This window comes from Mandrillus leucophaeus, unplaced genomic scaffold, assembly GCF_000951045.1.
Source record: "Mandrillus leucophaeus isolate KB7577 unplaced genomic scaffold, Mleu.le_1.0 Scaffold115, whole genome shotgun sequence".
Classification (NCBI taxonomy): domain Eukaryota; kingdom Metazoa; phylum Chordata; class Mammalia; order Primates; family Cercopithecidae; genus Mandrillus; species Mandrillus leucophaeus.
In genome coordinates, this window is record NW_012099765.1 from 183,286 (window position 1) to 236,863 (window position 53,578).

A 53,578-nucleotide genomic window follows, 5' to 3' on the forward strand; every position below is an offset into this window, starting at 1 on the left:
AAAAAAAAAAAAAAAAAAAATGAAGCAAAAATTGGTAGCATTAAAAGGAGGACTGGACAAATTTTCATTTACTGTTGGAGACTTAAACATTCCTCTCTCAGTAGTCTATAGAATTAATACAGAATTAGCAAAGATGTAGAAAAATGGAATAATCCTAATAACCAGCTAGATTTAATTGACATAAAACCCTTCCACCTAAAACAACAGAATAAGCATTCTTTTCAAGTACACATGTAACACTCACCAAGATAAACCACATCATGGGTCTTAAACCTTAACAAATTTAAAAGAGATGAAATCATACAAAGTATGTTTTTTGACCATAATATAGAAATCAGTAACAGCAAGAAAATCTCCAAACACTTGGAAATTAAACAACACACTTCTAAATAATTCATGATTCTACAGAAAAGTCTCAAAAAATATTTTTAAATAAATGAAAATATCATTGTGCTTGGAATACAGCCATGCTGGTGCTGTAATTTATAACAATCGACTGCTTTTTACTAAACAAGAAAAAGGTCTTGAATTAATACTCTAAGCTCCCACTTTAAGAAACTAGGAAACTCTAACTGGGTGTGGTGGCACACCACTATAGTTCCAGCCATTCAGAAGGCTGAGGTAGGAGGATCATGACCCTGCGAGTTTGAGGCTGCAGTGAGCTATGATCATAACACTACTCCAGCCTGGGTGATGAAGTGAGACCAGTCTATTTAAAAAAAGAAAAAAAGTCCAAACTAAACCTAAAGCAAGCAGAAGGAAGAAAAAAAAAAAAAACGAAGCAGAAAATCAATGCAATTGTAAACAATAGAGAACAATCAAAACAAAAACTAATTTTTGAAAAAAGTAGTAAATTTGATAAACCTCTGGCAAGATTGACAAAAAAAGAGAAGCTGCCAATCTTAGGAATCAAAGAAAAGATAACAGTATAGATCCTCATTAGAACAACACAAAGAAAATACCATGAACAACTCTATGCACATAGGATTAGATGAACCAATTCCTTGAAAGGCACACAGTACCAAAACTTAACTAAAGTAAACTTCAATAAATTCTCTATTTTTAAAAATTGAACTATTGTTTAAAACCTTACTAGCAAATTCATAAAATATTTAAAGAAGACTTAACACAAATTCTACAAATCTCTTCCAAAAAGAATAATCACTTTGCAATTCATTTTACAAGACCAGAATTAACATGATACCATACCAAGATAAAGATAATACAAGGGAAAAAAAAAATTGCACAATATCCAAAATGAACACAGACATAAAAATCCTCAAAAAATAAAAATCTAGATACATAAACTGAATAATGTACCACGACCAAGTTTGGGGTTGGGAGGAAATATAAGCTGTTTCAAAATTCTGAAATCAATCAATAAAATCCATGATTTTACCAGTCTAAAGAAAAAAAAAAAATGACCACACTGATACAGAAAGAGCATAGAAAATTCAATATCCACTCATGAAACTCTGCTAACAACAAATTAATAGATGGGAACTTGCTCAACATGACAAAAGGGAATTTACGAAAGGCCTACAGCTTGCATACATAATGGTCAAAGACAATGCTTTCAAAATCCTAAGATCCAGAACAAGACTGGGATGGCCACTTTCTCCACTGTATTGTTCTGGCCACTGCAATCAGGCAAAAAATATCAAAGGCCCACAGAATAAAAAGGATAAAATAAAACTGTTCCTATTTGTAGTTTATGTAGAAAACTTAACAAGTTAACAACAAAATAACTCCCAAAACTAATAAAGTTTAGCAACGTCACAGGATACAAGGTCAACAAACAAAAATCAAACACATTTGTATATACTAGCAATGTGCAATTGGAAACCCACGTTTCAAAAATAATACAATTTAACAATCGTTCCCCCAAAATGAACACTGTGGAATATAGGCTGAAAAATGACATAAAATGCTGATAACTGAAATCAAAGAGGTCCTAAATAGATACCTCATGTTCATGGATTGGAAGACAAAATTGCATTCAAAACCCCAGTAGGATTTTTTGTAGATACAGAGTAGCTAATTCTAAACTTCATATGAAAGGCAAAGAAACTAAATTAGTCAAAACAATTTTGAAAAAGAATAAAGTTGAAGGAATTATGGTGCCCAGTTTTAAGACTTACTATAAAGCTATGATAATCAAGGCAATGTGGTATTTATGAAAGGATAAACACATAGATCAATGGAATAAAGTCCAAAACTAGACTCACATAAATAGCAATTGATTTTTGACAAAGGTGAAATGACAACTCAATGGGAAATAGACAATTTTTCAACAGATGATTTTAAAACAACTGAACATCCATATGCCAAAACATAAACCTAAATTTCACAGCTTATACAAAAATTAACCTAAAATGGATCACAGATCTAAATGTAGAACTTATAAGACTTTTAGAAGAAAAACTCCATAGGCTGGGCACGGTGGCTCATGCCTGTAATCCCAGCACTCTGGAGGCCGAGGTGGGCAGATCACTTGAGGTCAGGAGTTCAAGACCAACCTAGCCTATATGGTGAAATCCCATCTCTACTAAAAATACAAAAAAAAAAAAAAAAAAAGGGCTGGGAGTGGTGGGCACACCTGTAGTCCCAGATACTTGGGAGGCTGAGGCACAAGAATCACTTGAACCCAGCAGGCAGAGGTTGCAGTGAGTAGAGATTGTGCCACTGCACTCCAGCCTGGGTGACAGCGAGAGTCTGTCTCAAAAAAAGAAAAGAAAAAGAAAAATTCTTCATGACCTGGGGTTAAGGTTCCTAGACATGACACCAAAAACGTGATCCACCAACGGCATGATGGATACGACTTCATCAAAATTAAGTCTGTGCTTCAAAAGACACTATCAACAAAGTAAAAGGAGAATAGGAGAAATTACAAATCATATACCCAATAAAGGACTTGTACCCAGAATATATAAAGACCCTTACTACTCAATAAGACAACAACCAAAAAATGGGTAAAGAATTTGAATAAACACTGCTTTAAGGAAGATACCCAAATAGCCAATAAGCACAAGAAAGAACGCTCAACATAGTCATCAGAGAATAGCAAACCAAAACTACATAGATATACCATTTCATATCTACTAGAATGACTAAAATCAAAATGTCAAGTAAACAAGTGTTGGCAAGGATGCAGAGAAATTGGAACCTGTGTACACTGCTGGTGGGAAAGTAAAAAGATGTAGCTGCTTTGGGAAACAATGACAGCTCCTCAAATGATTAACATAGTTATCATATAACCTAAAAATTCTACTCCTAGGTAAGAAATGAAAACACATATGCACATAAAAACTTGTACACGTTTATAGCAGCTTTAGTCAGGACAGCCAAAAGCTGGAATTACCCAAAATGTCCAACTTACAAATGTATAAACAAAGTGATATAGCCATACAATGAAGTATTATTCAGACATACTAATGAATGTGCTGATACATGCTAGAATATAGATGAACCTCTTAAGACATGTTAAGTGAAAGAAGCCAGTAACCAAAGACCACATACTAAGATTCCATGTACATGAAATGTCCAGAATAGGGAAATCCATGAGATGAAAAGTGGTGGATGGCGGGGGATGACGGGAGGATAAAAGCTAAACTATACGAGGTTTCTATCTGAGATGATGAAAACATTCTGAAATTGATTATTGGAATGGTTGCATTTATCTGTGTATACACTAAAAGCTACTGAATTACACACTTTGAATGGGTGAAATGTATGTTGTTACAATAAAGCTGTTTTTCTTAATTACATATGATCCCATTTATGACATGCTTGAAGACAAAAATATGGAGACAGGGATTAGATCAGTGGTTTCCAAGGTTTAGGGGCTGGGAGTAGGGTGTGACTATAAAGAGAGCATAAGAGTTCTTATGGTGATTGAATGCTTCAATATCCTGATTGTGGAGGTGTTTACACATATCTGTACTTAAAATTCACCAAACTATACACCAAAAATGTTAATTTTACTTTGTTTACTCAAAATAAAAAATTTTGTTAAGTGTCAAAGAGAATAAACTTAAAAGAAAAATAGACTCTTCCCTGACAATTCATTCTTAAAATGAGCAAGACAGGAATCATAGGGTGAATGGACTGCCATGGCCTGGAGTGAGGTGTTAGGGTCCAGGCAGGGTGAGGAGGAGGATATCCCTGCTCAGCAAAGGATGCGAAGCCTAAGCAGGGTGAGGAAGACATTCATGTGGAGAGATGACCTACAATAGAGAATCAGGCCAGGCGCAGTGGCTCATACCTGTAATCCCAGCAATTTGGGAGGCCAAGGCAGGTGGATCACCTGATGTCAGCAGTTCGAGACCAGCCTGACCAACATGGAGAAACCCCATCTCTACAAAAAATTAAAAATTAGCCAGGTGTGGCGGTACATGCCTGTAATCCCAGCTACTTGGGAGACTGAGGCAGGAGAATTGCTTGAACCCAGGAGGCAGAGGTTGCAGTAAGCCGAGATCACGCCACTGCACTCCAGTCTGGGCGACAAGAGTAAAACTCCAACTCAAAAAAGAAAAAAATACACACAAATAGAGAATCAAATAGGAATCAGGTTTCTCACTGGTACTGAAAGGGGTTATAAATATGGAAAGGGAAAAAATGAAAATGAAGCCCACAGAATTAGAATTTACATGTGAACTCATGGTTTTCAATATACACAGATGCAGAAATACAGATGTAAAGACATGCATTATATATACACACCAACAGCAATTGCACACTAGCACAGATCTTGGCTTTTAAATATTACCCACTAAAGAGAACCCAGGCTCTACGGAAAAATGGCTGATTCTTGGGTTAGGTCAAGGAGAGCATGAGAAGCCTGGTATATCTTATGCCAGAGAGTAACAAATTGATTGAATAATGATGGGAACATGTCAGAAGGACACAGAGGCCACCCAAAATGGACTTCTACCAGCCAAATGTACAATAATTTTGAGCATCAATGTAATGAGAATAGGTTTTTAACCCACTGAATAAAATAGAAAATAATGAGATTATAAAGATATGATAAATTTAAAGTCTGATGAGAAATAAGGTAGTATTTTGCAACTATCTTCTCAAAAAATAATTATAAAAATAACTACAGTGGAGAAGTCTGGTAGACACTACCTTAATCAGTCATCTAAGAAACACCATCAGAAATGAGACAAATTGAAATTATTAAACTATGACAAGATGTACTTCTATCACATTCCTGCCAAAGATGAATAACCTCAACCTAATCATGAAGTATCGGACAGAACTCAAAATAAGGGATGTTCTACAAAACTAGCCCATAATTGTCAAAAGCACTAAGTTGTAAAAGGAACAAAATGAGAACTTGTTCCAGAATGAAGTAAACTAAGGACAGCTGACATTTAAATGGAAGGCATGATTCTGACTGGATCCTCTTGCTATACGGACATTATCAGGACAATTGGCTCAATGTGAATGAAGTGAAGGTCTGAGGATTAGTGGGTGGTAACATGTTAACGGAAATTTCCTGATTTTAATGGTTGCATTCTAGTCATGTAAGATAATTTGAAGCAAACAGTAATCAGTAATGAGGAATCATTGTCTTCAACTAATTCACAAATGGTTCAGAAAGAAAAGAATTATCTGTAACTTTTCTATGCATGACATTTAAATTTTTTTCAAGAGTTAAAAAGGGCAAAATATAAATAAAAAGGACATAAATAGGATATTGAATGTCTATAGACAATTCCTACCTATATGCCTAAATCACTTAAGATAAAAACAATGCCACTGATATACAATTAGTGACCTTCACTTTCTGCCACAAACAAAGGACTCACCTAATTACCATGTTCACACTTCTCTTTTGTGTTAATCCACGTCTACTGTTAGGCTTTTAACTATTTTTAAACTTCTTGACATAAAGTAATCCCTCAAGTAATAATATTCTTTAAGAAATTTTCATTACCTCTTATTTAAAATACATTTATGGACTTTTTCTTAACATTGTTTTCAGCACTATAATTTTGTTTGAATTGTTATACTTAGACAAAGGGGTACACAATTCCTATTTAGAAAACTTTATTGAATATCATACTTATCAAAAGAAAAAGTTAATTTTCCCCAAAGGCACCCTTCATTTCACATGATCTATACTCTAATGTTCTTTTGTATTAAAAATATGGTTAAATATGGAATTAGTAAAATGCAGCATATAAAACTTCATGCTGAGCAAAAACAAGTCCAAAACAACTTTACCATATATCCATAGAATAGTTCCCACAGTACATTTCCTACGTAAATCATGTTTGAATGCAATTTTTAGAACCATTTTAAAATATATTTTGCAATCTGTTAACTGTAGGCATCCACATTTTTCTTCCATTACATAATCTGTTTCTCTGATTAAGCTGGCAATATCTGCTAGGATCCACAGAATGCAGGAAAAAAAAGCAGTTATTTCTCAAGGTTTGAGAAATCTGGTCCACCTTTAGTGTAGTTTCCTGAGATTTCTGCTCCACTGAAGTCAAAACCAGGATTCTAAAAGATATAAAAATATATAATGAAATAAAACCTAAAAGGAAAAATACAAGTACAAACTGGCAATTGATAAAAAAGATATATAAATGACCAATAAATACATGAAAATATAACAGACTTCACTGTTATCACCAAAATAATATTTAAAACTATGAAGCATTTTTCAACTCTCCTAGTTATAAATATTTAGAAATCATACGTATACTACAATGTTGGCAAGTGTATGGGGAAACATATACTTCAATAAAAGTCCGTAGATAGATTTAATAGCTAGTATTTTAATTTTTTTAATTTATTTATTTTTTTGAGACGGAGTTTCGCACTTGTTGCCCAGGCGGGAGTGCAATGGTGCAATCCCAGCTCACCGTAACCTCCGCCTCCCGGGTTCAAGAGATTCTCCTGCCTCAGCCTCCCGAGTAGCTGGGATTACAGGCATGCACCACCACACCCAGCTAATTTTATATTTTTAGTAGAGACGGGGTTTCTCCATGTTGGTCAGGCTGGTCTTCAATTTCCAACCTCAGGTGATCCGCCTGCCTCTGCCTCCCAAAGTGCTGGGATTACAGGCGTGAGCCACGGCACCCGGCCTATAGCTAGCATTTTTTGAGAGCTTTCTATGTGCCACACAAATCTCTAAGAGCTATATATATGTAAGACATTTAACCCTCACAACAATCCTGTAAAGTAGTATGTTAGGCCTTAGTCTTTTTGGTGGGCTATTTCATTTATCCAACAAACATTTGTTGAGCTCCTACTGTTTGGAAGACCATTAGAGGTATGTAGAATTCAAGAGTGAAAAAAAAACAAAAATCCCTGCTCTAGCGGAACTTAACATTCTAGCAGGAGGAGACAAACCATAAATCAACCAGTACAGGGGCTGGCAGGCTTTTTAAAGAACTAGGTAGTAAACATTTCAGGTTTTGCAGGCCACATGGTCTCTAACACAAATACTCAACTATCTGAAAGACAATATACAAACAAATGAGCATATATGTGTTCTAGAAAAGCTATAAAACAGGTAGTGGGCCAAATTTGGCGCAAAGCCTGTAGTTTGCCAACCCCTGATCTAGTGTTAAAAGTTGGTAAGTGATAATAGAAAAAACAGGATAAGGGAAATAAAATGATAATATTTAAATGGGATGATCAAAGTATGCTTCATTGAGCAATGATATGAAAACATAAAAGCCAAACTGTGGAAGAAGAGCATTGCAGTCAGAACGATAGCAAAGGGATGGGCTGACATGTTCTTTAAGGAACAGCAAACAGGCCAGTATGGCAAAAGCAGAATCACTAAGAGGGACAGCAGTAGGGGAGGAGGTAGTCAAGGAGATAATGGAATAACTGAACAGATATGGCCTTGTAAGAGATAGAGAAATGACTTGCAGAGTTTGAGAAGTGGCATGATATGACTTGGATTTTAAAAGAACTGCTCCAACTGGCCGGGCGCGGTGGCTCATGCCTGTAAGCCCAGCACTTTGGGAGGCTGAGGTGGGCGGATCACGAGATCAGGAGATTGAGACCATCATGGCCAACACAGTGAAACCCCATCTTTACTAAAAATACAAAAAAATTAGCCATGCGTGGTGGCGGGAGCCTACAGTCCCAGCTATACATGAGGCTGAGGTAGGAGAATAGCGGGAACCCAGGAAGCAGAGCCTGCAGTGAGCAGAGATTGCACCACTGCACTCCAGCCTGGGTGACAGAGCGAGACTCCGTCTCAAAACAAAACAAAAACAAAAACAGAAACAAAAAAACTGCTATTTTGGGAAGACTATGGCAAGAGTAAAAGTGAGAAGACTAATTAGAACGTTATTAGAGTAATCCGGGCAAGACATTAGAGGTGGTCCAGATCTGAATGGTAGTAGAGCTGGTGGTGAGAAGTGGTTAAATTCTAAATATATTTGGAAGGTAGCATCAACAAGATTTCCTAATACACTGGATAGAGTATGAGAATGATGTAAGAATCAGAGATGAGTCCCAAATTTTTTTGACCTGAACTACTAGTTTTCATCAACTGAGATGAGAAGGCTACGGGTAAAAGCAAATATAGACGGATTGTTAGGGTGTTCAACTTGGACATGTTGAGCTTAATATACATTAGATAGCCAGGTGGAGATGTTGAATAGGCAACTGGGTATGCAGGTCCTAAATTCAGAAAAAAAGTCTAGGCTAGAGATATACATTTGGAAATCATTATCATAAAGATGCACATTATCAAGTGCTACAATCTAGTAATTCCTCTCCCAGATATTTATCTTAAAGATATCTTAGAACACTTGAGTAGTTTCACAGAGATGAAAGCACAGCTTTGTTTAAAATAGAGAAAAATGAAGAAATCTAAATCATATTAAAGGCAAACAGCTAAATCATGATAACACATCCAAACTACAGAATACTCTGAAGCAGTTAAAAAGAATGAGTTTTATACCTATGTACTAGTACAGAAAGAGACCCACGGCATATTATTAAATAAAAAAGCAACAAGAAGAACAATACACACAGTGTGATCCTCCATTTATGCTAAAAAACAAAACAAACAACAGCCAACATATGAGATGAAAATGAGACAGATGAAGAATGGTGGTGAAGGGGCCTTTTACTTTTACACTATGTAAGTCTATATTGATTCAACTATAGTAAGAGTTTATTCATGCATTACTGATGTACATAAAAGTAAGCTTAAACTCACAAATCACAGCAATACAAATAAATTCCTCTCAAGAAAATCTTTTGAAAAATCAAATCCATACAAGGCCATTATTCTAACCATTCACTTAAAAAATTCTTCTAGAAAATGTTTGTAACTCTTCATAATGACATTTGAGTTTCAATTTCAAATAGTATTTATTCGATGATTTTTATATATTTAATTACACATACTCATACACTTCATCTGACTTACTTCTTTTTGGAATCTCTCTAATGTAAGCTTTCTCTGCATTTGGTCTTGCACCCAAGGATCCGCTGCATATTCAGATTCTAGTAGAGAAGTCCAACAATTTGCTGCATCTCTCTTTGTCTTTGTGAGAACAATACGAACCATTTTTCTATCCTCTAAAAAAAACACACACACAAAGAAATTAGAGTTCTTCATCAAGTTGGTTTTTTTTTTTTTTTTTTTTTTTTGAGACAGTCTCACTCTGTCGCCCAGGCTGGAGTGCAGTGGCGCGATCTCAGCTCACTGCAACCTCCGCCCCCACCCCGGGGTTCAAGTGATTCTCCTGCCTCAGTCTCCCTAGTAGCTGGGATTACAGGCATGCGCCACCATGACCGGCTAACTTCTGTATTTTTAGTAGAAACGAGCTTTCCCCATGTTGGCCAGGCTGGTCTCAAGAAGTTCTTCATTAAATTTTATATTTTCAAAAACCACTAAGTAATCTTTTCTCCCCCCAGTAGGTAATTTTGACATACAACGGTTTTCAACACATTTCTATTGCTTTATCTTTCAAAACTGCAAAGACAAAAAAGACCTAATACAAAAGGGGAAAAGATACCAAGACAAAATTAATTTTAAAAAAAGATTTGATGAATTATAGTAATTACCCTTACCCAAAGTCCATGTTCCCTCATCAGCTATTGTAGAATCAAAGAGTTTGCCCTGAAAAATAAACATACAAGGTGCTAAAAATACAGAATTTAATTTGTATAAAGTTTTCATGATTAAGATTTATCTACTTTCCTACCTAATCCACATCTTATACCACCACTTCACCATGACATTTATAGGTGCCCAACCCTAAATTTTCTTCCAGTAGGTAAAATGGAAACTAGTTTACACTGCAAGGGATATTTACTATGGCAAAGAGCACAGAGCTCTCCAAAGAAAGATCAGGGCTCCTTAATTTTTAGAAGATACAATAATGCTGACCACTAGCCAAATGTGAAATTAGTAACTGAAATGCTTTAATTCTACCAATTAAAATTAACCACAAGAAGGGATCTCCTGCTAAAACTAAAAAATGTTGTCTTTTTTTTTGAGACAGAGTTTCGCTCTGTCACCCCGCCTGGAGTGCAGTGGCGCGATCTGGCTCACTGCAACCTCCACCTCCAGGGTTCAAGCGATTCTCCTGCGTCAGCCTCCCGAGTAGCTAGGACTGCAGGGGCCCGCCACCACGCCTGCCTAATTTTTGTATTTTTAGTAGAGATGGGGTTTCACCGTGTTAGCCAGGCTGGTCTCGAACTCCTGACCTCGTGGTCCACCCGCCTAGGCCTCCCAAAGTGCCAGGATTATAGGCATGAGCTACTGCACCCAGCAAAATGTTGTTTTTAATGTAAACTTTTAAAAACGTTTTAATCTTTTTGTTGGGCAATCGGCATTTAAAAAAACTTTACGTATTCCAGATTTGAAAGATTACTTGTGACTGTTCACAAACTCATGTTTTTTAAAAAAAAAAAAAATATATATATATATATATATATATAAAAATTTAAAAGAGACGGCACCAGGTCCGGTGGTTCAGGCCTGTAATCCCAGCACTTTGGAGGCCAATGTGGATTGCTTGACCCCAAGGGTTCGAGTCTGCTGTGAGCTACAATCTCAGCCCTGCACTCCAGCACGGGAGACAGGGACCCTGACTCTATAAATAAATAAGTATATTTTTAAAAAAAGAGAGAATGCATAAGCTCAAATCCATTTTAATTTGCTGCCAAATTTAAGTCATAGAAAGTGAAATTAAAGTGTCACTAGAAAAAGCCCACATTTTCACGTATGTCAAAATTAGTGGGAAAAAAAACTCCCACTGGTCTATATGTACATCAAAAATCCCAGAGTTACTGCTAAATTCCGAAAGTTACTGGATTTACTAAATGGTAATCTAAAACCATTGTTGAGGAAATTATGAATTGTACAATTCAGAAAAGTCACAGAGATCCAAGCTGACATAAATTAATGTCTTTCACAGGAATCTTGAGGCACTCAAAGCACCTCCATATACTGTAACATATATAATAGCTAACATATAGAATGAACTTATTACATACCACTGAATACTTCAAGCTCTTCATACACATGAATACCATGTTATGCTCAAAACAATCCTATGAGAAGGGTACTATAACTACCGTACCTTGTGGATAAGGAAGGTATACAGACACTGAACAATCTCTTGCCCAAGTTTACAAAACTAGGAAACAAGTAATCTCCCTTCACCACATTACACTGCCATCAAACATCTTGGGCATCTAATCTGAGAACAAAATCTAATTTCAAACTGTTCACTTAACTATACACTTAACAAAGAAAAAGCGAGTCCAGATCCAACGGGTATTGGTGAAAAGAAATAAAAGGGGTACTACTTATTTTCTGCACACACCTCTTCACCACGTGCTTGACCACTCCACAAACATGCAGGATTTTTAAACTTTTAGATGACAAAACTAATCACCTGACATCACCTCTAAATTCTCTGCCCGTTATTCTGTCCCTGTTTTCTTTGTTGTCCTTTCCTATTTTATCTGTTTATTAATTACGCTCCACTGCAGGGATGTTATCTGTCTGTCTTCCTGCCACCTTCCTGTCTTCAGTGCACGGAAGAAATATTTGTTCCTTTAGCAACCTAGTTAATCTGTTCCCAGCTAGAGCCCTTCGGAGAAGCAGAAGCAGCAGTCTGACTTGGTTTGAAAACTAAATAGAAAAATGGGCTCCTCAAATTTCCACTACTCAGCATCTGCCCTGAGGAGGCGGGCTCTGACCAGACCCAAACCTGGTCAGTGTTATCCTCTTTCTCTTTCTGCCAGCCACGGGAGCCGTGAGGACACCCAACAGTCGTTCAGGGAAACCATGAACTTTTAAGGGGCGGCTGGGAAGAGGAAACTGAATACAAGCCCCGAGCTGCTGCTACCTTGAGGATCTCGCGGCCGCCCACCGACAGCGCCACATGCCGGCTCTGCAGGCCGCACTGGATATCCTGGGCGCGCGTGCCTGGAGGCACCTGAACTTCAATGAACACCTCCTCCAGGGTCTGGTACCACTGGCCCCACGGGGTTCCGCACGGAACCACCCCACTCCGCTCCTCAAATGGGGCCGACATAGTCCAGTGGCTTCCCGGCCGTAGCCGCACCAGGCGGAGCCGAGCGCACGCGCGGAATCCCACGCTCAGGCTACGCCTCGGCCACTCTGCTCGGGTCACTGCACATGCGCAGGAACGCAAGTTGGCGTCTCGGTGTTCCTGTTCGTTTTCCCTTTTGAATGGCCATTTACGGCACCAGCAGAACCCGGATGAAAGAACTGAAACCCAGAAAAGTTCACATGCAACGCACAATGGGACAGAACTGGAACCAGTGAAGCCGGAACTTACTACACAGTCACCTAAGTGACGCCAAAATGCGCTTTCAAACGCCTCCGTAGTGAAGTGCGCTTGCGCAAATGCTAGTGGTGCGTAGGTTACAATTGAGTAACGCCGGGAATGACTGGGTAGGTGGGTGGGGCGGGGAACAGTAACGGTTTCCTATTGGCTGGCAGCCCGAACTCACAGACCAGCTAATTGGACGCAGTCAGAACCCAGCAGTCTTTCTTTGTATTCCTCTGCGGGATTGGTGTGCCCAGGAGTTTGACTTTCCAATTGGCTAACGCCGGTGTGGGAGGGGAATGTGGGGAGTTTTGAATTCGAAGCCGGTAGGCAGTGATAATCCGCATTCAGTTGCCGAGGAGTGCCAGCGACCTTCAGTTTCTGGAGCTGGCCGTCAACATGTCCTTTCCTAAGGCGCCCCTGAAAAGATTCAATGACCCTTCTGGTGCGTAAGGGGGAAGGAGCTGGGGGACGGGAGACGCCCTAACGCCCTTTGCCTCTTTCGGCTCCCTTCTTGGGAGGCAAGCAGGAGGCGATTTTAGGATCGGGCTGGGGCTCATTCAATTGATTGATTTTTCTCAAATATGCTCTAAGCATCTGTTACATGCCAAGCACTAATCAGGATGCTAAAGATACCGCAGGGAGTGAAACAGTCCCCGCCCCTTGGGGCTTACATTCAGGCGGGGAATACTGTCAATAAACAGCGGTAATGGAGAAACTACAGCAGAGCGAAGGGAGTGGAGGCGAGGCGTTGGTAGCTATTTGATTTTCAAGTCCGAGAGGGCCTCACTGATAACAACATTGGAGTATTACTTTTAGTCTGAACTTGTGGATTTCTTTTGTATATTCCATTTGGGCATAAAAGCAGGAAGATCCGTAAAGGCAGTTTCTAGGTGTAAAATTAGAGCAGTAGTACTTATTGAAAACATAAACAATGAAGTTATCATTGCTGATATTGACCACTTATACCTCAAGCACCATACTAAGGCTTTACATCGATTATTAGTTGTTAATTTCCCACCAACTCTAAGGGGTAATCCTATTATTCATTGTTTTATTGATAAAAAGACTGAGACTTAAATTTGCTCAGTGCTGCACTACCAAAGCGCCCGGACTGGAATAAGAACCCAGCCCCCATCATGTGCTCTTAACACCGCAATGCATAAGCACAGTAACCAGGAAGCCTTAGATGCGTTTGGTAAGCATTCATCATTTAAGATCCTGTATGCTGGGACTGTGCTACTAGATTTTGTTTATTCCTTCCAAAAGCCAAGTGAGGAAGGTACTGATATTGACCCCGTTTTACAGATGAGAAAACAGAGGTTTTGTAACTTGCACAACCAGTAAGTGGTAGAGCTAAATAGCAAAGCTCGTGATTTATCCACTATCATACACTATTTCATGGTTACTTATTACATCTCTAATTTCTGTCAGCCAACGTGTGGATGAAAATGTTCACAACTACTCACAAAGGAAGGCCAAATGAGCAAGTGAATCAGCACAAACTCATTTTCTTAGTTAAAAGACTCAAGGACCATATGATTTCCCCAGTAATCAAAGGACCTACTCTTAAGTTTTGTCAGCAGTGTGGCTTTAAGGTTTTTTGTTTTTGTTGTTGTTTGCATTATAGTAGGTTAAACTGGCTTTACCAAAGATACAGTATTTCAGGCTCACAGTTACAGGAGTAATACCAATTATTCGTTTGATGTTAATGTGTATAAGGCATTGTGGTGATTTTTCTTACTCGAGTAACCCTCACAACCACACTGTAAGGTAGGTACTGTTCTTTATCCGTGTTTTGTGAATGAAGAATCTGAGCTTCCTGAAGTCACTTTCCAGGGGCTTAAAGCTACACTGGAAAAAGAGAGAGTTTTTATTCACCCTCTTCTCCATACATCTACAAAGTATCTGGCCCATAGTAATGTCTGTTGATTGGCAGGCCTAGCTGGATTTGAACCCTGATCTGACTGATTACAAAAGCCTATTCCATTCCCACCTCCCCAACATACTTTCTGTTTTCTTTTCCATGCTGCTGAACTCAACCCTGAGTTAAATACTGGGGATACAAACATGTTTAAGATACTCCCTAACTTCAAGCAGGCTTCTGGCTAATGTGGAAAATGGATAGTACATAAGCCATAAGAAAACCAAGAAGTTCTATGATAGGAACAATACGCACAGGTTTCTATGAAGGGAGTTTTCTAGCCTGATTTAGGCATTCAGAAAAAACTAGAAGAGGCAACATCCAGGCTCTTCTGGCAAAACAGAAGGTGGGCTGTTCATTCTAGGTGGAAGAAATAGAAAACACAGAGGTCTGGAAGTTTGAAGAATTTGTTTAATATAACACATAAAATGTTTTGTTTGCATACAAGTATGGACTGCCTGGCTTAGCTTTTGTTCATTGTTGATGAAGATGTAAGCTGTTCCAGACAGCTTATGATCTCTCCCAAGATACCCCATTCCTCTTGTCTGATGTTCCCTCTCCCCAGATTTCTAACAAGTCAAACCTATGTTCTAGTGTATTTAAGAGTTAAGAAAAATATATAGAACATGAAAATGGCATGTGCCACAGTCTCACAAAGTATTGGTAAGTGTACAGGCTCCGTTTCAGCCTAGTTGCTCTTGAATCCAAATCCCTTTAACTATCAAACCCGACTCTGTAGAGTCTCTAGGGAAGAAGTTTTGTTAAATATGGCCTTAACTGTTCGCAACTTGCACATGCTGCTTAGTCACATCCACTCTCCCATGTTTTGCTGGCCCTTATCTCCTTGAGAGTGGACCCAGTGAGGGATTAGAATACTAGAACTCATCCTAGGTACATTGTTGAGTTTTTTCAGTGTACCTAGGAAGAATTCAGCCTGATTTAATTTTTTGTGTTCTGTTTCTCTGCTGGCTGCTTGCTAAATCTAGAACAGTGCTTCTCATGCTTTTCCACAGCAGCATTTCTAAGAGCAGAGAGCAAAAGAGAATAACCACCGGCTCTGAATCCCTCCCGACTTACCCCCAAAGGGCATAGCTACCAGTAGTGGTGGCGGTTTTCTCTGAAGTCTTCTATTTGCTTCAAAATACACTACATTCTTCATTACTTCCCACCCCTACCCCAAATGAATAAAATAGATGCTCTAAGATGTACCACACTTAGCCTAATTTTAGAGAACCCCTATTACCCCACATTTCAACCCAAGGTGTAAATAGTTTGTGAGGTGTGGGAAACCTGAGCCAGCCAAGATTAATGCTTTTTGCAAAGCCTACCCTTACCTTACTGTCCTGAATTCTACACCTCATTTTGAGACTCTCCTTCCTGCTTGGAAATCCACTACCTCTACCCATGACTGACCACATTTAGATCTGAAAGTTTCCAGCATTAGAGTCTTTGTGTGAGTACATCTAAATGATCATTATTCCAGATAGAGGAATGGATACTTAATTCTGTCCTTAATAGAGTTTTTATGGTTTACTTAGAATTCATTAAAGCAATGACTTGAATACTTTTTAAACTGTTTCCCAGGGTGAGAAATAAATTTTGTATTTCTAGGCCAGGCGCGGTGGCTCATACCTGTAATCCCAGCATTTTGGGAGGCCAACGCGGGTGGATCACTTGAGGCCAGGAGTTCCAACATGGTGAAACCATCTCTAATAAAAATAATAATAATAGTAATACAAAAATTAGCCAGGCATGGTGGCGCATGCCTGTAGTCCCAGCTACTTGGGAGGCTGAGGCAGGGGAATCACTTAAACCTGGGAGGCAGAGGTTGCAGTGAGTGGAGATCGCGCCACTGCGCTCCAGCCTGGGCAACAGAGCGAGACTCTGTCTCAAAACAAAAAAGCAAAAAAAACCCAGAAATTTATATTTCAACCTAAGATGTATTTTTATATCTCTACACATATATATGAAAGAAAAGTTTCACAAAACAATGCTTAACTTTGCAGCGTATGAGTCATGCTTTTTCTATCGTTTTTACTTTTTCAAAAATGCTAATCAAGATCTACTCACGGGGTTGGGCATGGTGCTTCACACCTGTAATCCCAGCACTTTGGGAGGCTGAGGCAGACTGATCAACTGACATCAGGAGTTTGAGGCCAGCCTGGCCAACATGGTGAAACCCTGTCTCTACTAAAAATACAAAAAAACTAGCTGGGCATGGTGGCGGGAGCTTGTAATCCCAGCTACTTGGGAGGCTAAGGCAGGAGAATCACTTGAACCCAGGAGGCAAAGGTTGCAGTGAGCCAAGATGGTGCCACTATACTCCAACCTAGGCAACAGAGCAAGACAATATCGCAAAATAATAATAATAATGAGTTTCTGTCTACCATTCGACAGACATTTAGGGGACTGCAGTAGTTGCCTGAGAATGGTCCAAGCTCCTTGCTCTTCCTATTTATTTGCATGAGACTCTAGACTGAAGTAAATAGCTTTTCAGAGAATAGTATTAATCTATTTGTTCCCAATCAGCTAAAGCTTTAGGCTAATAGTATTTTAATTATTTTAAGTCCTAAGGGCCCCATCTCAAATCTGCTATGTTTATTTACTCAGAAATGCCTTCAAATCTGGGACTTTAGTTAAGTGAAATTATGCAGTATAAACTTTTGGAACATAGAAATATAGTCTAGTACAGTTTTTACTTTGCATAACATTGGCTTTTTGAATTTCCTAAGCCTCACATTCTTTATCTGTAAATTATCACATAGTGTTCTTGTGAGGATTAAATAAAATGACATCTATAAAATGCTTAGCATAATGTCTGGCATTTAGTAAGTGCTCAAAAAATTCTAGTTGCTCTAGTGTGGTTGCTTTTCTTCCGTGTGTTTGAATTGCAGTTGACATCTTCAATAGGTCTGATGTATTGACATTAGCCAGAGATGGATTATCACTATAAATTTTTATTCTAGGCTAAACATTGAGGGATAGACAGTTTTAATTACTTTATTTCTAGAAACCAACAGTAGTTACCTTTGTGACTCTCTTTGAGTAGAGTTGACACCAAGTATTTTATTTGCTATATTCAGTCCTTAGTAAGAAAGCCATATATTGCCTGTAATACATGATGTTCATCTCAAAAATTGTCGTTTGCTCAGTTGCCTGTGTTCCTCTGACCCAGCTGATATAAAGGGCAAGATGATATTGTTCTTCATAGAGAGGCCTTCTTTATAATATCAAATGGATGCAATTTTTTACATTTAAAAAAATAGAAGCAGTTTCTTAATGACATTTTTACATTTATATTCACTTTATTATGACATGTTTTAACTTAAGATCATAAATAACATTAGATGATATATTAATGTTTTCTATTTCCTCTAGGTTGCGCACCATCTCCTGGTGCTTATGATGTTAAAACTTCAGAAGTATTGAAAGGACCAGTATCGTTTCAGAAATCACAAAGATTTAAACAACAGAAAGGTAATAGATCACCAAAGAACAGTGGTTATGTGATCTTGTAAGTTTAAAGTTATGAATAACAATATTTAAAGATGTTATAGCATTTTTTAAAATGTGAAGCTAGAACTATGTTTAAATTGTATTTGATGGATTTATGAAACGGTCAAGTACAGAATAATGCTGTCATCATTACGTTGTTATATAACCAGGAGAATTAAGCAAGACACTCATATTGATATGTAGCTTGCCTTTTAGTAATTACCTTGACCTGTCAGGGAATAGTAAGAAAATCAGAACCATATTAGATGTGTAAAAATATTGTGTAATTATTTGAAAATGTGCAACTAAGAAAAGAATATATTGTTTCATCAAAAGTTGCAATTAGAAATCTGGGGCCGGGCAAGGTGGCTCGTGCTTATAATCCTGGCACTCTGTGACGCCAAGGTGGGTGGATCACTTGAGTTCAGGTGTTCGAGACCAGCCTGGCCAACATGGCGAAACCTCATCTCTGCTAATAATACAGGAATTAGCCGGGAGTGGTGGGGTGCGCCTGTGGTCCCAGCTACTAGGGAGGGAAGTGGGAGAATTGCTTGAATCTGGGAGGCAAAGGTTGCTGTGGGCCGAGATCACACCATTGCAGTCCAGGCTGGGTAACAGTGACACTGTCTCAAAAAACAAAAAGAAGAAAAAAAACTGGAAATTGTGTTTTGTGTGTAGTTAAAACATGTTAACACCAACCATGATCTGTACAATTCATTTTTCTGCAGAATCTAAACAAAATCTTAATGTTGACAAAGATACTACTTTGCCTGCTTCAGCTAGAAAAGTTAAGTCTTCGGAATCAAAGGTGATGAGCTTTTATATGCCAGCTGGTTTATCAACTGTGTCATCAAAAACATCTGAAAGTATTGTATTTGATTAGAATGGGTTAAGTGTCTGAATCAAGGTTATAAGTAAATCTGTGAATTAATGAAATGAGTTATCATTAGAACTCTAGCAAGTGTTCCATTTCTGCCTAGGTCATTATGTTTAAATGTGCCCTTAGTTCACAATTACAATGGTCTTCAATTCTCAGTCACTTCCATGTTTAAATTGTTTATTACCTAGTAAAGATTTCAAAAGTATGTGATGCTTTCATTTATTGAGTACCACCATTTGAGTTGTTTTGATTTTGTGTATTTGTTTGTAGGGAAGGGTAAGTAGTTTTGAAGAAAAGGGGGAAAATGCCAATATCTAAGAAAGATACTGAGAAACTGTTAAGGAGTGGTGACAGATTAAATTCTTAATAGTCTTGTGGCTTGTGCAAGAGCTACTATTACTATTTTCATAAGTTTATAATCAGGCAAGCTACATAATACTTTTTTTTTTTTTTTTGAAATGGAGTCTCACTCTGTCTCCCAGGCTGGAGTGCAGTGGTACCATCTCAGCTTACTGCAGCCTCTGTCCCCACAGGCTCAAGCGATTCACCTGCCTCAGCCTCCCCAGTAGCTGGGATTACAGGCACATCCCACCACGCCTGGCTAATTTTTGTCTTTTTACTAAAGATGAGGTTTAACCATGTTGGCCCGTTGGCCAGGCTGGTCTCGAATTCCTGACCTCGGATGATCTATCCCAAAGAACTGGGATTACAGGCGTGGCCCACCATACCTGGCCGCCATATAATACTTTTTAAAAGACAGCTGGAGGGGTGCGGTGGTTCCCGCCTATAATCCCAGCACCTTGAGAGGCGAGGCAGGTGGATAACTTGAGGTCAGAAGTTCGAGACCAGCCTGGCCAACATATAGTGAAACCCCGTCTCTACTAAAAAATACAAAAATTAGCTGGACATGGTAGCACATGCCTGTAGTCCCAGCTACTTGGGAAGCTGAGGCAGGAGAATTGCTTGAACCTGGGAGGCAGAGGTTGCAATGAGCTGAGATGGCGCCACTGTACTCCAGCCAGGGCAACAGAACAGGACTCAGTCTCTCCAAAAATAAGAAAAAAAAAAAGACATCCGGGCACAGTAGCTCACGCCTGTAATCCCAGCACTTTGGGAGGCTGAAGCAGGTGATTGCTTGAGGTCAGGAGTTCGAGACCAGCCTGACCCACATGGTGAAACCCCGTCTCTACTAAAAATACAAGAAAATTAGCCATGTGTGGTGGCACGTGCCTTAATCCCAGCTACTCGAGAGGCTGAGGCAGGAGAATTGCTTGAACCTAGGGAGGCAGAGGTTGCAGTGAGCCTAGATCCTGCCACTGCACTCCTGCCTGGGCAACAGAGTGAGACCTATCTCAAAAAAAAAATAAAGTTAAAAATTTGTACAAATTACTAGGTTTTTTGATGTGAAAAATATTCAGAGTTGGGAAAAGTTAGGCTTAGGTTCTTCATTCATTTGGCAGTTGCCTAAGCCTCATATTCTATAATATAGAGCTGTGTTGTTCAGCATGGAAGCATAGCCACATGTGTCTGTTGAGCAATTGAAATGTGGCTAGTGCTATTAAATAACTAAATTTTTAATATTATTTAATTTTAATTAATATATATTTAAAGATATACTCAATTTTGTTAGTGGAACACTTTTAAATATTTTTGGAACAACTTGAGTATGTGAATTTACTTTCTCCTCTCTGTGTTTTATGAAACTAAACATACATAAATGTTTCTGATGAAAATTTAGCATTGAATTGAAATGTGCTGTAAGTGTAGAATACAAAGAAAATTTTAAAGACTTAGTACAAAAATATAAAACATCTCATTGATAATTTTATACTAGTGACATGCTGAAGTAATATATTTGATATATTGGCTTAAGTAAAATATATTAAGATTTTTACTTTTTAAACACACTACTAGAAAAATTTAAATGCATACATGGTTTGCATTATTTTTATTGGGCAGGACTGTTATAGACACTCTTCTTAGAAATTGATGTAAGTGGTTTGACTTAAATTTCTTGAAGAAACTGTCCTGAAATTTTGTAATTTATAAAGCCCCTTAGAAAACTAAATTACATACAAGTTTGTATGGAGCCCCAAAATAATAGTCCCTCCCCATAAAAAATTTCATGGAGTGTGAAATTAATAAACATGACACTGATGTCACTCCCACCTCCTGCCCCACTTACAAACATCTAAAACAGATTTCATTCAAGATGTTGATCCCTTTCTTCCATTTTTAGATGGAAAAGATAGTCTTTTTCTAGCCATTGTGTCAGAAAGTCTGTTGGATATAAAAAGATACAGTGTGAAAATTGTATGTCTTATTTAGAATAAAGCCAATGAGAAAATTAGAATCAGAGCTTATGCTATTTCAGTTTGTATTTCTTTGCATCTGTATATTTTCCTCTTTGGGTATCAAAGTTTAAGTTGATTTCTCTTTGTAAGATTCTTTCTGAGATAGCATAATGAAATATTCAAGATGTATTGCTGTTTAACATTAGAGGGAGGCAGTCAGTAGCTTTATTCATAAAGTTCCACCTGTTCTTTTCACTGGACTGATTAGGAAAATCCTGATTTATTGGGTTGAAAACTTTTAAACCTAAAATATCTTGAGATTTTTAGAATCTTTTAGTTATCAGATGAGTGACCCACAAAATTTTTAACAGACTCAGTGTAATGTTTGAAATAGAAACTGTTTGGATCCCTTAATCTTTTCTGGTAACTAAGAAACAAATTTGGCTGTGATATTTGTGACATCTAAATTTGCTTATAAGTTTTCTTTGGCTTTTAAACAGAAGGAATCTCAAAAGAATGATAAAGATTTGAAGATATTAGAGAAAGAGGTAAGCAGTGCTTTCAACTTATTGAAAAGTACATATGATAGAAACAGTTACATAGATTTAAGAGATAAGGATTCTGTTGCAGTGTGAGGAGTCCTGCAGTGAGGGAAACATGCCATTCAGAACAGTGCGTATGGGAAAACAGTTCTTACAATATTTCACAGATCTATCCAGGCTATGTTAATGTGGTATGCTGGCAACGCCAAGATTCAAGATAGCCCACTTAATGAAAAACTGATAACTGAAAATCATTATGTCAGTTGATTACAATTAGATATGTGGATCAGATATTTATATCTATCCATCGTTCACACTCTTCCTGTATGCTGACTTACGTTAAGACAACATAGCTAGAGGATTTCTTAGTGAGCATGCAATCCCAGCTGGTCAGACTGTGATGAAGGTAGGCTAACTCCATGCATTGCTCTGCACAATAGGTATAGGCCTTCCTCATGGGTGAAATAACACAGAGCTATGCTGTTCAATGTGGTAGCTACTCACCACATGTGACTATCAAAATTAAATAAGATAAAATTAAGAACTCAATTCAGCCGGGCGCAGTGGCTCAAGCCTGTAATCCCAGCACTTTGGGAGGCCGAGACGGGCGGATCACGAGGTCAGGAGATCAAGACCATCCTGGCTAACACGGTGAAACCCCGTCTCTACTAAAAAATACAAAAATCTAGCCGGGCGAGGTGGTGGGCGCCTGTAGTCCCAGCTGTTCGGGAGGCTGAGGCAGGAGAATGGCGTGAACCCAGGAGGCGGAGCTTGCAGTGTGCTGAGTTCTGGCCACTGCACTCCAGCCTGGGCGACAGAGCGAGACTCCGTCTCAAAAAAAAAAGAACTGAATTCCTCAGTTGCACTAATCACATTTCAAGTGCTCAATAACCACATGTGATTAGCAGCTACCATACTGGACAGGGCGTTTCCACCATGACAGAAATTTCTATTGAACAGTACTGACCTAAAGAACCCATTTACTTTCCTAGCAATGCTAAGCAGCTCACTGTGAACTTTGCTTCTCTGCCGTCTTTTTTTTCTGTTTCCGTTGCTAACCAACTCTTTTTCTTATGGATATATTCTTTCGATATATTAAAATCTTTCATTTGATTACAGTCGAATGTTGGCTTTTGACCAAGAGTATGTCAGAGTAACTGTAGATGTCTGCTCAGTTGCTCTGATTGTTTTGTATGTATTCTAATCATGTTAGCTATCATTTTATTGAGGATACATGTAGGGGTTGATATTTAATCACTGAGGAATAATCACTGAGTCTCAGTCAGATAGCTGGTGAGTGAGTGGTAGAGCCAGGATTAGAACTAATAATTTATATCAGTGACTTCATTCGGTGTAGAATTTTAGGGTGGCAGGTTTCCCCCCATGACATTAAAAATATCATTTCATTTCGTAGTCTTTTGGCTTCCACATTTTCTGTGGACAAATATTGGTCTGGGGGGGGTTTGTTGTTTTGTTTTGTTTTTTAAATCTGGTAATAGCAGCAAGAATGATGGCTTGCCAATGCCTAGTACATTCTCCTCAGAAGCCCAGCTCTGCCTTCTTGAAATAAAAAACATTTAGTATTTTAAGCTAATTTGAATTTGTGTAATTGAAGCTACAGAAAATAACTATTATAGGTGGAAATGCCTTAAACGTGAATAAATAGCAGCCGGGCACAGTGGCTCATGCCTCTAATCCCAGCACTTTGGGAGGTTGACGCGGGTGGATCACGAGGTCAGGAGATCAAGGCCATCCTGGCTAACACAGTAAAACCCCGTCTCTACTAAAAATACAAAAAATTAGCCGGGCGTGGTGGGGGGCGCCTGTAGTCCCAGCTACTCGGGAGGCTGAGGCAGGAAAATTGCTTGAACCCAGGAGGCGGAGCTTGCAGTGAGCCAAGATGCTGCCACCACACTCCAGCCTGGGCAACAGAGCAAGACTCCATCTCAAAAAAAAAAAAAAGTGAATAAATAGCTTAATTGTACTTGGAATTTATGGCAACTAAAGTTCTTCTGTTCTTAAAATGCATTAAGACTTTTAAGATGTATCATAGGTAAATATGATTATTCAGATAGCTAGTAACATTAGAATATCTACAAGCATAATGTCAAAATCAGAGATTTTTCCAGAAACTTTCAGGGTGATTATTCGTAATCATTTATTATCACCTTGTTTTTGTCCAGATTCGTGTTCTTCTACAGGAACGTGGTGCCCAGGACAGGCGGATGCAGGATCTGGAAACTGAGTTGGAAAAGATGGAAGCAAGGCTGAATGCTGCACTCAGGGAAAAAACGTCTCTCTCTGCAAATAATGCTACACTGGAGAAACAACTTATTGAATTGACCAGGACTAATGAACTACTAAAATCTAAGGTATCTGAGCCTCATGATAACATTTACAGTTGAATAAATATAAACATGTTTTTTCGGGCCGGGCGCAGTGGCTTACGGCTGTAATCCCAGCATTTTGGGAGGCCAAGGCGGGTGGATCACCTGAGGTTGGGAGCTCAAGATCACCCTGACCAACGTGGAGAAACCCCGTCTCTACTAAAAATACAAAAATTAGCGAGGCACATTGGCGGGCACCTGTAATCTCAGCTACTCTGGAGGCTGAGGCAGAAGAATCGCTTGAACCCAGGAGGTGGAGATTACAGTGAGCTGAGATGGCGCCATTGCACTCCAGCCTAGGCAAGAGAGTGAGACTCCGTCTCAAAAAAACAAAACAAAACAAAGTATACCAGGCAATTCAGATTTATTTTGTTAAGCAAACATGTTTCAAGAAATCCTTTCTCAGGGACTTGCTTTAGAATCTTGCAATGCACTTTCCAGCACACAGAGGTAAGTGACCACCCAAACAACCTTTCAAAACTAAACCAGCAGGCCAGGCATAGTGGCTTACACCTGTAATCCCAGCACTTTGGGAAGCTGAGACGGATGGATCACTTGAGGTCAGGAGTTCGAGACTAGCCTAGCCTAACATGGTGAAACCCCATCTTTACTAAAAATACAAAAATTAGCCAGGTATGGTGGCACACACCTGTAATTCCAGCTACTCAGGAGGCTGAGGCATGAGAATCGCTTGAACCCGGGAAGTGGAAGTTGCAGTGAGCAACACGGCACTCTAGCCTGGGTTACAGAGTAAGACTCTGTCTCATAAAAATAAAATCAAAACAAACCAGCAAGTCATATTAAGGAAAAGAGGGATAAGAACAGTAGACCGGTGCAGTGGCTCATGCCTGTATTTCCAGCATTTTGGAAGGCTGAGGGCTGGAGAATTGCTTGAGGCCAGGAATTTGAGACCAGCCTGGGCAAAATATCAAGACCCCATCTCTATAAACAACTTGAAAAATTAGCTAGGCATGGTGGTGGTGCACACCAGTAATCCTAGCTACTCAGGAAGATGAGGCAGGAGGATTGAGTCCAGGAGTTTGAGATTATAGTGAGCTATGATCATGCCACGTCACTCTAGCCTGGACAGCGAAGCGAGACTTGATCTCTTAAAAACAAAAGAAAAAAAAATCAATCAGTAATTATGGTGTAGGTCAAAGACTGTTCTCTCTACCAAAGCATATTACAGTCAAAAACATAACCCCAGTGATAGGTAGAAAAATCAATACTTGTGTATTTTAAATATATCTTAGCAGAAAATATTTCTGAATTTTTTATGTGTTTGTTGTACTTAGTTTTCTGAAAATGGTAACCAGAAGAATTTGAGAATTCTAAGCTTGGAGTTGATGAAACTTAGAAACAAAAGAGAAACAAAGATGAGGGTGAGTGCTGCCTTTGGCAGGTTTGCTGTGTCTGGATCTGGGGATCAGTACAATTTTCTCATTTCCTAAAACACGTATCTTTGTTGTGTAGGGTATGATGGCTAAGCAAGAAGGCATGGAGATGAAGCTGCAGGTCACCCAAAGAAGTCTCGAAGAGTCTCAGGGGAAAATAGCCCAACTGGAGGGAAAACTGTAAGTGACTGAATGTGAAGAGAACTTGTTAAGTGGAAGCAATTCTTGATTTGACTCTCTTCACAAATTATTGTTTACTGAGACTTCAGACTTCTCTTAGTACTTATCTCATTGCCTCCCTCCAGTTGCCCTATTTCTTTTTTTAAATGAGAATGAGCCCTAATCATTCTCAAACATGTGCTAGAAAGTTGTATGAGTGCATTACTTTTGGACATCTTCTGTATTAATGATGAGGAAAGGTTTCATGATCTTATGAAAGTGGTCATTAGATTGAAATGGAAAAACACTGGTATAGGAAGTTGTGATTTTTGCACAATCATAGGCTTTGATTTTGAGCTTTAATTTACATATAATAAAATGTGTGGATAGTAAGTGTTCAGTTTGGTGACTTTAGCAGTTGTATACACCTATGTAACCATTACCAAACAAGATAGAGAACATTTTCATCCCTTCAGAAAGTTCTTTCACACCCCTTCTTGTCTCCCTGCTACTGCCTGTGCCATGTTCCCATCCCCACAACTACTTTCTCACTTACATCATCATAAATTAGCTTTCCCTTTTTTAATTTATTATCATTATTATTGTTATTATTATTATTTTAGAGATGGGGCATTGCTGTGTTACTCAGGCTGGTCTCAAACTCCTGGACTTAAGTGATAACACCCTGACCTTCCAGAGTGCTGGAGGTAGAGACATGGCCGCTATACCTGTCCAGTTTTGCCTTTTTTTAGGACATGCAAGAGAGAAAGAGCATGTGTGTGTGTGTGGCTTCTTTTGTTTGATGTAATTTTTCAAGATTCATCCAATCTGTTCTGTGTACTATAATTTTTCCTATTTTATTTCTGAGTAGTGGTTCACCCTATGAATATACCTCCATCTCTTTACTCTCCTTTTGATCATTATTTGGGCTGTTGCCAGTTTCTGCCATTGAAAAGACTGCTGTGAACATGTTTTATGTTTTTTTATGGACATGTTTTTATTTCTCAGATAAATTTCTAGGAGTAGAATTCTTGGGTAATAGGGTAGTGTATATATAATGTTTTTTAAAACTCAAAAGTGGTTTTGCCATTTTTATACACCCCCTGGCAATGTATGACAGTTTCAGTTGTTACAGGTTCTCACCAACATTTAATGTTGTCTGTTTGATTTTAGCCTTTCTACTAGGTAGGAAGTGGTATCTCCTTTGTGATTTTAATTTGTTGCTATGAATGTTGACCATATTTTTATGTGCTTATTGACCATTTTATATGCATATCACCTTTTGCAAAGTGTCTGTTGAAGTCTTTTGTCCATTTCTTGCATTGGACGGTTTGGTGGAGGTAAACAGATAAGTAATCGAATACCAGGTAGTCTGGGACAAAAGCTTTATGGCACACAAAATGCTATTTAGTATGTTGGGTGGGTGGGAAAACCAGGAAGACCACAAAAAAAAATTATTTCTAACACTTGGGATACTGTAATGATGGTTCTTGTCATTACAGGTTTTTTGTCAGTGTATATTCAGAAGACTTTATCACTTAAATAAAAATTTTAGTCTTGTATTTGGATATAAATTCTGAATTTGAGAAATCACATAAAATAATTGTTAAGAGTTAGGACTCTGGAGTCAGCCTGCCTGATACAGCAGTATCTGGTACATAAGCATTATGTATGATTATTAAGTAATGAAACTAGAATGTATTAACATATGCAATTTTTGTTTTAGTGTTTCAATAGAGAAAGAAAAGATTGATGAAAAATCTGAAACAGAAAAACTCTTGGAATACATCGAAGAAATTAGGTAATATGAGCAGTAGCTTTAAATTGAACCTTATTTTTTTAATACTGAATCATTTTTATCATTTTTCTGTTATTTTTCCCTGTGCCTAAATAGATGTGCTTTTTAAGACAATTTGTTTTAATGCAGTTGTGCTTCAGATCAAGTGGAAAAATACAAGCTAGATGTTGCCCAGTTAGAAGAAAATTTGAAAGAGAAGAATGATGAAATGTTAAGCCTTAAGCAGTCTCTTGAGGAGAATATTGTTATATTATCTAAACAAGTAGACGATCTAAATGCAAAATGTCAGCTGCTTGAAAAAGAAAAAGGTATTACAGTGTTTTATAGTTACTTTCTTTAGATAAGTGTTACATACAACATTTAGGAAAAATACTGCTATGCTAAAACAACCTTTTAAATATAATTAGCTATACTAACATTTTAAATATAATTAGCTATATAGCTGTACAACAGCAAAAACCTGTACTGCATTTTAGAATATTTTACTCTTATAATGTTTGTTTTCTGTTTGTTTCAATACAGCATATTACCTGTCTTGATTGAAATATGTACAGTCGTATAATTCTTGACTTTTCCACTAGGTGGCTATTTAAAAATCAGTAGATACACAGAACAAGATTTGTGGATTTTATTATGTAGCACATAATATATATTCTATGTAATGATACAAAGTTCACAGTTGTGTTTTTTTCTTTGGAAATACCATGCTAAAAGCAGTATAAAGGAATATTATGGGAGTCCAGTTTCTCAGTGTTAATGTTCTTATCTAATTCCAGTATTTTTCATGTTTTGCACTTTCTAGAAGACCATATCAACAGGAATAGAGAACACAATGAAAATCTAAATGCTGAGATGCAAAACTTAAAACAGAAGCTTATTCTTGAACAACAGGAATGTGAAAAGCTTCAACAAAAACAACTGCAAGTTGATTCACTTCTGCAGCAAGAGAAAGTAATTTACTACCATATTTTTTCAAACCATTTATTTTGTGTCATACATTTCCCTATGCCTCTGAACGCCTTTACACTGTGTATATTCTTTGATCTAAGAGTTCTGTATCTTTAGAGTCTTATCCTGAGGACATAATCATGGATTTGCTGAGGATTTAGCTACATATTTTCACTACATGTTCACCACAGGGTTATGAATAATGTGGGAAAATGGCAACAGATGCAGCAAAACAGGGAAATAATTTTTTAAAAAATTTTCTGGTTCATGCTTATGTGATTTAGGCTATGTAAACATTTACGCTTACTTTGTAGAAGAGTGTCTAATTACAGAAGAAACAAAGCAATTTTTAAAATCCAGGTTATTTATAGAACATTTTACATATCAGTGAGAAGAAAGAAAGTCCACTAAAAAATTATGGGCATAGGATAGAAAAAGAGAAGGCGAAGTTCTGATGGCCCGTAAATGTAGAAAGATGCTCCACCTTAGTAGTAACCAAGGAAGTAGAAATAATATTTTTTTCACTTACAAAATTGGCACAAATTAAAACATTTGATAATATAAAATACTGGTGAGAGTTAAACCAACAGGTTCTTACATGCACTGATGTGAAATATTATACTGTTAGACAACCTACAACAGCTAAAGGAATTGAGGAATATATACTGACCTGGAAAGATATCAACAACAGAGTATATATCATTTATATCCCTCCCCAAATGTGTATGTATATATAAGTGTATAGAAAAATACCAGAAGGCATATATATATTCCAAACTCGTAGCTATCTCTGCAATGGGAAAACTAAAATTAGGGGAGGAAGTCATCAAAGATAATATTAACATCATTTGTAATATTAGAATTATTTCACAATGATGATTTATTTGTTTATTGTATAGCTTAAAAAATAATTTTATATAATATGGAAATCACCACATACTTTTTAGATAATATGTGAAACATTATATTAATATCAAAGCCAATTGGAAAGCAGATATATATATATAAAATATAATTTTAGTTTAAGAAGTTTCTGCATGTGCGTTGCATAGAAAAAAGCCTAAGATGATATTTGCTGCAATGTTAACAAGGTATAGGAAATAATCTATGAAAACAAATATGCTATTTCTATATTGTTTTAAGTTTCCTTGAATCTCTTGCATTTAGGTTTCATCCTTCTTTATCTGTACTTTTTTTTTGTCTTCTAGTACAACCTCACAATGGCATTCCAATTTATTTTGGTGATTTTCTGTTTGGATATAGGAATTATCTGCTAGTCTTCATCAAAAGCTCTGTTCTTTTCAAGAGGAAGTGGTTAAAGAGAAGAATCTCTTTGAGGAAGAATTAAAGCAAGCACTGGATGAGCTTGATAAATTACAGCAAAAGGAGGAACAAGCTGAAAGGCTGGTCAAGCAATTGGAAGAGGAAGCAAAATCTAGAGCTGAAGAATTAAAACTCCTAGAAGGAAAGCTGAAAGGGTTTGTATTAATAGGATCTCATGTTTATGTATGACTACAGATGCCACAAATTATTTTGAGTACATTTTTTTTAGTATTCTCATATCAATCATGTGAGCATGTGAGGTTGGAATTATTTTACAATTAAGTAGTAATTATTATTTTACAATTAAGTAGTAGACACAGAATGTGTACACAAAATGTACATGCAAACAAGACAGCCCCCTTTTTTAAGTTAAAAGTTAAACATATTGCCCCCTTTTTTTTAAGTCCAAAGAGAGTTTTAATAAACAAATGACAAAAGTTTTGCACTTCTTTACTGCTCTGATAATTTCTGAAATTTATTGGACATCAGCATTAGAACAATAATGGACTCGGGGCTGCAATTCCTGTACTTTGGGATGCCAAGGTGGGAGGATTGCTTGAGCTCAGGAGTTTGAGACCAGCCTGTGCAATATAGTGAGACCTCATCTCTACTAAAAATTAAAAAAAAAAAAACTAGCTGGGCATATTGGCGTGTGCCTGTAGTCCCAGCTACTTAGAAAGTTGTGGGAGGAGAGTCACTTGAGCCCAGGAGATCAAGGCTGCAGTGAGCCGTGATCATGTCACTGCACTCCAGCCTGAGCAACAGAGCGAGACTCTGTCTCAAAAACAAAAAATAATAATGAACTTGGGGGAAAAATATAAAGAATCCCTCCCGTTAATAAATAGCATTCCCATTTTTTGTCTATGCATTTACATAGTGTAAGTTACACTTTTAATTGTATTTTTCAGGGAGCACAAACACTTCAGAAATGCAAAGCAGGCTGACACAATGGCACATGCCTAAAGTCCCAGCTACTCAGGAGGCTGAGATGGGAGGATCTTTAGATCAGGAGTTTGAGGCTGTAGTGCTCAATGATTGTGCCTGTTAATAGCCATGGCACTCTTGCCTGGGCAACATAGCAAGATGCCCTCTGAATCAATAACTGATAAAAAGCAAATGAGAAAAAATAATTAGAACTAGGAAACATTCAAAAATAAGAAATATATTATTTACAGTAGAAAGGCTTTGAAATCTCAGCCAGACACGGTGGCTCACACCTGTAATCCTACCACTTTGGAAGGCTGAGGCAGGCAGATCAGAAGGTCAGGAGTTTGAGGCCAGCCTGGCCAATAAGGTGAAACCCTATCTCTACTAAAAATACAAAATAAATTAGCCCTGTGTGATGGCGCATGCCTGTAATCCCAGCTACTCAGGAGGCTGAGGCAGGAGAATTGCTTGAATCCAGGAGGCAAAGGTTGTGGTGAGCTAACGTTGCACCACTGCACTCCAGCCTAGGCGACAGAGGGAGACTCTGTCTCAAAAAAAAAAAAAAAGACTGAAATCTCACTTTTTTCCCTAATTCTAGTTCCTTATAATTTCTGCCACATTATGTTTCCTTCTCCCGTGCACTTATTTATTTCATTTTGTTTTGTCCATAGTATTTGCTAATTTTTTATTTATTAAGAGAAACTATTCCTTAGCCTACATATTCCTATTTCATAGTTCAGGAACACAGGTCAGTGACAAACTACTACATTTAAGTTACAAAGTCTGGTTTGATTCTTGAGTTCAAATTTCAAATATTATTTAAATCCTTGGGATCTCATCATTAAAACACTTTTTGGCAAAGGACTATGGGCTAGATAGGAGTTTGTGTTATTGTAATATATCTCACACCTGTGTATCTGTCTCAGTAGATACTTTTGTTATTAATCTTTTCTGTTTTCTTGTGATTAGTAATGAGAATGAACAGGAAGGTTTTTCATATCCCTGCTTTTGGGGAAACAATACAAAATTGTGATTAGGGGTGTTCTATATTACAGCCAATCTCAGGGAACAGGAATCTTGGGAAAATAAGATTATGTCATTTTCAGAGAGGAAAGTTGAGATAATTATTTATTCTAACCCAAAAAACTGTGGTCCAATGGTCAAGAGATAATGATTTTTATTACTAATTTTGTTAGCTAGCTAGTTGATTCTGAGCAAGACAATCTTAGTTTCTTTCATTTTCTACTTCATTTTCTACTTATAGAAGAGTTTTATGAGATGATCTCTAAGATCCCTTCTAGCCTGGAAGTTTCAAGCTTAAGAGAAAAACCAACTAAGAATTAATTCTTCTAGGGGACAGGGAAGAAAATATTTTTATTATACACTCTTTAGTAATATTCGATTGCTGTTGCTGTGGTGTGTATATTTTTGAAATCCCACACTTGTTACAGAATGAATTTGATCAGCTGTTTTTCTTATCTCACTGTCCAACTTAGTCTATAAGTACACAATGCTTATTTACAATTTTTAGTTCTATATGTTTTTTAAGATGTTTCATAAGCTCATATGCATATCTAAAAATTTTATCACCACTTTGGAAATATGTTATTTCCAAAATATCTCTGAGATTTAATAGCATGTGCTTATAAAGATGACTTAAAACCCATTCTGTCTATGCAAAATAATCCATTAAAGAAGTTATTGAATCTTTCAGTAATAGTGTGTTATGTGGGTTATTCATATAATCAGAATAAATCTACAGAGTCTTATAACTGTTTCTGTAATTTAAAATGAAGTGTCTTTAATTGTTCATAGTCTTTCTCAAGTATCTAAATGGAGAGAATGGAACTTCATTCAATCCAGATGTTTTTTAACTGCTAATCTTTTGCAGTCTTTAGTCCTGGCTAATATCTTAAGATTTTGTTTTATAGTCTTTTATATTCTACTACCTTCTTCCCCCAAATTTTTAAAGTAAAAAAGCAGGAAAGATAAGTTGAAGCTAGTAGAAAAATGCATAAAAAACATGTCTTTCGAGGTAAGTCATAAATTAGGATCTGAGCTATTTAGCAGGTAATGCACTGGTGAAGATATGAGCTATATGATTCACAGTTTCAAAGGTAAATACCATTTTCTTTCTTAAGGTAATAATTGTAGGTGGCATTTTACCTTTTAATTATTTCTTTTTCTTAGGAAGGAGGCTGAACTGGAGAAAAGTAGTGCTGCTCATACCCAGGCCACCCTGCTTTTGCAGGAAAAGTGTAACAGTACAGTGCAAAGCCTTGAAGATGTTACTGCTCAATTTGAAAGGTATTTTTCTTTTGAGCCTGCACTCTTAAATGTAACATAAGCAGAAAGGGACGTTTACCCAGGGAATTCTGTGAACTGTGAACAAAGCAATCACACAAAGGATGATTCGTATTAGTTTAAATTCCATAATCACCAACCATAAGTGGGCATTTAGCATTATCTGGTAATCATATTATATTTATATAATTCCCCTTTATAATTTATAGAAATTCCCCTTTCTCACTATCCACTTCAACTTTTGTGCACTGAGCCAGGTGCGGTGGCACACGCCTGTAGTCCTAGCCACTCCATACGCTGAGGTGGGAGGATCAAGTCATGCACTTAGAAGCATTTGGTGCTTCTGCCTTACTCTCTTGATGTTATCATTTTCATAAAGAAATCAGAAATTTTTATCTCCTCATTAGACCTATAAAGAGACCCACATTTGTACTCATCCTATCTTCCCACCTATTACAGATGAAATGTCCTAGTCTTTTCATCTTCAGTGACCTCATTCTATCATTTTTTTCTCATAATTTGAAACCTTTTCACTGGATTTTTTCCAATCAATATTAAAACATGATAATATACATCGATCTTTAAAATATATTAATTAGCTGGGTGCTATACCAGCTGGTGGCTCATACCAGTAATCCCCATGCTTTGGGAAGCCAAGGCAGGAAGATTGCTTGAGGCCAGGAGTTTGAGACTAGCCTGGGCAATAGAGTAAGACCTTGTTTCTACAAAAAAATGTTAAGAATTAGCCAGGCATTGTGGCACATGCTGCTTGGGACACTGAGGGCGGGAGGATCACCTGAGCCCAGGAGTTCCAGGCTGCACTGAGCTAAGATCACACCAGCCTGGATGACAGAGCAAGACTGTCTCAAAACAAACAAAAAATAAATAAAATACACAAATTGTTTTAAAAACTCCTCTGACTTTAACTTTTTAACTTCCTTTTGCAGCTGTCTAACACCACCAGTCATTCCCTTCTTAACCCAAAATTCTACTCCTTTTCAGTCCTTGTCCTTCTCCTTTTCCTTCTCTTGACAGAGAAGATTGTCTCTATATCCACTTCCTCACCTCTGGTGCCTTCTACTTATTTTCTCCTTAAATAAAAAGTTTATTTTGGGTGGAACTACAAATTACAAAGGCCAATATAATGAATACTTATATATTAATGTTAACATTTTTATTTATCACATTTACTTTAGCTCATTTTGGCAGAGAGGTTCCTTTCTTTTATTTAGTAAATGCAAAAGAATGCATAACATGTACATAAACTATAGAGCTTGAAGATAAAGCTGACATGCATGAACCTATAAAAGACAACCAGTAAGCCAAAAGATTTTCAACAACTTAGTATCCATGTATAAGTTCCTCTACCATCTCATTTTCATGCCTTCCCTGAACAGATAACACTGTCCCAAAGTCTACATTATTTCCTTGTTTTTTCTCCCCTGTGTATTATAATTTTATGACACATATATCCATACAAATAATGCATTATGTAATTTTCCTTCTCCCTGAACTTTACCAAAAAATGTCATCATAGTATATACTGTTTCCTGGGACTTATTTTTCCATTCTGCATTATGTGTGTTTTCAGGATTGAATCATGTTGTCTGAGGCTATGGTTTGTTGATAGTCACTGCTATGAGTACTTTATTGTATGAATATACCACAACTTATTTATTCATTCTTTGGACTTTGGGTTGTTTCCCATTTGTTTAGTTATTATTAGTTATTTAGTGACTATAAGTATGCATGTCGCTAAGAATTTCTCTAAAGCCAAAGGTATATGAATGTTCAACTCTAAAACTTAATACCAAATCATTTTCCAATGTGGGAGTAAGAATCTACACTCCCACTAGTGTTATATAAGTTTCCATTTATCTTCTTTGCCAAAGCTTATTAGACTTCTTAAATTTTGCCAGTGTACTTAGTGTAAAATGACTTCTTATTGTGGATAATTCATCTTTCCTTTTCCATAAAAGGCTTGTTTATGACTTTTGTTTATTTGTCTATGACTTTTGTTTATTTGTCTATAGGGTTATCATCTTTTCCTCACTGATTTGTAGAGATTTTCTTTATCAGCCATACGGGTTACAGGTATCTTCGGCCAGTTTAGCTTATTTTTATTTTCTTTTCGGTTTCTTCTGATGAGTGGAAATCTCGATTTCAATATGGTTAAAATATTTATCTGTGTGTGGGCACTTTGGCTTCTCATTTAAGACCTTCTTTCTATCCCAAGGTGTAAAGGTATTCAACTAGTTTTCTTCTAAAAGTTTTAAAATTTCATTTTCCATTTTTCCACCTAGAACTGATTTCTATCTGTGTAGCAATACAGAGATCAAATTCATTTTTTTGTTTTCCCTGTGGACAACCAATTGCCTAGTTTAATTGTACCTTAAATTCATTAAACTGTACCTTGTTTCCCCAGTGATCTGTTCCCACATGTGATACCTTATGACAGACAGATAAATAATTTATATGTGTATATGTTTTATTTATAATTTTTATTGTATCAGAACATATAAATTGTATAAATATATATATAAATTATACATATATATTTATTGCTAATATCAATCCTGTAAAGGAATTTCCCTTCTCGTTAGTTTGAAGAATAGTGCTTCAGGAGGTTTTTATCTATTCTGTTATTTCACTCACCATCCATATACTCATAGTATTAAAATTTATTTCATCAAACCAGACCTTTCTTTACGGCTCCATATTCACATATCCAGTTACCCACTTGACATCAAGCAGACATCATACTGTCTTTTTATATTATCCAAATTTAATAACCTATCCAAACCAACTCTTGATCTTTCCATTGCTTTCGATCCCTAGTCTCTCACTGTTTTTTATTATAATCAGTGACATCATCTTCCCAGCTTTTCATTCTATAAATCTTAGAGTCATCCTTCATTCTCTCTTCCTTACCCCCAATATTCAATCTATCTCTTGAATTTTTCTACTCTGCTTCCAAAAGAGATCTTGTGTCTTTCCATTGCCAGCTCCTTAGTCTGAGCCTCCTTTATCACTCACCTGAGCTGATAAATAATTGTTTTATTTATAGAAGGATCAAATAATTGATCCTTCAGTTTTCCATTCTTTCCCCTGCCCTAATCCATCCTCCTCATAGCTCTAGAGTGAGCTACACATTTAATTAAACACCTTTTTATTTATTTATTTGTTTGTTTATTTATTTATTTATTTTGAGACGGAGTTTCGCTCTTGTTGCCCAGGCTGGAGTGCAATGGCACTATCTCAGCTCACTGCAGCCTCCACCTCACAGGTTCAGGTGATTCTCCTGCCTCAGCCTCCCAAGTAGCTGAGATTACAGGCGTCCGCCACCACGCTCGGCTAATTTTTTGTGTTTTTGGTAGTGAGGAGGTTTCACCATGTTGGTCATGCTGGTCTCGAACTCCTGACCTCAGGTGATCTACCCATCTCAGCCTCCCAGAGTGCTGGAATTACAGGCATGAGCCACCATGCCTGGCCTACTTGGACACCTTTAATGGTTCCTATCTATCCCCCAGGTAAGCCCACTGTGCCCTGCTCTGATGACCCTCATGCCACCAGCTTCTGCTCCAGCCTTTCTTACTCATTAGGCTCTAGTCTCACTTCTTATTTTTTGATTGTGAGTAATTTTCATGTTTGGTAGTTGATTTCTTTTCCGTCTCTTGTATGCATACTTCCTGCACCTAGTAGGCACTTGATTTTTTTTTCTTTGAATACACAGCAGATGCCATGTAAACTCACTAGTACTTAGCTCAGAACACTGAATTCTTACCTGTGTTAAATGCATGAATACATGAAAAACGTTTTAGTTTTACCTAAAAGTATATAAAATGTAAACTGATCAGTTATGATTGTCATATGTAATAGAAAACTACTTTGACTTTTTTTTTCTTTTTAATAAGCTATAAAGCATTAACAGCCAGTGAGATAGAAGATCTTAAGCTGGAGAACTCATCATTACAGGAAACAGTGGCCAAGGCTGGAAAAAGTGCAGAGGATGTTCAGCATCAGATACTGGCAACTGAGAGCTCAAATCAAGAATATGCACGGTATATACAGCTAATAATGGCCTTAGAACCATTAAGACAATTTAATGTTGAAAGCCAGCTTGCTTTTGGCCATCTTATATTGCAAATTAAGAATTTACTCAGTTAAAAAATGACACTTCTTGAAGAGTTCCTTGGGTTTTTTTTTTTTAAAAAAAAAAGGGAAAAATTAATGAAAATGGCTATAAAATGTTTAGTGAACTCTTCTCTCTCAAACCAAAGGATGCTTCTAGATCTGCAGACCAAGTCAGCATTAAAAGAAACAGAAATTAAAGAAATCACAGTTTCTTTTCTTCAAAAAATAACTGATTTGCAGAACCAACTCAAGCAACAAGAGGAAGACTTTAGAAAACAGCTGGAAGATGAAGAAGGAAGGTATTCTGTGATTAGAGCCTGAGTGCCTTATAACTCAGTTATGATGTTATTTTTTAGATAACTGTGTTTTTCTTAATTTAATTTTTCCATGCAGAAAAGCTGGAAAAGAAAATACAACAGCAGAATTAACTGAAGAAATTAACAAGTGGCGTCTCCTCTATGAAGAACTATATAATAAAACAAAACCTTTTCAGGTTTGTCAGTTAGGAGTAAACTTGTGTTTATTTTAGGAATTCACTTTGTTCCCTATTATATAGTGAGGACAGTGACTTGGGTTTTCTGCAAGATCATTTTGCTGTGCACTTACAGTGCCAATTTAGCTCACTATTAAAGGTTTATTGTTAAATTACTATGCATAACTTTTTCCCACATTTTTGAAGTATAATTAACAAATTTAATTGACATAATTTTTTCAATGGACCCTTTGTGGTTTAAAAAAAAACTGTAATGAGGAACTTAAAAGTTTGGCTCAGAGGGCTTGCCTGGTATGAGCTTTTGATAATTAACCAATTTTAATTTGTGATATGACTTACCTTATTGCAAATATTCATTGTTTCTCAATACACTGATCTTTTAAAAGAAAAAAGAATAAATGCTGATTTTGGAACTTAGATAGAAGTACAGTATTGGTTATAATGTGGTGATCTAACTGATACAGATAAAACTGGCCAGCTGGCTTTTTTACCTTGTTTGTTTTCCTCTGTTTTAATGATCTTTAAAATGAAAAATACAAAGTTTAAAAGAGTTTTGTAGAGAATCTATAGAGAGCCCTGAGAATATGTAAACATACCCTGTTTTTATTTGTGTTTTTAATTTTCTTTAGTGTTTATGGTTTACATGAAACTAGTATGATCAAACTGTTTTAAGTCTTTATTTAAAAAATCTTTTTCAGCTACAACTAGATGCTTTTGAGGCAGAAAAACAGGCATTGTTGAATGAACATGGTGCAGCTCAGGAACAGCTAAATAAAATAAGAGATTCATATGCTAAATTACTGGGTCATCAGAATTTGAAACAAAAAATCAAGCATGTTGTGAAGTTGAAAGATGAAAATAGCCAACTCAAATCGGTTTGTAAAGTGACATTTCATTTTATTAAAGATATTGGAGGGAGTGGGGGTTATTCTAATTATAATACTTAAATAAAATGAAAATCTTTGGTATCAGGAAAAAAAAAAGTTTATAGAGGAAAATTGGGCTGCGATTTAGTGGATTTATTTTAGAGTGTTGACCAGATGGGCCTTCAATGTTCTAAAGTTTTCTAGCTACCTTCTTAATATATTGAAAATTACTAGAGTAATTGGATGAATGCATTAAGCTTTACATATCTATTTCCATTTGCAAAATTGCAAACTCCTTGATGTAAAACTGTAAAGAGAAGCAGTGTTCAAAAATAGTTGGGCATTTAAATTTTTTAACATATGTATCGAGATATAATTGACATCCCATACAATCTACCCATTGAAAGTGGACAATTCAGTGTTTTTTTAGTATACATATACAGATATGTGCAACCGTCACCATAGTCAATTTTAGGACATTTTCCTCACCTCAAAACAAAACCCTGTTTTCCTTTTCCTAACACTCTCCTATCTCCTCACCCCACCCTTCAGCCCTAAGCAACCACTAATCTACTTTCTGTCTCTGTTGATTTCCCTATTACAGACCTGACATATTCATGGATTCAAATAATATGTGGCCTTTTGTTACTGGCTTCTTTCAGTCAATTAGCATAGTATTTTCAAGATTCATTTGTGTTGTAGCATGGAGAGTACTTTTTTTTTTTATAGCCTAATAATTCATTATGTGGTTAAACCACATTTTATTTATTCATTTGTAAGTTGATAAACAATTGTTTGCACATTTTGGCTATTACAAATAATAGCCATAAACATTCATATACAAGTTTTTATATGGACATTTGTTTTTGTTTCCCTGGGAAATAATGGGAGGGAAGTTGCCAGATCATTTGATAACTCTACGTTTAATCATTTCAGGAAGTATCAGACTATATTCTGATGAGATCGGGTACGTTCAGGGTGGTATGGCCATAGAAAGGTCAGACTGTATTCAAAAATGGCTCATACCAGTCTATATTCTACAGGCAGTATATGAGGGTCCCAATTTCTCCACATAGTTACCAATATTTGTTATTATCTGACTTCTTTATCTTAGCCATTGTATTTGGTATAAAGTGGTATCCCATGGTGGCTTAACTTGAACTTTCTTAATTGATAGTAATGTTGGTCATCTTTTCATGTGCTTACTGGCCATTTGTGTATCTTCATAAAAGAAATGTCTGTTCAGACTCTGCTCATTATTAAATTGGATTATTTGTCTTTTTATTATTGTGAGAATTCTTCATCTATTCTGGACACAAGTCTCTTATGTATTATTTGCAAATTTATTCTCCCATTCTGTGCATTGTCTTTTCACTTTCTTGATGTTGTCCTTTGACCCAAAAAACTTTTATGAAGTCCAGTGTGTCTATTTTTTTGTTTGTTTGTTCCTTGGTATCTATCTCCTCTGCCAAATTCAAGGTCAGGAAGATTTACCCCTGTGTTTTCTTCTAACAGATCTATGGTTTTAGCTCTTACATTTAGATTATTGATTGATTTTGAGTTAATTTTTGTATGTGGTGTGAGGTAAGGGTCCAGCTTCATTCTTTAGCATGTGGACATGCAATAGTCCCCACACTATTTTTTAAAGAGAATATTCTTGCCTCCAGTTAATGGAGTTAACATCAAATTAAAAAATCATTTAGATGGTACATGTATGGGTTTATTTCTAGACTCTCACCTGTCTTCCATTGATCTATACACCTATGTGCCACCACACTGTCTTGATTACCGTTGTTTTGTAGTAAGTTTTGAAATCAGGAAGCGTGAGTCCTCTTTGTAGTTTTCAATATGGTTTTGTCTATTCTGGACCTCTTGCAATTCTATAGTGATTTTGGAATCGGTTTTTCTTTTTTTTTTTTTTTTTTTTTTTTTGAGACGGAGTCTCGCTCTGTCACCCAGGCTGGAGTGCAGTGGCGCGATCTCAGCTCACCGCCAGCTCTGCCTCCCAAGTTCATGCCATTCTCCTGCCTCAGCCTCCGGAGTAGCTGGGGCTAGAGGTGCCCACCACCACGCCCAGCTAATTTTTTGTGGTTTTAGTAGAGACAGGGTTTCACTGTGTTAGCCAGGATGGTGATCCGCCCACCTCGGCCTCCCAAAGTGCTGGGATTACAGGCGTGAGCCACTGTGCCCAGCCTGGAATCAGTTTTTCTACAAAGAAACCAGCTGGGATTCTGATGGGAACTGCATTGAATCTATAGATCAGTTTGGGACATATTATTATCTTTACTAGGTTAAGTCTTCTAATATATAAATATGGGATATTTTTCCAAGTATTTAGATATCATTTAATTTCTTTCAACAATGTTTTGTAGTTTTCAGAGTATAAGTTTTCCACTTCTTTTGTTAAATCTATTACTATTTTATTCTTTTTGATGCTATTGTAAAAGAAATTGCTAATTTCATTTTTGGATTGTTCATTGCAAGTGTATAGAAATACAATTGATTGGCCGGGTGCGGTGGCTCAAGCCTGTAATCCCAGCACTTTGGGAGGCCGAGACAGGCAGATCACGAGGTCAGGAGATCGAGACCATCCTGGCACGGTGAAACCCCGTCTCTACTAAAAAATACAAAAAACTAGCTGGGCAAGATGGCGGGTGCCTGTAGTCCCAGCTACTCAGGAGGCTGAGGCAGGAGAATGGCCTACACCCAGGAGGCAAAGCTTGCAGTGAGCTGAGATCCGGCCACTGCACTCCAGTCTGGGCGACAGAGAGAGACTCCATCTCAAAAAAAGAAGAAATACAATTGATTTTAATATATTTATCTTGTATCCTGCACACTTGCTAAACTCATTTTAGTTCTAATAGTTTTTTAGTGGATTCCTTAGGATGTTCTTATGGAAGATCATGTCTTTTGCAAATAGAGATGGTTTTACTTATTTTCCAATCTGGATGCCTTTTATTTCTTTTTCTTGTTTAATATCTCTGGCTAAAACCTGTAGTATAATACAATGTTGAATTTAGAAATAATGAAAATGGATGGACAGACTTTCTTTGTTCCTGATCTAGGGGGAAAGCATTCAGTCTTTCTCCATGATATATGATGTTAGCTATACGATGTATCTAGAGTGACATTATTAGATGTTGATTTGTCAGCCAGGCGCAGTGGCTTACGCCTGTAATCCCAGCACTCTGGGAGGCCAAGGCAGGTGGATCACCTGAGGTCAGGAGTTTGAGACAAGCCTGGCCAATATGGTGAAACCTCGTCTCTACTAAAAATACAAAAATTAGCTAGGTGTGGTGGCGGGCACCTGTAATCCCAGCTACTTGGGTAGGAGAATCTCTTGAACTCAGAAGACAGAGGTTGCTGTGAACCGAGATGGAGCCATTGAGCCTGGGAGACAACAGCGAAACTCCGTCTCAAAAAAACAAAGATGTTGATTTGTCACAGATGCTCTTTATCAAGTTGAGGAAGTTCCCTTCTGTTTCCTATTTTGTTGAGCATTTTTATATGAAAGGGTGATAAATTCTATCAAGTGCTTCTTCTATTTCTATTGAGATTATCACGTAATTTGTTTTTTATTCTGTTGATATATTTTATTGATTTTTAGATGTTAATCTAACCTTCTGAGATAAATCCCACTTGGTTATGGCATATAATTATTTTTATATGTTGCTGAGGGGGTTTTTTGTCTGTATTCCTAGGAGATACTGGTCTGTAGGTTTTCTTTGTTTTGTTTTTGTTTTTTTAATGTCTGTCTCATTTTGGTATCAGGGTAACGGTGACATCATAAAATGAATTGAGAAATGTTCCTTCTTTTCTATGTGGAATGGTTTTTGAATAATTGGTGTTAATTCTTCATTGAATATGTGGTAGAATTTATTGGTGAAGCCATCTGGACCTGGGCTTTTCTTGTGAATATTTTTTGATTACTAATTCAATATCGTTACTTGATACAGGCTTATTCAGATTATCTCTTTCTTCTTGAGTCGGTTTTCTTCTTGAGTAGTTTATGTCTTTCTATAAATGTGTCTAATTTGTTGGTATATAATTGTTCATAGTATTCCTTTATAATATCTTTTATTTCGGTAAAGTCAGTAGTAATGGCTCCTCTTTATTTCTGATTCTAGTAATTTGAGTCTTTTTTTATTTAAGTTTCTTTCTTTTTAAAAATTTTTAGTAGAGAAAGAACTTTATTTTTGTTTGGTTGGTTTTTGGGGGTTTTTTTGAGACAGGATCTCACTCTGTCACCAGGCTGGAGTGCAGTGATGCAATCACAGATCACTGCAGCCTCGACCTCCCTGGACTCAGGTGATCCTCCCACCTCAGCCTCCCAAGTAGCTGGGACTACAGGTGTGCACCACCACACCTGGCTAATTTTTCTACTTTTTGTAGAGACAGAGTTTTGCCATGTGGCCCAGGCTGGTCTGGAACTCCTGGGCTCAAGCAATCTACCTGCTTTGGCCTCTCAGAGTGCTGGGATTATAGGCTTGAGCCACTGCACCTGGCCAAGAACTTTTCTTTTTTATGATTTCATCTTTTGTTTTAGATGTGAGGGTACATATGCAGATTTGTTACATAGGTGCATTGCATGATACTGAGGTTTAGGGTATGACTGGTCCCATCACCCAGGTAGTAAGGATGGTGCTCAGTAGGCAGTTTTTCAGCCCTTGTTTAATGGCTGAAAAATCCAACATCCAATTACTCTCAAAGACATTTTTTCTCCTTTTGTCCAAATGTATAGGTTATACTTTTCTGTTTACTGGCATGCCTTGTAATTTTTCATTGGAGAGTAAATTTTTAGATCCTATGTTGTAGCATTTCTGGGTACAGCTCCCCCTCCTTTTGGGGCTTTTTGTTTGCTTATTTGCTTAATGAGCGGCTCAATGATTTCAGTGAAGCCTATCCTACTACTTCCCCAGACCCCAACAGTGTTGTGCCTCTGATGTTGCTGTGCAGGGAGGTACAGTTTTAGGTATATCCACAATTACCCTGGGATGACACTTGCTTTGGTAGGGTTGCCTTCCTTTCTTTCTGTGAACATAGTAGGCTATAAACTCCAGTAGATGCTGGCTCCTTGCTTTATTATTTTCAACAGTACCCTAGGGCATAAATTGCTCTATCAACTAATCCAATCAAATTCTGGCCCCTCTGTAGGGATTGCATCTGAGAGCAGTGCTGGATATTTATTGACTACAGAAGGGCTTGTCCCAGCTGTCTTATTCCCTAGTTTTCTCCTGCAAACTAACTAGTCTGCTGTTGAGCCTATATCTTAAATCTCCTCCCAATTCTCTATCACTATAACCACCACTGTTCTTTCATGGTCCCCAACCTTTTTGGCACCAGGGACCATTTTTGTGGAAGGCAATTTTTACACAGACCGGATCACCCAGCTCGTGATTGGTTGGTGTGGCTGGTTTTGCGATTAAACTGTTCCACCTCAGATCATCAGGCATTAGATTCTCATAAGGAGCATGCAACCTAGATCCCTCACACGTACAGTTCACAGTAGGGTTCACATTCTTATGAGAATCTAATGCTGAAGCTGATCTGACAGGAGGAGGAGCTCGGGGGTAATGCTTATGCTTCCTGGCTCACCATTCACCTCCTGCTCTACAGCGTGATTCCTAAGAAGTCATGGATGGGTATCCATCTGTAGCCCAGAGGTTGGGGACCCCTGCTTTAGAGCACCATTAGGCTTCAGCTTCTCCAAGCTCTGTTGCAGGTGAAGTCAGTTCCTTTGAAAAGAAATGAGGACTACCTGTTTTATGGCCTACTTGTCTTTTCCGCCCTCCTTTCCCCCTCCCCTGACAATATCTCTGGGCCAGAACTAGAATTGAAATTGGGGACAATGGCAGTTTTCTCTCTGAGAGACATCTCTGCCCTAGGAGCTGAGTTTTCAGTGGACTTGTGGGGAAGAGATGAGGAATCGCCCCAGGCCCTCTTGACTCACCTCTCCTGGTGTAGAACCATCCCGTCATGAGCCAGAGAAAGGGTGATCAGGGGCCCAGCAGTTTCAACACACTGTGCCCAAGGTGAGCCCCTGTTCCATGAATGGGGCTGAGTGGAGGAAGGGATCCCCCACCTCACAACTGCATTTGTCCACGATATAACCACAGCCACAGGGAGCTGGGGACAAGATGAGAAACTCTGATGTCCTGGTCCTCCTGGGAGGGAAGCTTCTGACTCAGAGGTGGGGGAAAAGAGGGCCCTGTGCTTTTGACTGTAGCCATCTGGCATGGACTTTGTCTTGCTAAGCTGGGAGTGGGAAGAGGGGAAGGAGTTTTGGCTTCAATACTGCAGACTTTCATCTTTCTCACAAAATTTTTGCAGATTTTCTTCAATAGACGTTTCTTCATTTGCTGTTTTTCCCTTAGGTCAATTTTCAGAGGCTTTAACTGGTTAACATCTTATGACTTTTAGTTTCACTAGGGAGCAGGTCAGCGGAACTTTCATGCTGTCATGCCAGAAGTCCATCTCAGCAGTTACTTTTGAGTTGATCTTTTATCAGAAAAATAGCCTTGTAGCTGTAGAGGGGCAAGGAGATTTAAGACTGTATCTCCTTTGTCACAGCTGTTTCAAGTCATTTTGTAATTCAGTCTTAAAGCCTCTGTCTAGCAGTGATTGTTGCCGTTGGGTGTGATAGTACATAAACAACTCTGGAATTTGCCCACAACATTGGTAACACATTTCACTGACATAATCTTTAATAATTGTTTATTACCTTTTTTTTTTTTTTTTTTAACCTAGGAAGTATCAAAACTCCGCTGTCAGCTTGCTAAAAAAAAACAAAGTGAGACAAAACTTCAAGAGGAATTGAATAAAGTCCTAGGTATCAAACACTTTGATCCTTCAAAGGCTTTTCATCATGAAAGTAAAGAAAATTTTGCCCTGAAAACCCCATTAAAAGAAGGTAAGACATGAATAAATATATAAAAGTGTCCTCTTCCTTTGGATTTGCTTTCACAGCATTTAGCAAGTCATCCATCTTATGAACTGTGAAAATTTGTTGACACCTTCTGATAAAAGCAATTCTTACTGAGATTGTTGTGTACAAATGACTGTTTTTCCCCTCCTTCTACACTTTCTTTTCTGTATACCTGGATTCTGCCTGTTCTTCAAGGCTGGGTCAAATTATATCTTCCTGGAAGCTTTGCCTGACTATTTTGCCCCTGTCCACACTCCCCAATTTTACTCCCTCTATAATACCCTTAGCATTTTAACCTAAATGTCTCTTAGGTCCTTAATCATTTTCTAATTTCTAGTTTTGGAGAAGTAATTTCTTATTTCTTGACTGTGAATGTTTGTCTTTCACAGTAAATTAAAATTGGTTGAAGTGATAAAGACTTGTAAATAAAATTATCTTGCAGAATATATTGCTTCATCTGCCTAGAGAAGATACAAGGCCTGTTTTTAGTTTATAACGATGGATAAATTCGTTTTAATCTAGATTACTAATACTTCTTTTCAATAATTCTTCTAGGCAGTACAAACTGTTACTGAGCTCCTATGGAGTGACAAGAATCATGGAAGTAAACATCTGAAAAACCTGTTGAAGATTATTTCATTCGTATTGTTGTTATTGATGTTGTTATTATGTTTGACATGGTATTTTATAATGTTGTATTTAATTTTAACTGCCAATCCTTAAATATGTGAAAGGAACATTTTTTACCAAAGTATCTTTTGAGATTTTATTTTTTCTTGTAAATGCCTCCTACCTAATGCTCACCTTTATCACCTCATTCTGAACCCTCTCACTGGCTTTCCAGCTTACAATGCATCTCATCAACTTAATATTCCTTTAAAAGTCAGTATCATATTATTATTCTCCTGTTCTGAAACCTTACTTTCAAGAGTCTAATCCCCAGATTTTTCAGCTTGATCCTGGAGGTCTTTTCTAGTCTGAGCTTCTTTAGCTAGGCTAAAACACCTTGGTTTATTCTTGCCTCTACTTCAATTCTGATAATGCTCACCTATTATCCTTCCACTTGTCCAGTTGAAATAAGAAATTTAAGAACGAGCCTAACTTCATAGGAACCTCTCCATTTTTAATCAGTTGTTTAATAATTTACAGGTTCTTAGGCTCCATCCTATTTGTATGAAATTATAATCTGTGATTTGGCCTTAAGCCTGCATTTTTAACAAACTCTTCAGTTAATTCTTAAATACACTGAAAATCTGAGAAACTCTGCATGTAACTATTTCTTTAGAGTTTGTCATATACTGCTTGTCATCTACATGTCTACTGAGCATTTGATTAATATTTGTGTAATATGAAATAAAATTACACAGTGAGTCATTTAACCAATTAATTTTTCAACTTGTATTTTATGAAGTTACATTAATGCTTCTATATAAGATGTATTTATTATCTCTACCCTACCCACACCACCTTTTCCCCAGAATCACAAAAGATACTGTTTAGAAAGTGGTAAATCTCTCTCTAAAATGTCTGTTTTGCACATTGGTATAATATTGATAAGCTACCTTTTTTATAATATGTCCTCATTGATCGACCAACAGGGACTATCAGTCAGAATTGCTTTTCATAATTATTTTATTAGATCTTAATACATGGTTGAATTTTAAAATGCAATTTTTTGAATTAAATTCAGAAGAAATGTAGGAATTGAAAAATTGTCCAATAAAATGGTTTAATGGGCTGCGCACAATGGCTCACGCCTGTAATCCCAACACTTTGGGAGGCTAAGGCGGGAGGAATTCAAGATCAGCCTGGGCAACATAGTGATCCCTCATCTCTAAAAAATATATAAATAAATAATAAAATGCTTCAGGACTTCTACTTTTAGCCAAGATGGGGTAATAAGATGAACAACCAGGTGCACTGCCCAAAGTTCTGCCCACTGGGAGGATTTCTCTTCACCACTGTCCTTCAGGGATGTCCCAGAGAAGGGCTGGCATACTGTAGCTATCCAATTTCAGGTGATGCCGACATATCACACAGAAGCATCTATAAACTAGGCCCATGTCATTTATTCCTGTCAATTCATCATAGGGAACTCCCCATGAGCTATGAGCTTGGGAGAAAAAAGGCAAGGTAGCAGGAACAGGGACCATGGGCATTTGGGTCACTTCTTCATGTAACTTACTTTTGCCTTCAGGTCCTGCCTCGGCCCAGTCACATACATAACACGTTCTTTGATGATGTACTCCTGCTGTGCATACCCAGCATTATGGCTTATGGGTCAGATAACACCCAACTCATCATGGGCAGCTCAGGTCACATGGTAACTTAATTGACCAGTAGGTAAGCATTCAGTCCCTACTGAAGCCCAGCAGTAGGCCAAGAGCTGTTTCTCAAAAGAGTAGTTATCTGCATAGGATAGCAGGTCTTTCTTCAAAATACTAAGGGTCTGCACTGAGATTCATCTATATGGGCCTGCCAAAGGTTCCAACAGCATCTCTATCTGCCACTGACACTTCAAATACCATTGGATCTGCAAGTTCATGTGTCCCAAGCAGCAAAGCACCTTACACAATAGCCTGGACCTATTGCAGAACCTTTTCCTATTCTGAGTCCTACTCCAAACTAGCAGCTTTTCAAGACACTCAGTAAATGGGCCAGAGTAACAAACCCAAATCCAAAGAGGGCTGCCACATGTCATGCCTCTTCTGGTTGTAGGAGGGGGCAGATGCAAAAACTTACCTTAGGAGGGGTATCTCAATATGCCTCATACCACTGGACCCCTAGAAATTTTACTGAGACATGAAAAAGCCTTTGAATTTTTGTTGGATTTACTTCCCACTTCTGATATGCACATGTTTTATCAATAGTTCTGGAGTAGTTGCTACGTCTCACTCATTAAGTCCAGTGAGCATAATGTCATCAGTGTAATGGGTCAATGTGATGTGGAAAGAAAAGGCAATAAAGATTCCTGTGAACAAAATTAGGACAGGGCTGGTGAGTTGATACACCCTGAGGTAGGACATAAAGGTGCATTTCTAGCCTTGCCAGCTAAAAGCAAACTGCTTCTGGTTGGCCTTCTAGACAGGGATGGAGAAAAAGGCATTTGCCAGATCAGTAGATGCATACGAGGAACCAGGGTTTATGTTAATTTGCTCAAGCAATACATCTGGTACAGCAGCTGCAATTGGAGTCACCACCTAGTTAAGTCTGTGATAATCCACTGTTTTTCTTCAAGATCCATCTGTCCTCTGCTCAGGCTAAATAGGTGAGTTGAATGGAGATATGGTAGGAATCACCACCCAGCCTTCCTTCAAGTACTTACGGTGGCACTAATCTCTTCACTCCCTATAGGAATTGAACATTGCTTTTGGTTTACTATTTTCATAAGTACAGATAGTTCTAGTGGCTTCTACTTGGCCTTTTCCACCATAATAGCCCTCACTCCATAGGTCAGGAAACCAATGCGTGGATTCTGTCAGCTGCTGACTATATTCTAATTATACATTCTAGAACTGGGGGATAACCACAGAATAGGTTCAGGAATTCACTGGGCCCATTGTGAGATGGAACTAAGCTAAAACTCTGTTCATCACCTGACCTCCATAAGCTGCTACCCTGACAGTAGCACTTTGGATCTCCTGAAATTAGTGTCACTTCAGAGCCAGTGTCCACTAGTTCACAAAAGATCTGATTATTCCGTTTTTCTAATGCACAGTTACATTGGTAAAAGGCTGTACGTCCCTTTGGGGAGGACTAGGAGAAAGACTAACAGTATAAACGTTTGGTTATGGACCAGGGTCCCCTTGAGGTCCTCCCCTTCAATCGAAGGGTTTTGGCTCTATAAAATGGCTCAAGTCTGGGAATTAAGGGACCACGATTCTGTTTTTATGATTCAAGTTCAACTTTTGTCACTTGACTTAGAAGTTTTCTGCTCATACAGATCAAGTAAGACTTTAGTAGGCTTCCTATCTATTTCACTTCTAGGAAAACCATGATCAACTAGCCAAAGCACAGGTCTACACAAGTCAGATTATTCTGATTGTTCCTTTGGCTCTGTCATTATGATAACCACTTCACCTTGCCTTTGGTGGTTGAGTTCCGTTACTTGACCCATGCCACCCTGGGATCTGTTACTTCCATTATATTTAGGTTTGCCAGTTCAGTGACTGCAGTGAGCTCTGGCCTACAGAGAAGAGCCATCACAGAGTTCTGAAAAAGGTGCTGGAACGCTCCTCGTAAATTTATTTCTCATAGTATTGGTGAAAGGTATACTTTCTTGACATTCCCAGTGTGGATGAGTAGTTCTTAAATGAAAAATCTACTCCAATTTCCCAATATTCCTAAACCTTTTAATCCCATCCCCTAGATTAAACCAAGGCATGTCCAGCCCTTCCAATTCATCTTTTCCATGTTTCAGTAAGCCTATCAAACCGTAAGCACCCTTTCTAATTCCCCAAGCTGCAGTGTTAAATGCAGAATCTTTGCTTAGTGAGCCCATGTCAAGAAATTTGACCTGATCCAACTTTTTGTTCCTTCCATCATTTTCCGACACCTTTATTATCCATTCTCGCATATGTTCCCAGATTTTTGTCTGTAAAAATTAGAGACTTTGAGTAACTCTTTGGAGTATAGCACATCTCTTCATGGGTAACACTTTGTTCCTGTCTAGTTTCAGGTCTAGAAGCAAAGAAGGGTGGTGGAGATGGGTCTGGAGGAGAACGGGCATTGTCTTGTATATCAACTGCCTGAAAGGAGACCATTACAATTTCCTCAGGCAATGCAGTGTTAATCATCTCAGACAGGTTGGAGGGTACTATCACTGGAAATGGAGAAGCTGCTTCCACTGGGGTTAAGAAGTCTCTCCACCAGCAAAGAAGACTCATCAGAATTTATGGGCTTAATGTCCCCAGCTTCATCAAGGTCTTCCTACATGTCCAAACTCTAATTTATAGAATCTCATTTTTTTCAGTAAGTGCCCTCTTTTTAACAATAGTCACTCTGCAAGGCTGGAATTCTAATTTGTGTTGTAATTCAGCCAGTCACAGGATGAGATGCTGTGTTTGATTTTCAACAGTCTCGGCTCTGGGAATACAGGAGATAGGGTTTTCTTCAGAGTGTACATAGAAGTTTTCTGATTATTTATGGAGTACTTGAGCTGGGAATAAAAATCCCTACACTCACCTTTTTTAGCACCACTTTATCCAGTGACATTAGAAACAACCAACTGTCCTGATTATACTGATTAAGAGGCAGAATAGGTAGTCAAGGAAGTAAACATGGCTGTGGTATGCAGCAACTGTGGCTTACTGCACCACACACTTCAACAAAATAAGCCCCAGCATTCACATTGTAGTCAAGCTAACTCAAGCAAAGCTATCTTCAGTAAGACATTTCCGTGTAGACAGCATGCACATTTTGATTTTACATATCCTCAGACTGATCCTTTGCTTATTATAATAGTAGAAAAGCCACCACTGGGTGGAGATTTAAGATGCTAATGAGACATGCGATGTATGAGCAAGCATGTACAGCTACTGCTCTTGTGCACCCAGAGGAACACCCAGAACATGCTTACTAGTAACACCTCTTCCCACCCCTTTATGATTAATCATGTAAGACTCCCAGAAAGGGAGTCTCCCTGGTGCCACTCTTTGCGGTCTCATCCTTACCAGTGGCCTGTACTGAATCCTCTCTCTAAGGGTGTACTATCTATTGTGCACTCAACTTTCAAAATATTATTTCGCCTTTGCAATGAATTGCTTTATACTGCATCTTCTTCACTGTCTCTTAAGTTATTTTAGACTAAGAAGACAAGAACAAGGTTTCATAACAGCCATCAACAATTAGTTTTCCAAAAATCCCCCCCAAAAAATCATATACACAGTTAACCAGCTCCTTGCCTCTTATAACTGGTTGATTAGGAGTAGCCAATGCAATTATTTTGCATATTTCTATCGCTAGATCATGCTATGCACTCAGTGCTCACTTTACTAACTGGAAAGAATCGTTAACATCTTTAATAAGATCAGAGTAACGTATGTTTTAATAACATATAAAAGATGTTATTAAAGATTTAATAAGATCTTAAATAGATCTAATAACATCTTTAATAAGACCTTATTAACATCTTTAATAAGATCTTTAATAAGATCAAAATTGATTTAATAAGATCAATTCCAAAAACTCTGGGATCATCAGGAAACTCATCCTTAATATTCTGTCCCCCTAGAGCAACTCTTGGTACCAAAATCTGTATTAGTCACAGTTCTTCAGAGAAAAAGAACCAGTAAGTGATACATAGAAAAGTTGATTTAGTATGAGGAATTGGCTGACATGATTATGAAGGCTGAGAAGGCTTGCAACCTGCCATTTGCAGGCTGGAGACCCAGGAAAGCAGGTGGTGTGCAGTACAAGCTTGAAGGCCTGAGAACCATCAGAGCAGAGGGTGTGAGTCTCAGTCCAAGGTCAGCAAAAGACTGATATTCCAGCTCAGTCAGGAGGAAGGGATTAATTCTCCCTTCCTCTGTTTTTTGTTCTACTCAGCCCTCAATGGACCCTCAGTCAGCTTTAGTGCATCCACTAATTCAAATATTAACCTCATTCAGAAACACCCTCACAGACACCCCCTGAAGTAGTACCCACAGTCAGCCCATGATCTAGTCAAGTTGATGTATAAAAATTAAACATCCCAATTAAATATCACACTGGGTTGGGGAACTGAACACCCTATCTAGTCTAACTCATGCCCTATTTATCTGCAATAGCCTTTAACCTTGAATACTTGTCCATGTATCACACTGTTGACAAGAGAGGACAGAGGTCAGGATGCCCTGCCTCCTTCCTCAGTATCATTCTTTCAGATCCTCTTCTTGCTGCTGTTCATGACTTCTATGTGAACACCCCCTAAAACAGGGTGAGAAGGACGACAGAGATGGTGACAATATGAAACAAGGCCCCAGCACGTATTTGTGGGTGAAGCTGGACCCCAAGACACCTATCCTTAGGAAGGTTTTACTTGAGACTCCAACTCTAGCTTATTCATCAGTCCTTTAAATTAGGAGTCATCTAAGCTCCCATCACAAGGCAAATTTTGACAAATAGATTTTCCAGAAACTGTTACAACAAAGAGGGTGGGGTCAATACCCAGTAACATTCATCCATTTTCCAACCTGTTGTCTCTTCTTTCATTGGGACTTTGTAGTTTTCAAGAAAAGGAGTGAAAGGCAAACTAATTATCTTTAACAAGTGAATAATTATATACATATAGCCAACTGATTTAAATTGTTTAAAATCAATTCTCTTTTCTGGGAGAAACAATTTAAAAAAGTATTATCTTCATATATTTACACACTTAAGAATTTAATGATCTGAGGATAAAACAGATTCATCTATAAGTCATGCTTTTGATTTTGATTATACTGCATTTTATTTATTCATTCATTTATATATTCAAAAATATTTATAAAATATTCATCCTGTGCCAGGGACTGAATTTGGTGCTGGTACACAGAGGAGAACACGACTTTGGCCCTTAAGTTTTTAAATGAAAGGTGACAGATGTGAAGTAAATAATGGTCACATACACCTTTTAAATGCTATAAAATACAGGTATAGGATACTATGAGAGAGGAAAACATGAGAGTCTAATTAAGATTGGGGTGTATACTATTTGAGGAGAAGGGCAGACAAGGAAGGTGGAGTCAAAGATGGGGCACCGATCCTGCAGGGCCTTGTAGATGGGAAGTTACTGAAAGGTTGTAAGCAAGTAGTAAAATAAGCTGATCTGTCTTTAAAGGATTATTCAGTCTGTGGCAGATATCTGGATATGCCAAAAGTGAAAGCGGAAGTAAGTCTTTCCAGTGGCCCAAAAGGCTCTAACAGATCTACAATCTCACACTTCCACTCGCTTCCCTCTCTGGCTTTTTTCCTTCTCCTCCATTTATTTATTTATTTATTTATTTATTTATTTATTTATTTAT

General features: G+C 37.7%; 2 protein-coding genes across 4 annotated transcripts; one reads left to right on the forward strand and one right to left on the reverse strand.

The window, feature by feature from the left end:
• Window positions 1-6,040: 6,040 nt before the first annotated feature.
• Window positions 6,041-12,819, reverse strand: NUDCD2 (NudC domain containing 2). The gene is made up of 4 exons (XM_011997784.1): window positions 12,357-12,819; window positions 10,066-10,114; window positions 9,419-9,570; window positions 6,041-6,516 (listed from the first exon to the last, which is right to left on the reverse strand). Exons 1-4 carry the CDS (start codon window positions 12,543-12,545, stop codon window positions 6,433-6,435), a joined length of 474 nt encoding a protein of 157 aa, XP_011853174.1. The 5' UTR covers window positions 12,546-12,819; the 3' UTR covers window positions 6,041-6,432.
• A 44-nt stretch (window positions 12,820-12,863) lies between these two features.
• On the forward strand, window positions 12,864-46,979 carry HMMR (hyaluronan-mediated motility receptor (RHAMM)). 3 transcript variants are annotated; one of them, XM_011997755.1, is made up of 18 exons: window positions 12,951-13,248; window positions 18,106-18,204; window positions 18,951-19,030; window positions 21,897-21,944; window positions 24,122-24,310; window positions 25,621-25,707; window positions 25,799-25,899; window positions 27,605-27,679; window positions 27,806-27,984; window positions 28,479-28,627; window positions 29,888-30,102; window positions 33,065-33,181; window positions 37,093-37,239; window positions 37,459-37,611; window positions 37,706-37,805; window positions 38,504-38,680; window positions 45,419-45,581; window positions 46,152-46,979. In XM_011997755.1, the coding sequence occupies exons 1-18, from the start codon at window positions 13,203-13,205 to the stop codon at window positions 46,169-46,171; spliced, it is 2,145 nt and encodes a 714-aa protein (XP_011853145.1). In that variant the 5' UTR covers window positions 12,951-13,202; the 3' UTR covers window positions 46,172-46,979. The 3 variants fall into 3 exon arrangements, with proteins under 3 accessions (XP_011853165.1, XP_011853145.1, XP_011853155.1); XM_011997765.1 differs by having other exon boundaries at window positions 21,900-21,944; XM_011997775.1 differs by lacking the exon at window positions 21,897-21,944 and having other exon boundaries at window positions 12,864-13,248.
• The last annotated feature ends 6,599 nt before the right edge of the window (window positions 46,980-53,578 follow it).

Coding starts and splice junctions, on each gene's coding strand:
- NUDCD2 (XM_011997784.1), bottom strand. CDS start 12,545: ATGTCGGCCCCATTTGAGGAGCGGAGTGGGGTGGTTCCGTGCGGAACC. Junction 10,115..12,356: donor GCGGCCGCGAGATCCTCAAG/GTAGCAGCAGCT, acceptor TTTATTTTTCAG/GGCAAACTCTTTGATTCTAC. Junction 9,571..10,065: donor TGAGGGAACATGGACTTTGG/GTAAGGGTAATT, acceptor TGTTTTTTTTAG/AGGATAGAAAAATGGTTCGT.
- HMMR (XM_011997755.1), top strand. CDS start 13,203: ATGTCCTTTCCTAAGGCGCCCCTGAAAAGATTCAATGACCCTTCTG. Junction 18,205..18,950: donor AAGATTTAAACAACAGAAAG/GTAATAGATCAC, acceptor ATTTTTCTGCAG/AATCTAAACAAAATCTTAAT. Junction 19,031..21,896: donor TTAAGTCTTCGGAATCAAAG/GTGATGAGCTTT, acceptor GCTTTTAAACAG/AAGGAATCTCAAAAGAATGA.